This window comes from Zingiber officinale, chromosome 4B (assembly GCF_018446385.1).
Source record: "Zingiber officinale cultivar Zhangliang chromosome 4B, Zo_v1.1, whole genome shotgun sequence".
Classification (NCBI taxonomy): Eukaryota; Viridiplantae; Streptophyta; class Magnoliopsida; order Zingiberales; family Zingiberaceae; genus Zingiber; species Zingiber officinale.
The window spans coordinates 38,106,713-38,178,801 of record NC_055993.1 but is presented as its reverse complement, the minus strand read 5'-3'; the positions used below and the strand labels follow the sequence as shown (position 1 = coordinate 38,178,801).

General features: G+C 39.7%; 3 protein-coding genes and 1 pseudogene across 3 annotated transcripts; 3 read left to right on the top strand and 1 right to left on the bottom strand.

The window, feature by feature from the left end:
* Positions 1–1,872: 1,872 nt before the first annotated feature.
* Positions 1,873–9,459, top strand: LOC121974971 (WAT1-related protein At5g45370-like). The gene is made up of 7 exons (XM_042526281.1): positions 1,873–2,281; positions 4,757–4,819; positions 4,939–5,055; positions 5,141–5,426; positions 8,023–8,178; positions 8,710–8,861; positions 9,049–9,459. The coding sequence occupies exons 1-7, from the start codon at positions 2,085–2,087 to the stop codon at positions 9,224–9,226; spliced, it is 1,149 nt and encodes a 382-aa protein (XP_042382215.1). The 5' UTR covers positions 1,873–2,084; the 3' UTR covers positions 9,227–9,459.
* Positions 9,460–36,584: 27,125 nt separating this feature from the next.
* Positions 36,585–38,385, top strand: LOC121978213 (vegetative cell wall protein gp1-like). Its single transcript, XM_042530589.1, has 2 exons — positions 36,585–37,622; positions 37,804–38,385. Exons 1-2 carry the CDS (start codon positions 36,585–36,587, stop codon positions 38,383–38,385), a joined length of 1,620 nt encoding a protein of 539 aa, XP_042386523.1.
* A 7,013-nt stretch (positions 38,386–45,398) lies between these two features.
* LOC121978212 lies at positions 45,399–49,504 on the top strand (annotated as a pseudogene).
* An 8,112-nt stretch (positions 49,505–57,616) lies between these two features.
* Positions 57,617–60,584, bottom strand: LOC121978211 (U-box domain-containing protein 51-like). The gene is made up of 10 exons (XM_042530588.1): positions 60,440–60,584; positions 60,261–60,340; positions 60,067–60,185; positions 59,767–59,978; positions 59,559–59,616; positions 59,400–59,484; positions 59,156–59,257; positions 58,764–59,087; positions 57,885–58,637; positions 57,617–57,780 (listed from the first exon to the last, which is right to left on the bottom strand). The coding sequence occupies exons 1-10, from the start codon at positions 60,582–60,584 to the stop codon at positions 57,721–57,723; spliced, it is 1,938 nt and encodes a 645-aa protein (XP_042386522.1). The 3' UTR covers positions 57,617–57,720.
* Positions 60,585–72,089: the final 11,505 nt, after the last annotated feature.

Sequence of the window (72,089 nt, the reverse complement as noted above, 5' to 3'; positions counted from 1 at the left end):
TAAATTAATTTTTGACACATCCTCCGTTTTAAGTTAATTGTCTTTTTTAAAAGCCAACTAAACCAAATAAAAGCATGCATGATTCAATCCCTTGGATTATGATTTCGTCATCCACTAATCGTGTCAATTGCTAAACTCATCATTTATTCAACTAATTAAGTTTTTATCACAATCAATTAATATCTTTGATAGCAACTGTATTATCGATTGACCATATCTTTCAATGATTATGCCATTAGTTGATTTTTATTAACCATCTGTCAATTGAACCAAAACATATTCTTTTTAACATTTATGCTATTTGAATTTAAACATTATGTTGATTGATCTAGGAATTAAGATCGATTTATTATATGTCTCGGTTAACCTATCATTTAATTAATTGTTCACTATTGTACTTTTTCAATACGGAGGAAGTAAATCACGAGCGACTATTAGCCTTTGGAATAATGACTAACACAAAAGGGAGACATTTACCTCGACTTTACCGAGATTCGAACCTCATACCTCATTATGACAACACCTCATTTGCTAACCATTAAACTCATCCGAGGGAACTTCTGATCTACTAGAAGATCTCGCCACATTCTGATTTTTCTTTATCTACTTGATATTTAATTTATCTTAATTGGCAAGAACATCATTTATTAATTTTAGTCAATTTTAATGATAAGTTTCTCAAATCTTAATAGTAAATTTAACTTTCTGGATCGTCCCTAACTCCCTATGTCACAAAAATTTTATTCACATTTTTATATAAATTTTTCTTTACTTCAATTCTCTAATACATATCAATTTATCTAATTATTCTTATTTTTTTATAAAAAATTATAAAAATAAGATATAATTTCTCTTAATTACAGTATATTTAAATTAAAATATAATATATTTTCTATCAAATTAAGCACTACTCTTTTTCATCCTAACCAACCGATTGATACACTCAATACTAAATTTAAGAGTTATATATCATTTTAGACTTTTTTATATTTATAAAAAATTAATAAAAAATTTTAATATAAAAATAATTATATAATTTCTTCTAAATTCAACGTCATTTAACTAAAATTGAATATATCAATTGATTGGTGATAAAAAAAAAAGAGTCGTGCTTAATTTGATAAAAATATATTAAATTTTAATTTAAATGTATTAAATTTAGGAGGAATTATATTTTATTTTAAATTTTTTTATTAAAAAATATAAAAACATTTAGATTAATTGATGTGTATTAAAAAAAATAAAGTAACAAAAAAATTGATAGGAAAAAAATGAATAAATTTCTTGGACACATGCATAAAGAGGGAGAAAGTTGAGTTCGCATTAAAAAAAAGTTATAATAATTTATCCCCATTTTAAACTACAAGACTTCCTCTGCTAATAATTATTGGGCTTTTTACTTGAACTTCTGTCAACTTTTATGGACCTCAAGATAAACTTGCACGTACGTATTTCATATACAATATTATTTTAATATAATCTAATTTTAAATCTTTGTCAACCAAATCTGAATAATATAATCGGTTTGATTGTTGGTACCTATTACACCAACAAATCTCCTTATTATAAACACTTGAGTATTTTTGAGTCCTTTTTTTTGTCGGTCCTGGGATAAATTGATAGGGGTGCTAGGACAAATGTATTTATTTTTTATCACAATTAAATATTTTTGAGCCGATTGAAAAATGATTTGAGTCTAAAATGGAATATGAGTTGATTGAAAAATGATTTGAGTCATTTCATCTACTTTATTTGTTTTTTTTCTTTTGATAATATTTATTTTTTCGATTAATTTTATAAAATGACTGATCTGGTCAAATCAAATTTTCTACCTACCAAAAATCAGAAAGCGATCGCGTTCCTTTTTTATTTTGTTTTTGCCCACGCTCAATTACTTCCCCACTGTTCCTACGCCGACGGCGTCGTCGCACACTTCAACGATGATTCCGAGTCCACGCTCAATTACTTCCCCAACTTTTCGATCTACCTTTTCCTCGAAGCTATAGAATCGCCTACCTTCTGCGTTTTGGAGGACGCCGATTAGCTGATACGGCCAGGCACGGTGTGCGGGGAAGTCGGTGGGCATGGCGACGACGAGGACGAGGAACGAGATGCTGCGGGCGCACTTGGGGATGGCGCTGGTGCAGGTGGTGTATGGGGGCTATCATGTGTTGACCAAGGCCGTGCTTAATGTTGGCATGAACGAGGTGGTTTTCTGCGCCTATCGGGACATCGTCGCCCTCGCAATCCTTGCTCCCTTGGCCTTCCTCCGACGGCGCAGGTTGGCCCATTTTTTTCTTTCCTTCTCTCTCCCTCCCTCATTTGGGAAAAGAGTAAACTTTCATTATTTTCTTTGTTTTATGGTGATTTATTGTTTGATGAGGGGAAAAAAAGGGGCTCAAATATGACATAAATGGAGGGAAAGAAAGTTTGAGATCCTCCTTTCAATTCGTCCAGGTACACGAACCGAGTGAAAACAGATGGAAAAGGGATAATATAGTTCCTTTCCATTGCCCTTTACACAGATTACTTTCTTTACATAACTCAAGATGTGAGTAAAATGAATGGTGGTGTTTTTCTGATTGTTATTGGTTATTTTTGCTGGTTTCTACCCTAACTTGCTTAAGAAATTAAAGTCCTCTTTGAACTGATTTCCTTTGTTTCACTTAGATTACTCCTTTTCTTTCTTACTTCTTTTTCCTTCTCATTAAAAACAACTTACTATGCCCATAGAAATCAATGAATCAAGTTTTTTTTTATACTTTTTTTGGTTAGTGTATACTGCAGCTTGCTTAGAAAATTACGAATTCTTCTTTGAACAGATTGCTTTTTTATTTTATAATTGTGTTTCCTAAACCTAGAGGGAAGTTGCTCACCAGCTGCTAACAACTTGCTATGGCTTGAAAGTTAGCAGCTTCTATTGCTTGAAGGTTCAGTGGATCAAACACATCATTTTCTGATACTTTGCTTTTGCTTGTAAATTGAGTGAATTGGTGGCCCACAAGGCAAATAATTGAGTGAATCAGTGGACTATTTCCTAACACATTGCAGCTAAGTACAAACTTTGTGATAAAAAATTGGAAAAGCTGGACTAGCTGAGCTTCATAATAATTGGACACATTATTTATACCATGGAAAAGATGGGGAAACATAATTACAAGATGTGAAGGATTTTTCAGTATTTCTTACTATTGTACAGACTATTATCTATTACATTATATCGATAGCAAATTATCATCTCATCAGATGTTGGTAATAATTAGCTAGCACTTCGATATATTCTCTTGCATCCTTGAAACAGTTAGTATTGTAATCTATCTAGTGGAACATGTATTTAGCATGAGGAAAATGTGTTGAGGATAAAGAAAGATCTTAGGTGTCAGTTATGTTCTTCAAGCTAGCAGTATTTCCTCCATTGTGATTCGTTTTTTAAAAGAACTATGAATTTAATCTTTCATACTTTCATAATATTTTTTGTGATCACTTGTAGAATAAGTTGGCAGTGGACAAAAGGAAAAGGCCAAGTGAGGTGTGATTTAACTAAAAATTAATTACTTTTTACTGCTTGAAGGACATAATTATCTGTTAACAAAATGTTACAGATAAAATGTGGAGGAATTAGGTAATTTTGATAAGGAAAAGGGAAACACAATGTACGCATCAAGAAAGAAATTCCAATTTTTTTATCTCCCTATTGATGCCTACATCTTCAATAACTTATCTTTGTGAATGTGCTGTATCAGTTTAGCTTTGATTGCATTGTTGTTTGTTTTACCAAGTATTAGTGAGGAGAAAATATTAGGAAAAAGAAAGACATGACCTTAGAAAAGGTGGGGCATTTTCTTGCAAGATCATAGTACAAAATGAAGAGCTCACTCATGAATGTGGATTACCAATTTACCATGATGCTGGGATGGGCTTGGCTCATCTGGTAGGAATGTTTAACCTGAATCTTCCAACAAAAACATCCAGCGCAATTTTTTCCCCCCTCCTTTTATGGTTCCCTCTACTGCAAACTGTGCAACTCTCTTTAATTTTATGTCACATTGGGCCTCAAATCTCTTTTATTTTTTGGAATCATATTATGTTATAGAGTTGGAATTCTAATCTGTATAAGCATCAGATTTCTCCTTTCGAAAAACAAAGAAGTTGATCTTAGAACTCCAACCCACCAAACATTTTGGAGTTGGTATTAACTGTTTTGTTTTTGAGAATTTTGTCGAAATAGTGAGATTAAAGGATTTTATATAATATTGATAAATTATTCATACCCCTTTGGTACCAAACATTTCTTAAGAATTAGGATCCTTGATTTTTATTTTTTCAAATGCTATGATTCTTAGAATTCCTCTCACATTTTCTTATATGATTATTTACCTCAGTAATTAATTCCAAACTACTTATTGTTTACCTATCCTTTCATGTCTTATTGTTTGCCTTGATTCTCTAGAAATGAATTATCATCCATACCATCCCTGTTTGCTGAGAAAAGTAACATCAAGTGAATGTAATTTTTTATCTATGTTCCGGAATCTGTTTCTCTTTTCATATGTGACTTGGAAATGTTAGGGTTATATGATCTATAACTTGAGCTTTTAGTTCTAGTATCATGTAAATTGATAATCAAATTTCTCATTGCTGCTTTTGGTTTTTATTTTCTCATTTAAGTTGATTGCACATTTAAATAAACTATTAGGTTCTTTTATTATTTGATGAAATTGTGAGACAATGGCAAGTAAATTTTCTTCTTTGGCAGAAGCGTAGGTCTTCAAGTTTCTCCTTGTATATTTGCATCATTTTTCCTTCTGGGTTTTACTGGGTAAGTTTCATTGTTTGCTGTTGTACTTGATAATTTTTTGTCATAATTTTTTATAAAAAATAATTTCTTTTAATGTCTATCTAACTAATTTGCTAAATGTTTCTATGATTTGACAATAGGATATTTGCAAACCAACTATTGTTCGTTCTTGGCTTAAGCTTCACAAATCCAACTTATGCATCGGCTATTCAACCTTCAATACCTGTCTTTACATTTGTCTTGGCTGCTCTACTAGGGTAATGTTTTCTTTTCAAATTAAAAAACATATTCTTTTGGCTTTTTTTTACTTTTTCTATTTATTTGGAGTCTCAATTATTACAGTGTTGAGGCAATAAGCTTGGTCGCAATCGAGGGATGTGTGAAAGTTCTTGGCACTCTTGTATGCATTTTTGGATCGCTATTAATGGTATTTTATCGTGGTCCAGCTGTAGTTGGATCAGGAGCCTGTTGTCTAACTTATCTTATCAGACTAGAGTTGAAGCCTCAACATGAAGTGGTTGGATTGCTATCGACTGGGTTTCTTGGCTTCGGGTTTGAGAAGTGGCATGTTGGTGTTCTATGTTTGATAGGGAATTGTTTCTTCATGGCTGCTTATTATGTTTTACAGGTACTCAGAGCTATCTTTGTACTTCCAAACTTAGAGGTTATTGTTAATGACATGTGGCACATATCACTAATTTGGAAATCAAAGACAGCAAAAAAACAATTGATTGTATGAAAATCCCAAGTCAGTAAAAACCATGAGCAATAAGAAATTCAAGTATGAATAAGAGGAACAATAGAAAGGGTACAATAACCACACTCATTGAGGATAGTAATGATTCCTTGTATTGGGATGATAACACTCAGGTACAAATGTCTCCTATTTAATTATGTTGTATCCCTCTAGAGGTGTCAATGGTGTTTGGGTTGCATCATGCCTAGGCCAACTTGGCTCATTTTTCTATGTGTGGAGCTCGGCAGGATTTGTGCTTTCTATGACTCATATTGTCCTAAGCTATGCACATCTGGCCCGAGCCCATACATGTCAGTCCCATGGGCAATGTTTGATTAAAAATAATAAACAATTCAAAAAAATTAAAAATAAAATTCTTAAAAATAGGGAATTTTATTATTTTACATGATTAAATCTTAGGTATGCTACAATACAAATTTGAGAAGTTGTTACAATGTCAACATTTAGTAAATAATTGTTTGAGAATTTGACTTTTACTCATTTGACCTTCCATGGATTTTATGTTATAGACTACAACTTCATGTAATGTACTGTTAGTCAATCTGCAATTTCTCTCATATTCTCCACACGTTGTACATTGACAAGGGTTTCTAGGGCCAATAGTGTGGGAGGGTGAGCAGATAAAGATCTGTGTCTCCCTAGTCTTAAGCAAGAAAGATCACTATTTAAGACATTGTTGATTCGATTAGTGACATTTAGGTTTTTTGATCTAATTGTTTTGCATTTGATGATCGATCACCCATATATTAGATTTATCAAACTCAATATCACTCACTAAATCATTAAACATCATATGATTTTAAATCCTAGATGCATACCTTACCTTCAATCTTGCACACTCCTTGTCCTAAAGTTGCATGGATGGTGCCCGAAACCTTCCCCAAAATGCCTCTTACGATCCGGTTGAGACACTATCAACAATATGCACTTTATTGAGATCAAGGAAGAGTGTTGATAGTGGGCCTACGGCAATGACCTATGAGGATTAGAAAGGGAGAGTATAATAAGAAAATTAGAAATATTAGTAGAGAAAATGATGATTGAGTAAAAACATACAAGTCATGAGTTGAGAGAATGAGAATAAGAGTTGTTTGTATGAGCGATGATGGGTAGGTTAGGTGGTATTTATAGGGAAATTTGAAATTCTTTATGGTAATTATTGGCGTACTTGACCAAGATACCCCAAACTATTTTTTTTTAGTGTTATAAGCCTACTTGACTAAATTTCCTTAAATTAGTTGGTTTTATTTTAGTCAAAAATATTTTGTTGCAGGGTATTTCACCCATTCAAAATTTCAAGTTGAGCACATTAGGACATGCTTGGCCCACTCATGTGCCCATCCCAACTTGCTCATGTGTCAGGCTGAGCACGGATTGAATCCTAGTGAAGTCAGGCACAACCCAAGTGCTAAATTGCCCTAGCTTGACTCATGGGCAAGGCTGAGCCTGGCCAGCCCGACAAAAGTTGTGTCGGGCTGGGCCATGTCATGGGTAGTCTCGTCCGGTTGACACCTCTATGCCACTCTCTATTATTATTTTTTTTTCTTTTAGCCACATTAAAGTCAAGTGCCTTCAATTGTTGATAGCACCTGCTATTGGCAAATGTCAACTCGGGTTGAGTGAAGTGACCTGCTTTTGTTGAAACATATTGTACTTCTTCCTAACTCTACCGATCTACTAATTATTCTCATCTAAACTTGCTTGCTTGATACTCCAAGGATCAATTACCTCGAAGAACAGTCCTAGATGCCTTGGTTTCGGGATTGGATTTGAACTGCTTGTTCTGAGGCTTGACACATTGTCGAACCTCAAGTTTGGAACCCAATTAGATTGGCTCTGTAAGCACCTTGGCATGTGAATTCCTAACTCTTCTAACATCCATTCAGTCAGATAGGTTAGTTGGATCGGCATACACCCAGAGTGATCACCTGACCAACCACTTCAACATCCAAGCAGTAGGGTCATTTTTAGTTCATACTTACCAATTATGCATAATCACTTGTTAAAACTGAAAGGAATTAGAACGTACACAATGCAAAGATTTTGACACTGTTTTTTACTCTCCTTCAGTAGGCATATTTAAGATTTGTAAATTTCAAAGTTCCACAGTTCTTCAACCTCTAATTGAATTTATTTACCTCGTTTGCATTGGAGAGAAAAGAAAAAAAGTTCAAAATGAATTCTTATTCTACAAGATACATCATCATAAACCATATAGTTCCAACTATTTGGAGTAAGTGACAGATTTTATCCGTCCATTGAAGTCTATGGAAGGCTATGTTTCTACTACATTTAGATCTTCTTAAATTACTTTTAAATTTTATCCCTATGCAAAATACAATATTTAAATAGTTTCTTTACTTTAATGTAATCTGGCTATCTTCTTTCTACTGATTCGTGAAATCTGATTTCTTGGTACTTTTTGATGGTATTTTCTTGTTTTCTTATGAGATGTTAACCATTTCAGGCTCCAGTGTTAAGAAAATACCCTGACAGCTTATCTTTGACAGCATACTCATACTCTTTTGGCGCTTTAATGATGGTATTGACTGGGCTAATATCCACAAGTAGCTTCAACGAGTGGATATTGACAGTGCCTGAGATAATTGCCGTCTTATATGCTGTTAGTCTTGTATTCTTGAGCTCACTAGTTTAGTTAATCAATGATATATTGTCTAATGAAATTGATCTTTTTATCATTATTTCACAAAAAATTATCTTTCTTTTCAACCTCCTATCTAGGCATTGTTTAATAGATTGGCTTCCTTCAAACTTGTATATAATTGGTAAAGGTGTATCTGCTTGGCCAAAATCAATTTACGTGTTTGTAGAATTGGTGAACTACGATTTCTACCGAGGATTTTTTTTTGTGCAATCAGAGTCAATTAATTTTTCCCTTTAGTTCAGGATGTTAATTGTTAATACTTTCTCCATATCAGACATGCACTTATTATTTAGAAGGTCAATTTTCCTCAAAATGAATACGTACCTCTCATCATTGTTTAGGAGTCATACCTCTCATCTTATGGCAAATACTTGACTCGAACTAGGCCATAACAATTTTCATAGTTTGATCAGATTTTTCATGGTGGTTGGACAGAACTATTCAGACTTCTTTGGTTAACCTTATTGATAAGTTAAATATTGTCTTCAGGGAATTGTTGCATCTGCAATGAACTATGGGATAATGACATGGTCCAACAAAATCTTAGGGCCATCGATGGTATCTCTATACAATCCTCTTCAACCAGCAATGTCCACTTTATTGTCCACAGTTTTCCTAGGAAGTGCTATATATCTCGGAAGGTGCCCTCTAATCCCCTCTAACCTCCCTTGATCAGTTTTACAATCACGTAACTGTTATATGAAAAGTCTTGGACATTTGCAGCCTTGTTATTTATTCTCATGAAGTTTGTTTTCTTTCGTTGTTTGTGATCCTCAAAGTGATTTTTTTGGGGATGAACTAAGCCGAATTTGATCATGTCATAAACAGCATTGTAGGAGGGATTCTCATAATTATTGGCTTATACTTGGTCACCTGGGCTCGTTACAAGGAGACTGAATCGGCTACTATCTCATGTGATCCCAATCACTCTGCCCCACTTCTTGACGAAGAGAAAACACCCATGAAGAAGAACGAAGCTTCCTCTAGCACTTGCAATATTCCTTAGGCCAGCAATTACTGCCCCGTGGATCCTGTTTAAGCTGTTCCCTTATACCAGAAATATTCATCTTCATTTCATTCAGTAAAGCTACTGGGAACTATGATTCTTTCGGCAAAAAGATTGTCGCTCCGAGCCTGTAAAGAAGTAATTCTCTGTAAAAAGTCATCCATGATGCTGAACTTGATGTGATGAACAGGATGTCATAAAATCATGCAAATTGCTTCTCGTATTTAATCTTCCATGATGTTTTGCATAGCATAAGGTAACTCAGAAGACCGTTCCAAGCTGAAAGCTCTGTTGTTCAAGCAAGCCTCAAAAAACTTGTGTGAATATGGAGGAGCAGTGGATGTATGATCATGTATTAGATCGAGACACCCTTACATAGATGTCACAGAGATAGGGGGCATGATGTAAAGATTTGTGACTCCTAAACTTCTTCCCTTGGTTCCTCAAATTTGAAGTGGCTAAACTTTTGGTAACATCACTTCCTATCAAAAGTTTTCTACCTTTAGTCGACTCTCTAGGTGACTAATCATATCAATCGAATGACTGTAAAATAGTTGGTTGATCAACTTATAATTTTTGACTCAACTAATTAAGTCTTCGCCTAAGAAGAAAACTACTTATGCCTAGAGTCCAAGTTGTTTAGTCTTTCAAATCTCCCATTCCAAGAGTTTCTTAATTCATTGGGACTTCTCATTTGCTAAAAGGCATTATTTCTATATCTTCCTTATTTGCCAGGTATTTAATCGAACTTGACTTAGACTTCTCATTTGTCAAGAGGCTTCACCTTCAAATTCTTGTTATTTGCCTACTCTTATTAAACTTTCAAATCTATCAAATGTTATTTTGACCAACTTGAACTTCACCCATCTATCAATTTTTGTTGGACTTATCCTTTTTCACTTAATGTTTGATCAACCTCAACCCACTTGAACTTCATCCATCACTCATATAATATAAATGCCAAGTAATCTGACACACAATATGAGTAAATTCGTATAAACCTAACTTTAAATCTTTACTAAATAATCTACTTGAACTTCATCCATCACTCATATAATATAAATGTCAAGTAATTTGACATACAATATGAGTAAATCCATATGAACCTAACTTTAGACCTTTACTAAATTCATCAAATCCACATGGCCAAACTTGATAAATTCAGACATGATTGCACACTAGAGGATTGTTAATGAAATGTACTAGAATAGATTTTCCGGTAACTTAATTTGATTTAGGCCATTGGCATTGTGAAGTATGTCGAGCAAAGGGAGAAACTCTCCCTCACCCTTGGTCACCAAAACCTCCTCAACCGATAGAACACCTCTCCCTCCCACTTAGTGGCCAAAACCTCTCTCTCCTCCCTCTTTTCCTCTTTCCCCCAAATCTCTAACCTCCTCCTCGGTTTTGGTAGATATGCCTTGAGGAAGGAAGATTAAGTTACGAGCAATGGTGGATCCCCTTACTCCCTCTCCATTTTCTTCCTCTAATAGGGACAATAATACAAAAGGAGGAACAAGGATTTCATTGTTTGGATTAGGGTAAATTTTATGTTTTAATTTCTTGAGTTGCTAAAATTTGTGGGACTCAAAACATAAATACAAAAAATGATCAAGGTGACAAGCATGAGCTTGTAATATTTCGATCATATCATGTCTAGTCTACTTGGTCCGTGAGCAAGGCCAGGGAGGTTTTGCCCATAGGCTGAGTGAAGCATAACTTGATCCCGATCTAAGATTGTGACGAACGTACTTAACTTGGGCATCCATGACTCACATTTGATTCATGGCAGCGGAATACTTATATATATATATATATATATATATATATATATATATATATATATATATATATATATATATATATATATATATATATATATATATATATATATATATATATATATAAAAACATATAAAAGAGAAATATATATCAATAATAGAAAATTGAATTGTAAAAAAATAAAAATAAGAAGAATTTAATAAATAAATCATATAAAATATTAAGTTATATGACTAATTAAAGGGAAAATAATAATTTTAGAATTATTTTAATTTATTTATAATTTTCATGGTAATTAATATATATTAATTTAAAATATAATGAATTAATTAAAATATTTCAAACCAAATAAATTAAATAAATATATTTATGGTCAAACCACCCTGTCCAACTTGGGAACACAATTGAGCTGTATAGGAACCAGTCTTTACAAAATAAACCCGGTTCAAAATTCAACCCCACCATTTACCTAACCCTTGGGAAGCTAGGAGTTCTCTCTTTTCACATCTCCTTCAGCCGTCGCCGCCTCAGCCCAAGTCCACACCGCTTGAAACCTCCGGCGCCATCCGCTACACATCTCCTCAACCAGTCATCGTCTCTACCGGGGTTATTCAAAAACTTGCAGTAGGAGAATGTAGATAAGTTCGTTCGAGGAGTTCCTTAGGACGATTGGAAGAACTGCAATCCGCTCGAGTAGCCGCAACGTATCAAAGTCAGACCTAGTAGGGATACCTAAGGCAAACTGTACTTTGTCTCCCACGACGTTCTTGACGAAGTTCCAAGGTGAGTAACGCTTTGCATGTTGGTCATTGTGTTCGTTACTTCCTTAGGCAAACTTTCGTCTCCGATTTTTTTGGGTTTTCAGTCACTTGTCATCTTCATTGCTTTTACAATTAAATAGTAGCTCATTTATTGGTTTTCGTAGACAAAGCTCTATAACAGTTTAATTTATATATATTTATATATATTTCAATTTTAAAACTAATTTATATATATAATTTAATTAGGGTTTTTAGTTTTTCCAAATCCTCGACTCCCCCTTCCTATTCCCTCTACCAATCGGCGCCACTCACTGTCGCTCTCGCTCGCTGGATTTTATTCCAAATCCCTGACTCTCCTTCCGATTCCCTCTCCCAATCGGCGCGCTCACGCTCATCGTTCATTATTTTCAGGTGATATCTCGCCTGGCCCCTCTCTATCCCTCTCCTTGCATTTCACTGTGGATACCCTTCGATTTAGGTGGAGTTTTCCTTTCTTGATCTCTTCACCTTAGTGCATGATTAACGTACGCCATTAGGTGTAACTTCCATTCAAGGAGAATATATGTGGTGCTAAATTACTTAAGGAATGCCCCCACTTAAAATTGATTCTGATTCAATTCAAAGTAGATTAAAACTTTATTTCAAATGTTGCTTACTGTTGCAAGTCATCTTAGGGTTTATGATAATAAGTAACTAATAATTTCAGTATATCGGTTGGAAATAATAAATTGTATGCTTCTATGTATCTCTATTTGCTTAATCTTTTCATTTATATTTGCTTATCTTTTCATAGCCTATTTGTTGTTACTCTTCCAAAATTTATTAATGAAACTTAAAAGGGATAGCTTAAATTATTATGAGAAATAAAGAGTGGATTTATATCATAAATGATTATGTCAATATAGTTCCTATAACTGAGAAATACGAGAGGACTCCAGCTCAATACTCATAAGAAATTATGTAACTTCTCAACTAAATAAATGGAGAATAAAACCTTGTCATAGAACTTTGGTTCTATACTTTATAAAATTTATGACATTATTTATACAAGGTCAGTAATAAAAATATTTCTCTATAAATTTAGAGCATTTGCTCTGTGCTTTAAAAAGAACTTTCGGTTCTTTCTGCATGTTCATAGGCTTCAACTAAATTCAGATGATTTTTTTTTCATGGGGTGGATTGTGGGCCATTCATCCTTTCTTATGTAAGGCATCTAGTGTTGTCAAACAAGCTAACCTGTGGTGGGGCAGACTAACCCACCAAAAATTCGTCATGACTGGATAGGCCGACCAACTATCTTGGCGGGTTGGGAAATCTCCAACCCAAGACAAGTTGTGGGTTAGGCAGGTCAACCCACGAGCCAGTCAAAAAATAAAAAAATATATTTAAAGGTTGAAAACTTTGATCTTGGATTGTGGATTAGGTGGGTCAAGCTCACGAGCCAATTGAGTTTTCCATTTTAGTTTTAAATTTTAGAAGGCTTGCTAACCCAGCCCACCACGGGGCAACTCGCATGGGTCGCGGGTCCAAGTGGGTCAGTCTAGACCCCGTCTGGATTCGCCTTAAAATGGGTTGATGAAATCTCACCCCAAATTGCTTAAATTGTTTGGTGTTGCCGGCCAACTCGACAAGCCAATCCAAATTGACAACTCTAGAGGCACCTCACGGAATGGATTACAAGTCGTTCATCATATTTTTTTTCTAGACACTTTTCAAATGGATTGCTGATGGTTCACCCTATATATGTATTTGTATATGGGTGTTCACATGATATATTTCATATTGGGTGGATTACGAGCCATTCATCCCATGTATATACGATACATCTCTTTTAGGTAGACCGTAGGTCGTTCACTCGATCTCTGTATGTATAGGTGCATGCTTACAATTCATTTCATTATCAGTGGATTATGGGTCATTCACTCTCATATATGATGTATCTTCTCGAGTGAGTTGTAGGTCACTCACCTTTGTATTTATATTTATACATTATGTGTTCGAAATAAGGGAATTGTAAGTCGTTCACCTTTACTATACGACACATTCTTGATAAGTGTATTGCATGTTGTTCACCCACTTAATAAACTATGTTGAATTGTTAGATAAAGTAGACTATAATGTGTGAAATGTTAAAAAAATGAGAAATTAAGGCGACTAACGACATTAATTAAAAAGAGAATGAGAGACGAATGACATGAAAATATAAATTGTAAATTATGTTGTTGCCTCTTTGATTACCATGCACATCTCTCTCTTATCTTCACTTTCCACTTTGTGCTCACTTTCCTTTTCCATTGACCTCTAAGTTAGTTGCTTAGATATGTACATAACACTAGTGGAAATTACTTTAGAAGTATGCATGTAGTTAGTTTTGTTAGATATATATATATATATATATATATATATATTGATTCCGTCCGAAAGCTGAGTTGATGAAGGCGGGCCTTGATGTACTAGAAGTTGACGGAAAGTCGTTGCAGGGTTAGGTTTACCTGGCACCCTTCGGAAAGGCTTACACGAGTGGCTGACGATGGCAGGTGTCCAGGACGATGACGCTGCGGCTCTGCACACACTCAGACGAGCCCATGAGTCATTAGAGACCAAAAACCAAGGAAAAGTTCCCGGGTCAGGCCCTCCGACGCTCAAGTCAGGTATTTTCTTCCCCAGAAAGCACAGAGAAAGGACGAAAAGTAAAGACTAGTGAGAAATGACGAGTGAGCGTACCTGCATAAGGGACAAGGCATCCCTTTTTATACTGCAAAGGAAGTTTCTGGGTCTGACGGGTGTCAGGGAATGTCGGCTGTCAGGCTTTGTCTGGCGGTGATTCACACGTGGCTCTTCTTAATAGGCTAGCGGCAAAACCAAAGGCGTATTGAGCCCCGAATGTTAGCATATTCCCTGACACCTTGATTATTCTCTGACATTCTCTGACAAGTGGTTACGATTCCTTGGCTTGTTTGTCCTGTAGTGTCTGGACGACGAGCCTGTATTCCGAGATCTGTACCCCGACCTGCTCCCCGACCTGCTTCTATATACATGTTATCCTTGGCTAGTATGTCCCGACCTGCACGCTAAGTCTGTATCCTGCCTTGCTTCTATCCACTATTATCCATGGCTTGTACGTCCCGACCTGCACACTGAGTCTGTGTCCAGAACTGTTTACTGCTATTCATAGATTGTACGTCCCAACCTGCACGTTAGGTCTATGTCCAGACCTGTTTACTGTTTTACTGCTATCCATAGCTTGTACGTCCCGACCTACACGCTTGGTCTGTGTCCAGACTTGTTTACTATTTACTGCTATCCCTGACTTGTACCTCCCGACCTGTACGCCAGGTCTGTTTATTCTACGCCCAGAGCCTTCTTTCCTTTACCTTTACTTGGCTAGTGGGCTCAGTCTTCATCTGTACTTGGCCCGTGGGCCCTGCCCTTGATCGCTATCAGGGTCGGCCCTTGTTTGACTTACACTCCCATCTTTTGACTGTCCCCTCAGTTGAGACTTGTACCCTGGCCCTGTAAGCTTGACTTCTGACCAGCCACGTAGGCTTGACTTTTGACCCCCACGTAAGCTTGACTTTTGACCTCCATGCAAGCTTGACTTCTGACCAACCCGTGGTCTTGACTCCTAACCACATCATCTTACTGACCCCACGAACATGCACCATATCACAAGCCTCCCCCTCAAGTCTAGTCGAAGGAGGCTCTAGTCCAACTGATTAGACTCAAGTCCTTCTATTGCCTGACCTGGCTTCTGTTTCCTCCGCAAACCTGTATTTCATCTATACTATGCAAAGTTTCCCTTCATCCTTGGAGATGAAGGGCTCCTTCTATACGTATGCTGACTCTTCAACTTCCGAGCTCACTCTTTTCCCGTAAATGTCCCATGGTTTCCCAAGCGTCGGCTTACATTCCAAGGAAATCCCTTCACCTTCTCCTTCCTTATAAAAGGTCCGAGCATCTAATACCTCCAGCTATCCGCTTACTAATACAATATCTTGTCTCCATGGAACCTACAACAGAACCTAGCGAACTTGCTTCTTTACTTCGGCAAACTTCCCATCTGCTAGAGTTATCAGCTTGGAAGGAGGAAGCTTCGCTTCAACAGATTGCAGCTCTAACGGAATAACTGGCTCAGAAGGAAGAAATCTTGTTGGAAATGACTGCGAGCTGAGATCTCCAAGCATCCCTTACTCATGAAATCGAAAACCTCTGGTTGGCCGCCAAATCCAGGACCCGGGCCGAAGTTGCTCTCAAACTGAAGGCTCAATCGGACTTCCAAAGCCAGGTGCACTATATTCTTTATTTGAAGATGAAGTACGAAGATGAGGCGACTCTCCTGAAAGAGGAAGGACGGATCAAAGACGACACCATCGGGCAACTGAAGCGTGCTATCGACCTTATCCAGGAAGATCTGACTAAAATTCGGGCTCATCTGACTAAGAAGGATCAAGCCTCTGGATCTGACAGCAGTGTAAACCCTTAAAAAATGTACCCCTGATTAACGAAATAAAACTTGTTTTGTTTTTTGAGTTCCATTCATGATGCGGCCCCATACCTTATTACCCGGGTTTCATTATGTTTCTATAGAACACCTGCATTTCTCTAATAGTTCCAACAAAAATAGCAAAAATAATAAAGATAGCGTACGTACCCCTTTCTCTTTTTACCTCATACCATATGAGACAAAGCAAACGAGATACTTGAGGAGGTGCCTGCGAGATTTCATATTTAGCAAGAACCCTTGAAATACGGCTTACTGACCCATCCGTCACGATAACTTGACTTGCTGCATTTTTCGTCAGCAAATATAAAGAGTACTAACCGAGAAATTCATTGCACCGACCGTGAAGGTCGTTGGGCATGAGAGTCTTGCTCACTTATAACTCACATTGTGACGAGAGTCTGGGATAGCCGATTGGGAAGGTCGTTGGGCGTGAGAGCCTTGCTCACTTATAACTCACACTGGGACGAGAGTCTGGGACAGCCGACCTGGAATTCTTATGAAAACTAGTTCGGCTATAGATGTTACCGACCTGGGAGTAATTTCCCGACCAGGATAAATGTTGCCGACCTGGGGGTAATTTCCCGACCTGGATAAATTTTGCCGACCTGGGGGTGATTTCCCGACTAGGGATTGTGTGAAGAAACCGCTTCTACTTTGTCTGCAGGCAAAAGATACATAGTATCAGATGTATTGCGAAGATAGAAACATTAAAATCTCACTGAGCCGGTGGAAAGGATGTCTTGTGGCCTCGCCACAATAAAATTTCTTTCCCGCCACTTTTCTTCGCTGCTTCCCGAGAAAATCGTGTGGTAAGCGTTTCCATACTCCCGCTTCATCTCATGATTTCTTTATCACGTCCATCATTAATACGCTTCCTAGGGGATCGACACCTGTCCCATGCCTTTATTACTTATGCAGTATGACGCCGCCGACACCACTCCTTTTTGTACATGATTTCCCATGAGAACATGCCCCTCTGCTATCGGACGGCTTTAGGCGCTTCACCCAAAAAGATACTCGACACCTCTTTTCTTTCATATTCCCTAGGAAAACTCCCTTTATAAACCCTAAAGGCAGTCCCCAGTCGTTGCCTCGAGCATTTCGGCTGCTTTCTTCTTCTTGCTGCTTCGCTATCTCTGGTGTACCGACTCTTCCCTTTCTAGACTCTTCACACTTTGTGTTCTTCTTCTTCTCGACTGACTTCTTCTCCAACCTCCCTTATCTTGATAATGGCTGACGGTAAGACCACCCTTTGGTATTCATGCTTCATTTCTGATATAGATGATCATGACCTATCTGTGATTCGGTCTGACCTGCGACTTAGTGATGCTTATGAACTCAGAGTTCCTACACCCCATGAACACCCCGCCAACCCTCCGGAAGGCTTCATGACCGTTTTTAGAGACCAGATTTTAGGTGGCCTTCGGTTTCCTATACCTCCCTTTATCTCTTCCCTGAGCCGCTACTTTGGCATCTGCCCCTCTCAATTTGCTCCCAACTTTTTTAGAGCTGTATATGGCACAGTCATTCTATGTCGCATATACCAGATTCCCTTGACCGTTCAACTATTTCATCATTTTTACTCTTTCAAACGTTCGGATCCGGGAGTGTTTATGGTACAGGCTAGGCCTGGTTTCAAGTTCTTTTCTGACATGCCCTCTTCCAACAAGGGGTGGAAGTCACGCTTCTTCTTTATTAGATTACCTACATCCTCACCGTTGGTCGAGCTGACCCAGTGGTGCTCTGACATCCCTTCCAACCTCCCTGTACATCACCATCAACCTTCCTGCGACGCTGCTTCAGAAAAACTTCAAGGAGTGAGCGTTCGCTTGTCTATACTACTACTGGAAGACTTTTTGTATTTGTTCGGGCTCAACCCAGTTCAGACAGAAATAGAGGCTCCGTTAGGTAAGACCCCGTTTTCCTCTTTGCTATTCTTCATTGACTGAGGTATCTTTCTTTCCCTTTGCAGAGGCTGCCATGGTCCGGGCGTATTCCTCCGATGTAAAATGTCAATCTTTCACCATTTTGAAAGTTTTAAGTGCAGAGCTTAAGCAGGGCTTGGCAGCCTCTTCCCGGTCTGCCCCCTCTACCTCACAGCCCGCTCCACCGGCGCCAGCTCAGGAAGAAGCTTCCTCGGTTCTTCCCTTGGAAGTGGCTCTTATAGAGGACCTGGCCACTGTAGAGCAGGTCGAGGAAGAACGAGCCGCATCTCCCCCGCCTGCCCAACGTCTAAGGCTCCAGCGCAAAAGGAAGAGGGTTACTCCAGCAACTCAGGCATCACCTCCACCGCTTCCTTCCGGTCGTCGCTCCTCTGCCGCCTCTCAATCTGTAGCGGTTAAGACTGTTACGCCCGACCGGGAGATGGCTATTGAGACAGAGGTTCCCATTTTGTCGCTACGAACATTAGCTCCATCACCTGGTCGGGATTTACCTCCTGAACAGGCTATTCTCCTAGCTCAGGTCCCCTCTCCCGGGCAGCTACCCCTGCCCATAACGGATCAGCCCGGGAGTTCTGTAACTCTATTCGCCTCCCTTCCAGCGCCCGCCCCGGCCTCTACTTCTAGATCTCGGGGGAAAATTCGCAAGAAGTATGCCTTTACTGACTCTTGGCGCCTGCCTTCTTCCACAGTGTCCGGCGCTGACGAAGAAACTGCCGAAGAGGCTCCTCCCCCTGTTGCCCTGGTTGAACTACAGGGCGATTTGGCGGCATCTTGGCGATCAGGCAATCGAAAGTTTTGGAAGAATCCTCCGATGGAGGGACTGGATCAAGTTGCTCGCCAGATGGTTTCTGTAAGTTATCTTGCATCAAGGCTCCTCTATTGGAATCTCTTATAATCCTCATTTATATATCTAACGCAGGCCTGTTCCGCCAATCTGAGCGCCATTCAATACGTCTCCCGCTTGCAGAGGGAGAATGAAGTATTAAAGGCTCGTCTTGAGGAGTTGGAGTTGCCACCAACTCCCCGTGATCCTCTCAACCCGACCCCTGGAGACTTAGCGAGTTATCTTCGATTGATTGGGGATTCTGCAGAGTCTGCCCGCCACATTTCCCATGCAGCTTTTGATAAAATAAAGACCTTAGAAGCAGCTCTGCAGACAAGCGAGTCCAAATTGACTTCTGAAACGGAGAGGCGTCGCTCGCTGGTAGTTGAGCTGGATGCAAAGGACGCCCAGTTGACGAGTCTGCAAGAAACCCGGGAGACTCTTCGGAAGACTTTAACTGACGTCCAAGGTCAACTGGCTTCCAGTTCAGATCGGGAGAATGCCCTTCACAGCCAATGGGAAGTCAGCCAAGCGACCCTTAAATCAATGCAGGCTGACCTTTTGAAATCTCAAGAGAATGTCTCCCAGGGACAACAATATTTGACTTTGGCCCGAGCTGATGCAGAAAAAGCCAGAGCTAATACGGAGAAGGCCCGGGCAGAGTTGACAGATTACCAGGCGGGAGAAGTGGGTCGTCTACGAGCATACAGGCGAGCTTATGTCTCCTCCCCCTTCTTCTTGAGGTAAATCGGAGGTCTAATGAATCTCATGCTATGTTGTGGTGCGGCCGGAGGGGCTCGACAAATGTTTGAGCAAGATTTGCTTCGCGCTGCCCCCTCAGAAGATTTCTTAGATACTTCCCGCCTAATGAATGAGCTCCCGGACGGGGCACTCCCTACCTTCAAAGATGACGACGACTTATTCCTCCTCCCTGAGCCTCCTGCTGACGCTGCTCCTGGCTCCCCTGTGCCTCCTGCTGACAATCATCCTTGATGCGGCTCTATATGCTGAACTATTAATGTAAACATGAAACTGTCAAAACTTTCACTCAGATTGTTTGCTGTGTAATTTTAAATTTGCCTTCTCCTTGTACTATTTAACTCTCTTATGACATATTAACCCTTTTATGATATGATATGCTCGCTTATTTTCAATCTTCCCTTAGCTCATTGACTTCTTATTAGTTGCTTTGTATGCTTCCTGACCCTTATGAACCTTAGCAATATGGAGATGTACCTTGATCTTCTGGTTTCAGTTTTACATAGCCTTGGTTGGGATTCAATTTTTTTACCCTGACCTGTTTTCCTTGTCTCTTTCTGCTGACCGCTCAATTTAGCTTAGCAAATCCTCCTGGTCTGCTCCTTATACCATAATCCAGGTCAGGAAATAATTCCCGATCAGGAAATTTAGAGTTACGACCAGATCGTCCATTACCCTGATCTGCCTTCTCCACTGAAATACACTTGTTCTACTGATCGCTTAGCTTAGCTTAACAAATCGCCCTGGTCGGCGCTTATATCTCGACCTTTTTAGCTTGCCTCTCTATGCTGCCCGACCTGGCTCGGCCATACTCCTTGGTCTATTCTTTTCCTTGTAATCCCAGATCGGGAGGGCGAAGGCACTTTTCCTAAGAATAATTGTTGTCTTTTCCCGAGATCCGTCTCCTCATACTTTGCGCCGATACTTTTCCCAATATACCCTTGGGCATTATTTTCAAAGAAAATCCGTCGGTTCTCTTTATTCCCGCCAATTATTGTGCACCGGTGGATGATGTCTAACGAAATTGCCCCTCTGCCCTGCGCCTATAAATAGTCTCCTCCAGTTTTTTCTTTTAGACTTTGCTTGTCTTCTTCTTCCTTCCCGCTTGATTCCCTTATTGCTCCTGAGTCTTTGCTGTTGCGTTAATAGCTTCCTTCTGGATCTCTCCTTCCTCTGTTTCTTTCCTCATGGCATCCCCCTCTTTTCTTTCTTCTCTGGCGGCGATATATTACCCTAGCTCATCTACTTTCGATGAAATGGATCGGGATGACCTGCGATATGTTGGTGCGGGAAGCATCCGACGATCGAACCTGAATTTTGATAATGGCAAAGGATTCAAAGTTAAGGGTTGTTGTAATCTGACATGGTTGAATGAGTTTTTCAGGAAAGTCCTAGCTGCGGTTAGGCAAAGGGAAAAACCCTAGGGGGTGGTAACCCTAGGTCATAGGGGGTGGTAACCCTATGCGGAAAGTCTTGGCAGGTCGATAGCTTCAGGCAAAAGTCCTAGGGGGTGGTAACCCTAGGTGGAAAGTCCTGGTGTCGCGAACCAGGTGAAAGTCTGGACTAGCCGGGAAGCGGATGTCCAGCAGAAAGTCCGGAAGCATCGAGTGCTGAGCAAAAGTCCAGTCGATCTGGAGGATCGACTGGCAACAGGTAAATCTCCTGAGTGGAGTAGGTGAGGACGCGTTCGGGTCGACCTAGGATTTCCGGTTGGAAATCCGAAGTCAGACTCGGACAGTCCGAAGACTGTCAATTCTTCTTTACGATGTTTTGTCTTATTCTAACACTGTCTTGCAGGGGATTTTGCTCGGACTAACATTTGTTTGCAGGTGAGGAACCTGTTGGAAAAAGGCTGTCCGGGCGCCCGGGACCAAAGTTTATCCCCTGCGCGAAGTTGACACGCGCAGCATCCTGGTTGGCTGGCCACGTCACACTCCAGGCGCCCGAAAGGGATCCAAGCGCCCGGAACATCATATAAAAGAAGGGTCAAGGTGCAGCTTCAAAAAAACAAGAATCTAAGTAATCTCCCTGCGACAAGCTGCTAACGACTCGATCCAGAAAGTGCTGCAACGACACCCCGACAACCCGGAGCTTCGATTTAGTCTTTTGTTGTCGGTATAATCTGTTTACTGCTTTAAATTGTAGTTAATCTGTAATAGTTTTATCGTGCTTATAGTTGTTGCCCACGGAAAGCGATCAAGGATCGCGGGCCTTCGAGTAGGAGTCGCTTTAGGCTCCGAATGAAGTAAATCTTCCTGTCTCTCTATGTTTGTTATTTCTTTATTCCGCTACGTTTTTACTCGTTTGTTTTACGAATCGAAAGAAATAGCCACGAACGCTATTCACCCCCCCTCTAGCGTCGTCTCGATCCAACAATTGGTATCAGAGCGGGGTCGTTTTGAATTGGTACAACCACCTTTCAAAACAAATTTTTCTTTCGATTTTATATTTTTCGGAGTCAATTAGAATTTAGCCTTAAAGCTTTATTCTAATTGTTAGAATAAGTAATGTTAGAATAAGTAAAGGGGTATTTTTATCTTTTGGTGTATCTCTTCTTTTCTATATAAAGGCCTAACTCGTGGTATCTCTTGACACAAGATTTTAGGTTTTGCTTTGAACATGGTATCAGAGCCAAAACCCTAATTTCTTTTTCTACCCCGCCGAATTCCTACTGTGCCCTAGTTTTTTCCTTTTCTCCCGACACCTTCCTCTCACGCCGAAACCCACTCCAAGCCGCGGCATCAGCGCCGACGACATCCTCGGTCCGCCGCATCTCATCTGTTGCCGCCTCCCGCTTCCCCTTCGATCGGTGGCGATCTCGCCCTCGCTTTAGAGCTGCGCTGCCCCGCTCCGTCGACGCCTCGCTTCACGATGTCATTATCGTCGGCGCTAGGATCGTGTTGAGCACCAGAAGGATCCCGTTCTGTTTGGCGGCACCGAATCGGCACTCCTGTTCCGGCTTCTTCTCCTGTTCCGATTTCTTCCCCGTGGTTGGGTTTCTACGGGGTCCTTGCAGCCTGCTTCGCCACCGCTGCCACGCCCTCTTCGGTGTTTTTCTGGTCGGCGTCTTCGTACCTAAGGGCGGCCCATTCGCCGGCGTCCTCATCGAGCCCTCTGGGTCCTCCTCACTGGCGTTGCCATCTTCATCGATCATGTGCTCTTTCGAACACCAGAAGCTAGCTGCTGTTCCCATGCCCTAGAGCGATCTCTCACTGCTTTCTTCCGAGCAGCCTCTACCGCTGTTGGTTGTCTTCTGCCCGGTCACCAACAGCCAACAAGTTAACGCCGATCTCTCGCTGCTTCCTCCCGAGCAGCCTCTGCCGCTGTTGGGTTTCTTCTATCTGTCACCAGCAGCCAACAAGTTATATTCATGGCTACCTCTGGCGCCCCGAAACCAGATACCTCAATCTTTACCAACCATATCACTGCACCCCTTTCTTCCGAGCCGTTGGATGGTAAGAATTATGTCTCTTGGGCATCTCACATTGAGCTTTGGCTTGTTGGACAGGGATATGAGACACATCTCACTCAAACTGAAGAAGATGTTCTAGTTGCCGATCGTCCTCTATGGAAGAAAATTGAAGCTCAGTTGTGTTGTATTATCCGAGCTACGATTCATCCATCTCTTAGGAATGTCTTTCGTACTCACAAAACCTGCAAAACCGTTTGGACACAGGCTCAACAACTCTTTACAAACACCTCTCGGTGACTCTATCAGGTTTGTGAAGATCTCATGACCATTCTCAGTACCCATCAGATTAAGGATTCAATGTCAACGTATCTGGGTTCGGTTTCTAGTCTTTTTTGTGACTTTAATGAATTGCTACCGCCTGCGGCCACTCCTATTGAAGAGCTTGAAAATCGGAAGAAATTTTTTATGTCTCTGGCTTTATATGGTTTGCCCACAGATTATTCTCATGTTCGCGATCAGATCCTAGGCCGCCCCACCGAAGCTACCATGGACAATACCTGGGCGACTCTCCTCCGTGTCCCGGCCAAAGTCTTGACAATGCCTCCTTCAGTGTCCGTTGACTCGTCGGCTTTGGTCTCTCGACGCAACAACAAACCTCCACCTCACAAGGGTGGCAAAGGGCGTCCTTGGTGTGATCATTGCCACCGACCGGGACACACGATTGATAAGTGCTGGAATTTACATGGTCGATCGCCTCGCGCTGCTCAGATTATTCAGAGTTCTGTTGCTTCCGCAGCTTCTGCTTCACAATTAACACCGGAGCCGACCCCACTTCCTTCATATAATGACTTTCTAAAATGGTTTGAGGATCGACAGGCTTCTGATTCCACTGCTACTGTTGCACATGCTGGTAATTCCTTTGCTGGCATATCTCGCTCTTCAGATTCTTGGGTTCTTGATTCAGGGGCCACCGATCATATCACTGGTAATGATTCCCTATTTTCTTCTCTTACTACTTCCGGTTACTTACCAATAGTCACCATGGCCAATGGTTCCCAAACTCAATCCCAGGGTATTGGTATTGTTCATCCTTCTTCGTCTCTTTCCATTCATAATGTTCTTTATGTTCCCGGAGCTCCATTTAATTTGTTATAAATAAGTCAACTTACTAGGTCTCTTGATTGTGTCATTTCTTTTACTAAAACATCTATCTCCTTACAGGACCGGAGTACGGGGAGGATGATTGACTTCGGATGTGAGTCTCATGGTCTTTATCGGCTTCAAAAACCCTCTCTTGTTGGTTCGGCGGCGGCATCTCCACTTCTTATTCATGCTCAGTTGGGGCATCCAGGTCTTGATAAATTGAAACAATTACATCCTAGTCTTTCTCACTTGGAGTCTTTGTCTTGTGAGTCATGTCAGTTAGGTAAGCATGTTCGTAGTTCTTTTTCTCCTCGCACTGTGAGTCGGGCTACGTCCCCCTTTGCCTTGGTTCATTCTGATGTTTGGGGTCCGAGTCGTGTTCCTTCTACATTGGGATCACGATATTTTGTTACTTTTATAGACGATTTCTCTCATTGTACATGGTTATATTTGATGAAGGAGCGTTCAGAATTGTTTTCTATTTTTCAATCTTTTTTTCATGAAATAAAAACTCAGTTTGGTATTTCTCTTCGTACTTTGCAAAGTGATAATGCACGTGAGTATCTTTCTACTCAGTTTCGTTCTTTCTTGGCATCCCATGGTGTACTGCATCGCACATCTTGCCCTCATACCCCACAACAGAATGGAGTGGCAGAACGCAAGAATCGTCATCTCCTTGAGACCACTCGGACTCTTCTTCTTCATTCTCATGTCCCTCTTCAGTTTTGGGGTGATGTCGTACTCACCGCATGTTATCTCATCAATCGCATGCCTTCATCCACTCTTCAGGGCAAAATACCACATCATATCCTTTACCCTCGTCATCCTCTTCATCCTTTACCACCTCGGGTCTTTGGTTCTATATGCTTTGCTCATGATCTTGATCCTAGCATTGATAAACTCTCTCCCCGGTCTCATAAGTGTGTTTTCCTTGGGTATCCACGGTCTCAGAAAGGGTACAAGTGTTATTCCCCTACTCTTCGTCGGTACTTCATCTCTGTTGATGTCACATTCTTTGATTCAGTTTCATTTTTCGGGCCTTCCGCTTCCCAGCCCGAGGTTTCTCCCTCTCCACCGACACCAGTGACTATCTTTTGTCCCCTAGAGGCGTCTCTGTCATCCCCAGCTTCATCTCCTCCTTTACAGGTTTATCAGCGTCGTTCCCGTTCTGCTTTGCCGCCGACCAACACTGATGTTGCCGTAGACACATCTCTGGAGCCAAGTCCTTCGCCAGTTCCTCCGGTCCAATCTGCTGACTCTGATATTCCTATTGCACTTCGAAAGGGTATGCGTTCCACTTGTAATCCTTCTCCTCACTATGTTTCTTTGAGTTATCATCGTCTTTCTCCTTCCTATTATTATTGTCTTTCTTCCTTGTCGTCTGTTTCTCTTCCAAAGACTGCAAGTGATGCCTTTGCCAATCCTGGATGGAGACAGGCTATGCTTGATGAAATGAGTGCCTTACAGAGCAGTGGGACTTGGGACCTCGTTCCTCTACCTCCTGGGAAGTCGGTGGTTGGTTGTCGATGGGTGTTTACGGTGAAGGTTGGTGTAGACGGCACGGTTGATCGGCTTAAGGCTCGTCTTGTTGCTAAAGGCTATACTCAGGTATTTGGATTGGATTATGGGGACACCTTTTCTCCTGTTGCCAAGATGTCTTCTGTGCGTCTTTTTCTGTCTATTGCCGCAATTCGCCATTGGCCCCTTCATCAGTTGGACATAAAAAATGCATTCTTACATGGTGACCTGCTCGAGGAAGTCTACATGGAGCAACCTCCGTGTTTTGTTGCTCAGGGGGAGTCTTCTGGTCTTGTATGTCGCTTGCGGAAATCTTTATATGGTCTCAAGCAGTCACCCAGGGCATGGTTCAGTAGATTTAGTACTGTCATTCAACAGTTTGGCATGACTCGAAGCGAGGCTGATCATTCTGTTTTTTATCGCCACTCATCTACTGGTTGCATCTATGTAGTGGTTTATGTTGATGATATTGTCATCACAGGTAATGATCATCTTGGGATTTCACAAGTAAAACAACATCTTTTCAGACATTTCCAGACAAAAGATCTCGGCAAACTCAAATATTTTCTAGGGATAGAAGTGGCACAGTCTAAAGATGGAATCATTATATCCCAAAGGAAGTATGCAATGGATATTCTGGAAGAAATAGGAATGTTAAACTCAAAGACAGTCGATAATCTCATGGATCCTAATGTCAAGCTCCTACCAAATCAGGGGGAGCCTCTTTCAGATCCTGAACGGTACAGGCGATTGGTAGGGAAACTAAGCTACCTTACTGTCACTCGTCCGGATATCTCATTTGCAGTGAGTGTAGTAAGTCAGTTTCTTAGCTCTCCATGCAAAGAACATTGGGATGCCGTGACTCGCATTGTTCGATATATCAGGGGAGCACCAGGAAAGGGTCTTTTATATGAAGACAAAGGACATACTAAAGTCGTAGGATACTCTGATGCAGATTGGGCAGGGTCTCCCTCTGATAGAAGATCCACTTCTGGATTTTGTATATCTGTCGGAGGTAACCTTATTTCTTGGAAAAGTAAAAAATAGAATGTTGTGGCAAGATCCAGTGCAGAGGCAGAATATCGAGCTATGACTATTGCTAGTCAAGAACTTATATGGTTAAAACAGTTGCTTCAGGAACTAAGGTTTGGAGATGTTACACAAATGTCACTCATATGTGACAACCAGGCCGCTATGCATATTGCCTCAAATCCAGTCTTCCATGAGAGAACAAAGCATATTGAAGTTGACTGTCACTTTGTCAGAGAGAAAGTCATATCTGGAGAAATATCTACTAGTTTTGTCAACTCAAATGATCAGCTAGCAGATATATTCACTAAATCACTTAGAGGTCCCCGGATTGACTACATATGTAACAAGCTTGGTGTATATGATCTATATTCACAAGCTTGAGGGGGAGTGTTAGAATAAGTAATGTTAGAATAAGTAAAGGGGTATTTTTGTCTTTTGGTGTTTCTCTTCTTTTCTATATAAAGGCCTAACTCATGGTATCTCTTGACACGAGATTTTAGGTTTTGCTTTGAATACTAATTCTTTTATCGAATCGGCTTTTGCCCGAAGTTGGTGCAACACCACTCGAGCTCGTTATTATAACTATTCTTTATTCCCGCACTACTAATCCAAGACGTAGTCTTGGAACATATATTTTTTTTGTCTTGTTGCATATTACAAATGGCTCAACAAGAGGGGTTCAGTACTGTTCGTCCCCCACTATTCTCCGGAGATGATTTCGGTTATTGGAAGGGAAGAATGGAGACGTATCTGAAGATTCAGTTCGAAACATGGATGATCATTAAGACGGGACTTCAGCTACCTTCCGATGACGACGGCAAACCAACCCCCTGCAAGAAGTGAGACGCCTCTCTAATCAAAAAGGTGGAAGCCGATGCCAAAGCTACCTGCACCCTCCAGTGTGGCCTTACCAAAGAAGAACTCAACAGAGTCGGCCTGTTCTCTTCTGCAAAGGAGCTCTGGGAAAAGCTAGTCGAACTCCACGAAGGCACTAACGACACCAAGGTAAGTAAAAGAGATCTTTTACTTAATAAATTATATAATCTAAAGATGCAGGAAGGCGAAACGGCAAGTTCTCTACATGCGAGAATCCAAGACATCCTCAATTCTCTTCACGGAATCGGACAGAAGATAGAGAATCGGGACTTCATAAGGTATGTTTTAAACTCATTTCCAAGGAACACATTGTGAGCATCAATGGTAGATGCCTACAAAGTTTCCAAGGACTTGTCTTCAATAAAATTAGACGAATTATTTTGTGAATTTGAACTTCATGAGCAGACTAATGCACAGCCAACCGAGAAAGGTATTGCGTTGGTTGCAGGTACAAGTCGAACACGGGAACCGAGATCACGACGAAGAACAGAACCGGAGTCGGAGGTTGAACCAGACTCAGACGATGAAGACATTGAAATTACAACCGAGCTGGTAAACCTCGTAAAGAAGCTCTACAAAACGAAGGGCTTCAACAAAAGAGATCTAAAAAAGGCAGTAAAAACGAAGGAAGGTTCACAGAACTCAAAGATGAAGTTTGAAGTTACATGCTACGGCTGCAACCAAAAAGGGCACATCAAATCCAACTGCCCTAACCTGAAGGAAGTCAAAAAGCAAAGAAGGAAAAAGGTCCTTAAGGCAACATGGGACGAATCTTCATCGGAGGACGACGACGACGAGCTCGAACAGACGAGTCTACTCGCATTAATGGCCCGGGACCAAATCGTCGAATCCGGAAGCGAGAGCGAGTCCGAGGCGGAGTCCGAGCAAAGCCACGGATCCGTATCCGTTTCCGAAGGACCAGACCCCGCTGTAAGTATCTCCCGGTTAAACATTTTAGTTAGTTATTTATTGCGCAAATTAGCTAAGTCAAACCTGAAAGTTAAGTCATTTCTAAAGGAAGTATCTGTCCTTAAAGAAGTGGCTGACACTAAAACCTTACCTGACCAGAGTCAGACTGAATTTCCAACTCAAGTTCATAAACTCGAGGAAGAAAATTCAAGTCTAAAAAATCAGGTTAAAGATTTAAAAACTACTTTAGAACGGTTTTCTTTGGGCTCCAAGAACTTGGACTTAATTCTTGGGACACAAAGGGCCATTTACAATAGAACTGGGCTAGGATATAAAAGTAAATATAAATCTTACTTATCCTTAATAAACAAACAAAGTAGTAACACAGCCCAAGCATGGGTCCCCAAGTCCAAATTGATCAATCAAGTTGGACTTGGTCAATACTGGGTCCCGAAGGATCAAATACATTACCTCGATAGACTATATCGAGGCCGTGATTCAGGGGGAGCAAAAAGAAAAACAATAATTCGAAATTAAATTATAAATTCAAAAATTAAATTCAAAATTCGAAATTAAATTATAAATTCAAAAATTAAATTCAAAATTCGAAATTAAAATTATAAATTCAAAAATTAAATTCAAAATTCGAAATTAAATTATAAATTCAAAAATTAAATTCAAAATTTGAAATTAAAATTATAAATTCAAAAATTAAATTCAAAATTCGAAATTAAAATTATAAATTCAAAAATCGAAATTAAATTATAAATTCAAAAATTAAATTCAAAATTCGAAATTAAATTATAAATTTAAAAATTAAATTCAAAATTCGAAATTAAAATTATAAATTCAAAAATTCAAAATTCGAAATTAAAATTATAAATTCAAAAATTAAATTCAAAATTCGAAATTAAAATTATAAATTCAAAAATTCAAAATTTGAAATTAAAATTATAAATTCAAAAATTAAATTCAAAATTCGAAATTAAATTAAAAATTCAAAATTTAAATTCAAAATTTAAATTCAAAAATTAAATGAAATTCAAAATTCGAAATTAAATAATTAAATCAAATTAAAAGGAAGGCTCCAGATTATCTGGCACCTCCGAACTTAATATACCCGATAAGGGTAATCAAGAGTAGACCACCCGGCAGGGTAATTGAGGTTAGGTAAAATGGCCTAGGTTTAACTCGACCCACGGTACTGGTGAAATTTTTGGATGATAGTACGTTAGGGAAGCTTGGGCATCGCATGTCTAGGAAGATATGGCTTCGACCTGGTGCATTTGGCCAAGTGGAACTGACCGAAGCTACCCTTAAAATGGATCCTAACTAGTTAGACCAAGGGTTAGTATTAAGTTCAATGGGTAGGACTATTTGGAAAACCTCGAAGGCATGGTTACTTTAATGAGCTCCGTGTGACTCACCATAGCCCAGAAGTTTATCCAAAGAATGCTTACTTGTTGAACCCAAAGCTAAACCTGAATCTAATACAAAGTTAAACCAGACCTTTGAATTCAACAATAAATCATCTCACATCAATTATAGGATTCCCTGATTGACAATTTAGATCGGGTGAGATGACTAAGCAAACTAAATTTTAAATCTTACTTAAAGTTAAGTTAAACATCCTTCAAAATCAAATTAATTCAAATATCTCCAACCTAAACAGTGTTAATCAAGTTAAATTTATAATAATAATAATAATATAAATAAATAAATAAATAAATAAAAAACTTTAAAACACTTTTCTAAAACAATTGCAACAATATAACCAATTATTGTTAACTTAGCCTGGGTAAGATAAAATTCTAAGGAGTCCACTTCAGTCAAACTATCTTTTTATCCATTAACAAGAAACCAATTCATTCACTTTATGTGTAGGAGTTGGATCAATGGATGTTGGATAGTGGATGCTCCAGACATATGACTGGAGATAAATTGAAGTTTTCAATGCTCAAACTAAAAAATTTAGGATCAGTTGCATTCGACAACAATGGTCAACTTAAAGTGATCAGGAGAGGTAATATTGAACTCAGCTCCGATTTTATTATTAGAAAAGTTCTGTTAGTTGAAAATTTCAATTTTAACTTACTAGGTATAAGCCAATTGTGTGATAGCGGATACTTAGTCACTTTTGACAAAGCTAGATGTTTAGTCAAAAATATTGAAAATCCTGAAATCACACTTAAGGGACTTAGGAAAAATAATATGTACTCAATCAATCTACCCACATCCTCAATAAAGTGTTTAATAACACAGGAAGAGGAAACTGACTTGTGGCACAGAAGACTGGGTCACACTCACACTAGACTCATTTCAAAAATGAGTCATAATGGTCTAGTTAGAGGTTTGCCCAAAATAAAATTCATTGAAAACTCAATCTGTAATGCTTGTCAACAAGGAAAACAAACTAAGTCAACACACAAATCAACAAATCTAGAAAGAACCAACTCGTTACTTGAGCTCCTTCACCTTGACCTATTTGATTCACATGGAGCCAAGTCACTAAGCAAGAACCAGTATTGCTTAGTAATAATTGATGACTACTCTAGGTTTACATGGGTAAGATTTCTAAAAACAAAAGATGAAACTTATGAAATATTTAGTAATTTTGCAAACTAATAGAAAATGAAAAAGATACTAAAATTAAAAGAATAAGAAGTGATCAGGGAGAATTTGAAAATCATAGATTTACTCAATTTTGTAAAATAAATGGATACCTACATGAATTTTCATGTCCTAGAACCCCTCAGCAAAATGGTCTAGTGGAACGTAAAAATAGAACACTACAAGAAGCCGCTAGAACTATGTTAAATGAATATAATTTAAATCACCAATTTTGGGTGAAGCAATAAATCGCAAATCATATTCAAAACAGAATTTTAATCAACAAATTTCACAAGAAAACCCCTTATGAACTATATTATCATAAAATTCCTAACTTAAACTATTTAAAATTATTTGGGTGTAAAGTTCACATTTTAAATACTAAAGATTATTTAGGAAAATTCACACCCAAATCTAACCCAGGAATATTTTTAGGATACTCCTCAAATAGTAGAGCCTATAGAGTCTACAATCAAAACACCCTAAAAGTTGAAGAAACAACTAATATAATATTTGATGAAGAAAATAATCTACCAAATATAAATGTGAATGTTGAACCAAGAAATATAGAAGATGATGAAATTAAACCAAATCTTAATAAACCAGAGGAACCAGCCCCTGACCCAATTATAAGACCAACTAGGGCCAGTACCTCTCATCCACCTGACCAAATCTTGGGTGATCCAAACCTAGGAGTCAGAACTAGATCTTCCTATAGAATCCATAGTCAGATTGCCCTAATTTCTAAAATCGAACCTAAAACAATAGAAGAAGCACTACCCGACCCGGACTGGATCATAGCTATGCAGGAGGAACTAGCACAATTTGAAAGAAACCAAGTCTGGGACCTTGTACCTAAACCCATAGATAAATCAATAATAGACACCAAATGGGTTTTTAGAAATAAGTTGGATGATCAGGGTGATATCATAAGAAACAAAGCTAGACTAGTAGCCAAAGGGTTTAGTCAAGTTGAAGGATTAGACTATGATGAAACCTATGCACCGGTAGCTAGACTCGAATCCATTCGAATGCTATTAGCCTATGCAGCAAATAAAGGGTTTAAATTATACCAAATGGATGTTAAGTCAGCCTTTTTAAATGGTTTCATCAAAGAAGAGGTCTATGTAAGCCAACCCCCAGGATTTGAAGACTTAAACAATCCTACTCACGTATTTAAGTTAAAAAAGGCCTTGTATGGACTTAAACAAGCCCCTAGGGCATGGTATGAACGATTGTCCAATCACTTAATTTCCAAAGGCTTCAACCAAGGTAAAATAGATCCAACTCTATTCGTAAAAATTGTAGAAAAAGACATCTTCATAGCCCAAATCTATGTTGATGATATAATTTTTGGATCTACTAACTCTAAATTTCTAAAAGAATTTGTTAAATTAATGGAAAGTGAATTTGAAATGAGTATGGTTAGTGAACTTAATTTTTTCTTAGGCTTACAAATAAAACAAACTAAAGATGGAATTTACATTTATCAAACTAAATATGCTAAGGAGTTAATTAAAAAATTCTGCATGGAAAATTCAAAGATAATAAACACTCCAATGGCAACCAACATCAATATTGACTCTGACCCAGTAGGAAAACCAGTAGACCCAAAATATTATAGAAGTGTAATAGGTAGCTTATTGTACCTAACTGCAAGCCGACCTGATATATTGTTTGCTGTAGGTATGTGCGCAAGATACCAATCCTGTGCAAAAGAGTCACACTTAACCTATGTTAAAAGAATACTTAGGTACATTAAAGGTACTCTAAATATAGGACTCTGGTACCCTAGAACTTGCACTCTTGACCTTCATGGCTATTCTGACTCAGATTACGCTGGATGCAAGTTAGATAGAAAAAGCACAAGTGGCAGTTGTCAATTTCTAGGGCAATGCCTTATAAGTTGGTCAAGTAGAAAGCAACATTGTGTTGCTTTATCTACCACTGAAGCTGAATATATAGCCTTAGGTGAATGCACATCTCAATTGCTATGGATGATGCATACTTTTAAAGACTATCAGCTAGAATATCATAAAACAAAATTTTCAATTGATAATATAAGTTCAATAAATCTAACAAAAAACCCAATTCATCACTCAAGGACTAAACATATAGAGGTGAAGCATCATTTTGTAAGGGATCATGTAGCTAAGGGTGATATTATACTCAACTATGTTGAGTCAAAATCAAACCTAGCTGACATTTTCACAAAACCCTTACCTGAACTTGAGTTCAGCTCACTTAGAAGACAAATAGGCATGTGTTGGGTAGAATAGATACTATAACTTTATATTCTTTATTTTTTTTATAACTTCTAGGTAAAATTGATTTACCAAAATCCCCACTTTACTAGACTTTCGAAAGTTGGATTTAGTCTAGGATTGTACCCTTAGAAATCATGTTCCTCCAGGACTCAGCCAGAGCATCTCACAAACACCTAGGTTTACCTTGATTGTGTTTGTAAAACATAGAACGGTGTGAGATGCATAGGGTACAGCCTGGACTCAAGAATGCTTATTTCTGTGCATCAATATGAGTCTGGGCATTAAATACATAATTAATAGTAATCAAATCAAGTCTTCCAGCCTTAGTCAAATCTAACTGGATCAATTGACTTGACTTGACTAACCAGGTGAACACTGTTGCCCTCTAGGCAATCAGCAAGTAGCTAAATGGTTAGACAGTTGGTGGAGGCAATATTAAAGTTTAAGCATGTTTGTACTTAAGGGCTCTGATACCTGATCAAAACCAAATCTTGACTCATGCTTGGACTTTAGAACACCGAAACCTTACTAAAACTAAATTAAGGTTATCTCTTCTCCTTTGCCTTAAGTATTCCTGAAACTTATCTCAAAAACATTCCTTACTCAAAAACATTCCTTAAACAGTTTTATCAAAATATTCTCCAAACTTAACTTTCAAATATCTTCTTCTTTGAAATTTTTTTTTAAACCCTTTTGAAAATTCATTAAGTTGTTAAAGCTTTAAAAATTATTTTCCCTTGCAAATTTATTTGAAAATCACTGAAGTTGAAACTTGTATTTTGAAAATGTTTCTATGAAAATTTTGGAAACCAATGTTTTTTTTATAGACTCTATAGACTCAAAAAGAGCTCATGTTTTTCTATGTCTATTCAACCAAAATAAATTCTAAGGTGTTGTCCTTCACTTCCCTTGCCTAAGTTAAAATGTTTTTAATTCTGTCTTGAAAATTAAGTTTTTCAAAACTAGCTCATTTTTTATATATGGCAAAGGGGGAGAGTAGAGAAATTCAAAGTAGAGAAATTCTAAAGAAAAAGGAAACCCTGTATTAAGGGGGAGCTTCACAAAAAGTTTACAAAAAGTTTAAGTGTTACCTTAAGTTAGGCGTTCATTTGAATTTAGATACTTAAGCTTGCTTAATATACTTATGCATTTGTTTTTTCACTTAACTTTGAATCTGGGTTGCCATAATCAAAAAGGGGGAGATTGTTGGTGCGGGAATCATCCGACGATCGAACCTGAATTTTGATAATGGCAAAGGATTCAAAGTTAAGGGTTGTTGTAATCTGACATGGTTGAATGAGTTTTTCAGGAAAGTCCTAGTTGCGGTTAGGCAAAGGGAAAAACCCTAGGGGGTGGTAACCCTAGGTCATAGGGGGTGGTAACACTATGCGGAAAGTCTTGGCAGGTCGATAGCTTCAGGCAAAAGTCCTAGGGGGTGGTAACCCTAGGTGGAAAGTCCTGGTGTCGCGAACCAGGTGAAAGTCTGGACTAGCCGGGAAGCGGATGTCCAGCAGAAAGTCCGGAAGCATCGAGTGCTGAGCAAAAGTCTGGAGGATCGACTGGCAACAGGTAAATCTCCTGAGTGGAGTAGGTGAGGACGCGTTCCCCGTAGAGGGAACAGTAGGCGTCGGGTCGACCTAGGATTTCCGGTTGGAAATCCAAAGTCAGACTCGGACAGTCCGAAGACTGTCAATTCTTCTTTACGATGTTTTGTCTTATTCTAACACTGTCTTGCAGGGAATTTTGCTCGGACTAACCTTTGTTTGCAGGTGAGGAACCTGCTGGAAAAAGGCTGTCCGGGCGCCCGGGACCAAAGTTTATCCCACGTCACACTCAGGGATCCAGGCGCCCGGAAGGGATCCAGGCGCCCGGAACATCATATAAAAGAAGGGTCAAGGTGCAGCTTCAAAAAAACAAGAATCTAAGTAATCTCCCTGCGACAAGCTGCTAACGACTCGATCCAGAAAGTGCTGCAACGACACCCCGACAACCCGGAGCTTCGATTTAGTCTTTTGTTGTCGGTATAATCTGTTTACTGCTTTAAATTGTAGTTAATCTTTAATAGTTTTATCGTTCTTATAGTTGTTGCCCACGGAAAGCGATCAAGGATCGCGGGCCTTCGAGTACGAGTCGCTTTAGGCTCCGAACGAAGTAAATCTTCCTGTCTCTCTGTGTTTGTTATTTCTTTATTCCGCTGCGTTTTTACTCGTTTGTTTTACGAATCGAAAGAAATAGCCACGAACATTATTCACCCCCCCTCTAGCGTCGTCTCGATCCAACACGATATACCCATGGAGTTGGGGATGACGTACACGTGGTCATCCCTACCGGAGTACACCAATTCTTCAATCCTCCTGATGGATATTGCACCTTCTTTTCAGAGCAATTTGTGGCCGCCCTTCGTCTTTCTCTCCACCCTTTCTTCTCCGATCTATGCCGCCACTTCCGAATTCCCTTGGGACAACTGACGCCAAACTCTATAAGGATCCTTTGTGGATTTATAGTGCTCTGTGATGTATGCGAGCTGTCTTGGTCTGCTCATTTGTTCAACTGCTTTTTCACCCTCCGGCACCAAGAAGAGGGCACATTCTGCTTCCAGCCTCGTCTCCGAATTGCTTTTTTCTCCTCCCTACCACCTTCTGGCTCGAACTGGAGGAGCAAATTCTTCTTCATTCGATTTCCCCAAGAGGTGGAATGGCCCTTACGATGGCAATCATCACTTCCCCCCTCTCCAGAACTGGGGGAATTTCATTTGGATACCTCCTATATGGAAGCTTCATCTCGCTTAGCCGGCTGGCATCTGAACTTGACCCGTCTACTATCTGAGGAATTGCTGTCTTATTTCTGCCTGAGTTATCTTACTCTTGAGACACCTCGTTCCTTGGGTAAGCTTCCCTTTTAGTTCTGTTACCATTTCATAAGCATTTATTTTTCCTACTATAGCTGACCTCCTACTTGATATTGTATAGCTGAAGTCTTAACCCAGGCCTCAGAGGTTCAGCCTCTTCCTTTGAGCGACATGGAAATAATGAGGCGTGGTCGAGTTATTTTACAAAGAAGATCACTCCCCCACTCGTCTTCGACCTCTGTCGGCGGGACTTCTTCTGCAGATTCCCGACCTCGTCCTCCTCGCAGAGGATCTTCTACTGTCCGACCTGCTTCTATTGCTCGTCCTACTCGTCCCCGAACTACGCGTCCACCCCGGCCTGTCGCCCCTATTAGTCCCCGGGCCCCACCTACAGCCCGACCATTCACCCCGACACCTCTTCAGTCTATTAATCCTCCCCAACCAACTTATATCCCTGGTCGAGGCCTCGGTCGAAGATTCGCCAATGTCCCCCAGGACAGCCCTGCCTTCAGAGAAGCTTCTCAAGCAGCCCGTCGGGCCCGCTCTACTAATGACCGCTTGGATCGTGAGGCCCCTTCTCCTTCTCGGCGTAGGGCTCGGCTACCCTCTGAAGATTCTGACTCGGATGATCAGCCTTTAGCTCAAAGACTTCGCCGCCAAGCCCCTCATCCTGTGTTAAATTCAGGCCCGTCCTCTATCCCCTCTCCTTCACCTCCTATGGCGGTCACCTCTCCTCCTTCGCCCCCTATTGCAACTCTGCCTCCTGTCCCGAGCCAGACAGATGTTCCGCCTGATCCCCCCGCAATTCCAGTTGAGCCTCCCACTGCTCAACCTTCTCCTCCAGCTCAACCTCCTACTCAATCTTCTACGTCACAGCAGCACCAGAGCACCGAGGCCAGTCCCTCGCGTCGCTCTCTGCCAGCTACCTCACCTCCAGAGCCATCTCCTGTGCCTCAATCTGCTCCTTCTAGGTCGGCTGCTGGGCCTTCTAGCTCTGCTGCGAGGCCTTCACAACCGCCACCACCTGTTCCTCTTTATTATCGTACCACTGCTCCTTCAAAGGCTAGGCTACAGTCAAGGCGTGACGTTCCCACCAGCTCCTTGACCATGAAAGGTCGTCTGGCCACCGTGTGGGAAGAAAGCAGGCGTCAGATGGAACTTTTGCCGCCCCTTGCCCAGATGGATAGATTTTCTGAGCTATATATCAAGGTCAGCTTCCATGATGGCTTACTATAACTATTATCTTCCTCATTCTTATCAGATGTTTCTTCTGTGTCCCAGGCCTGTGCAAAGTCCTTGACAGTAAATCAGTCCTTTCATGTTGCTTATCATCAAAATAAGATGTTGCAAGACAAGGTAGCTGAACTAGAGCTTGAATAACCCGGCGCAGGCTAGTCACACTCTGAGGGCTGAAGTAAAAGCTCTAACCAAAAAGAAGAATAGTCTGGAAGTATCCTTGACGATATCTGACCAAAAGCTTAAGGACCTCAAGGAAGAAAAAAGCCAAGTCGAGGTTGTGCACCAGCAACTCATGGATCAGCAAACTTTGGAGCATCAGCGAGCTATGGATCAATTGGCTCAAAAGTTGCGTGTCGCTGAAACTTTAGCGCAGGAAAAGAAGCTAAAATCCCAGGAGGCCCAATTGACATCTCAAGCAGAAGAACTACTGGCCACCCGAACTGAACTGGCCCAGGCCCGGACTACTGCAGAAGGAGTATCGACAGCCCTGGCCATTTATAAATATGGAGAGAATGACCGCTGTCAACAGAGCCGTGCTCTGTACCTGCGTTCTCCAGAATTCTGTACACAAGCAGGGCAGCGCTTCTCCACCTTTATTATTTATGGTGCAGCCGAGGCTCTGCGACAACTTTATGAGCAGGACTACCTGAAATCAACTCCTCCTCCTGAATTTTTAGATCATGACCGGATCCTTAAGGAAAGTCCGGATGAGATTTTTGCTCCTTTCAAATGATTCTTCCTGACTACTTGTGTATAATGACTTAACAATTTCTTGTAAATTACTTCACTATTTTTCCTCTTGCATCCTAAGGTTTACTTTTGTTAAAATTGCTTAGTTTTGCCAAAAGAAGTATTGGGACATACAATTTCTGCTTTCATATCCTCTTCCCGCTCTTTCCGATCTACTTTTTCCCCGGTCTGCTACCTTTAGTCTATCAAGTAGGTGACAGCTCGGCCTACAGCCCGACCTATGCTTCTCTACATGCTTCTTTAGACTCTGTAAGGTCGCAAATAATTTGCACTCCATGGCCGGTCCAGCTTCTTACCTCGGTCATCTTGTAAGTAATAAGCTCCTGCCGATAGTTTTTTAATGACTTTGTAAGGCCTGTCCCACTACGGTGCTAGCTTGGCCACATCTTCCACAGGCTTAATTTGCTTCCAGACCAGATCCCCTTCTCCAAAGAATCGAGGAATCACTCTTCTATTATAATTTTGCCTCATTCTTTGTCTATAAGCTTCCAACCGAGCCGCCGTCACGTCACGGGTTTCACTAATGAGGTCCAGTTCAGCCAACTGTCGCTCTGTGTTTCTTTCATCGTATAATGTCCTCCTAACTGATGGCACTCCAATTTCTATGGGTACGACCGCTTCATTTCCATAAACCAGATGGAAATGTGTCAAACCTGTACTTTCTTGAGGTGTGGTACGATAGGCCCAGAGGATGCTTGACAGCTCTTCCACCCAATTACCTCCCACATGATCTAGCTTAACCTTTAGACCTCGTACTATTTCTCTGTTGACAACCTCGGTCTGACCATTGCTTTGTGGATATGCTACTGAAGTGAAGGCTTGCGTGATGCCAAACCCCTTGCACCAGGCCTGGATTTTTTGCCCTTGAAACTGTCTTCCATTGTCTGACACCAATTTGTGAGGAATACCGAATCTGCAAAGAATGTTCCTCCATAGAAATTGGATGACGGCATCTTTTGTGATCTTGGCCAGGGCCTCTACTTCCACCCACTTAGAGAAATAATCTATCGCCACCAGTAAGAAACGTCTCTGTCTTGGCGGCATCGGAAATGGTCCCACAATATCCATGCCCCATTGATCAAAAAGACATGAAACCATAGATATTCTAAGCAGAGCTGCGGGTCGATGTGTTAAATTTTGATGTCTCTGGTAGGACAGGCAGGTATTTACCAACTTATGAGCATCCCTCTGTAAGGTTGGCCAGAAATACCTGGCCAGGAGTACCTTGTGAGATAATGTCTGACCGCCTACATGATTGCCACAGCATCCCAGACGTATTTCTCCCAAGGCCTAGTCGGCCTCCTCCATACCCAAGCATTTGAGTAAGGGTCTAGAGAAGGACCTCTTATAAAGTTGATCCCCAATCATGACATAAGCATGGGCTTGCTTTCTGACCAGCCGTGATTCCTCTGGGTCAGTTGGTAAGATACCCTGCCTAAGATAGTTGATCATGGGCGCCCGCCAATCAATAGTTGCTTCCCTATTGTTTTACAGATCTATCTGAGCTATAAGAAAAGTTTGTGCCGTTGACCGATCCAATACCCAAGTGGTTAAGGAACTAGCCATCTTTGCTAGCTCATCTGCCTTTTCATTCTCCGACCTGGGGATCTTGGTCACTGTGATCTCTGCAAATTCTTCTTTCATCTTCTCATAAGCTTCCCGGTATACTTATAATTTATCACAATTTATCATAAAGTTGTCGGTCACTTGTTGAGTTACCAGCTGGGAATCTGAATAAACGATTACCCGGGCTGCCCCTACATGCCGGGCTGCTTGCAGGCCTGCCAACAAAGTCTCGTATTCGGCCTCATTGTTGGTGGCTCGAAAATTCAATCGAATAGCCAATTGGAGTATATCCCCTTGTGGAGATATCAATAAGACCCCGACCTCGCTTCCTTGGTGATTTGCCGATCCATCTACATAGACTTTCCAAGTTTCTTCAAAGTTGGTTTGATGAATTTCTGCTAAGAAATCTGCCAAGGCCTGCGCCTTAATGGCTGTACGAGGCTGATATTGTATATCGTATTCCCCCAACTCCGTCGCCCACTTGATAAGTTGGCCTGCAACTTCTACATTAGTTAGAGCTCTTCCCATGGTGCTATTGGTCAAAACCGTGATAGGATGTGACAAGAAGTAATGTCTTAACCGTCGAGCCATAAGGACCAATCCGTAAACCAACTTCTCGAGGGTCGTGTATCAAGCCTCGACCCCTTTTAATAGATGACTGAAGAAATACACTGACCATTGTACATTGTCATGTTCCTTAACAAGCACAACCCCTACGACCTCGGGGGTGGAAGATAAGTAAACCCATAAGGGTTCTCCAACAACTGGCTTAAATAGAGATGGCAAAGCCTCCAAATACTTCTTCAGCTCCTCAAAATCTCTGGTACAATCTTCATCCCATTGGAATTTGGAGGCCTTCCTGAGCACTTTAAAGAAAGGAGCGGCCCGGTCTGCAGATCTGGAAATGAATCTTGACAGGGTTGTTATTCTATCGACCAGATTTTGAGTTTCTTTCAAATTATGAGGAGGTTGCATATCCTGTAATGCCCGAACTTTTTCTGGGTTGGCTTCTATCCCCCGCTCGATCACCAAGTAACCCAAGAATTTTCCTCCTTTGGCCCCAAACAGACATTTCAAGGGGTTTAGCTTCAGCCCGTATTACCGGAGAGTCCTGCATATTTCTTCTACATCCTTGACCAGGTTCACAGCTAACGGGGACTTGATGAGTATATCATTTACATAAACTTCCACATTGCGCCCGATCTGCTCCCGGAAGATTTTGTCCATCATTCTTTGGTATGTGGCTCCGGCGTTCCTGAGACCAAAGGTCATGACAGTATAACAGAAAGTACCGTCAGCCGTAATGAAGCTAACCTTTTCTTGGTCCTCCAGCGCTAAAGATATCTGATGATACCCCTGGTATGCATCCAGCATGCAAATCCTCTCGCATCCGACCGTGGAATCCACCATCTGATCGATCCAGGGTAGAGGATAGCAATCCTTAGGACTAGCTCGGTTGATGTCTCTAAAGTCTATACACACCCTCCACTTATTGTTGGGCTTCTTTACTAAAACCACGTTGGAGAGCCAGGATGGGAACTGTACTTCTCGAACGTGGCTTGCCTTCCTGAGCTGGTCCACCTCGGCTCTGATTATTTTGTTCTGGTCAGCCGAGAAGTTTCTTTTCTTTTGCTTGACAGGCCGGGAGTCCGGTAGTAAATGTAGCTTATGCTCGGCTACTTCCGGCCTGACCCCGGGTAACTCCTCGGTAGACCAGGCGAAAACGTCCCGGTTACGAATCAAGCATTGAATTAACTCCTCCTTGAGGGGAGAGGGAAGGTCGCTTGCCAAACGAGTTACACTTTCAGGGCGTTCAACATATAATTGCACCTCTTCCCAAGGGATGGGCTCTTCCGCCATGGGCGAAGGCTCTTCTTGAACAGCGTGAACACCTCCATCTTGTATCCTTTGATTTTTCCGAGCCTCCACTCGGACCATGTCAATATAGCATCGGCGAGAAACCCTCTGTTCCCCTTTAACTTCCCTGACCTGCTCGCCCACGGGAAATTTGATTTTCTGATGGAAGGTTGAAACAGCAGCCCTAAATTCATGCAGGGCGGGCCTTACCAAAATGACATTATAAGAAGAAGGGGAGTTCACCACTATAAAAGTGCTCCTCCTTGTGCACACCAACGACTCGGCGCCCAAAGATATGGTCAGCTTAATCTAACCCATTGGCTTCACCTCATTGCCTGTAAATCCATATAGAGATGTGGCCACCGGCTGTAGTTCAGCAGCATCAATCTGCATCTCCTCGAATGCAGTTCTGAACAGAATATTGACCGAATTCCCGGTGTCTACGAAAACCCGATCCACTCGGCTATTGGCGATGATGGCTTTGATAATGAGGGGATCATCATGAGGTAACTCCAGACCCTCCAGGTCTACCGGTCCGAAGCTGATAACAGGGCCAGCAGCCTGCTCTTGGTTGCATCCAACAGTATGCACCTCCAAACAACGCACATGTGACTTGCGTGCTCTTCCTGAATCTCCATCAGTTGGCCCACCAGAGATCATGCCAATCTCCCTGACGGCAGCATTGCCTCTATTCTCGGCTTCCCGCGATCCTTCGGGCTCTTTTCCCCGACCAGGTTGATGAGTACTAGGTCCTGCTAGGTCGGGGCATGACTACCCGGCCTGTCCAGCCGCGGCTTATTGTTCCTCCATCATCTTGATTACTTGAGGGGCTAGCTCGGGCGGCGGTAAGCCTAACTTTGCAGCCCGCTTAAAGTCCCGAGCAAACTGGAAACAATGATTAGTATCATGAGTTCGAGAACGATTGTAAGTGCAATACCGATTGTTCCATGGTCCTGGCCGGGGAGCATGCACAGCTGTGACTCAGAGAGCGGGTCTAATCTCCGGCCCGGGATGGAAAACAGGTCTGGCTTCCTGGGCATGCGGCAGAAGTTGAGGAGGTGGTTGAGGCACTCTTCTCTCCGGCTTGTTGGTAGAGGGAGGTGGTCTTTCGGCTTTCCTCCGAGCAACCTGTGCTTCTTCTACTTTGATGTAGCAGGCAGCTTTTTCCACCATCTCATCAAAATTCCGAGCGGGATTTTTTATGAGATCCCTGAAGAATTCTCCTTCTCCTAATCCATGAGAGAATGCGCTCATTAGAATCTCCGAAGTGGCAGTAGGGACATCCTGGGCCACTTGATTAAAACGGTTGATATAACTTCTTAAGAGCTCGGTAGGCCCTTGCTTCAGAACGAAAAGACAGTGATCTGTCTTTTGATACTTCTTACTACTAGCGAATCGACGCAGAAAGGCCGTCTTGAAGTCCAAGAAACAGGTGATGGACCCTTGAGGTAGCCCATCAAACCACTTTAACGCTGAGCCAGCTAAAGTGTTCAAGAAAACTCTACATTTAACAGCATCACTGTACTAATGCAGCAGGGCTTCATTTTTAAATTTTCGTAAGTGCTCTTCCGGGTCTTTGCTCCCGTCATACTCTCCGATCAATGGGGCCCTATATCCCTTGGGCAATCTTTCATTTAAAATCCTGGCCGAGAAAGGTACTTTCTTATCTGGATCTTCCGGGAATACTTCTGGTATTATGAGAGCCTTCCCCTTATTCGAGTCTCTGGGCAAGGAGCTTTCAGCCATGGAGACTTGTGGTTGTTCTTTCTTGAGGCTGTGGCCCTGGGCTCTGGTTGATAATACCCCACACCGGGCTCATGATAAGGAACCTGAGGAAATACCTTAGGCTGTTTTCTTTTAGAGCCTCGATCTGAAACAGGAAGGGGCTCCTTGGAAGCTTCAGCAGGAGCTTGTCGCGGTCGAGAGACAGTCGCTTGCTTCTCAGAGGCTGCTCGTCTTTTAGCCTCCTTGAAGAGTTCGTATTCTCCAGCGGTCATAGTGACATTGATGCAGCCAAACTCCTCCATCTTTACGTTCCGGAACAGGTTGTTGTGTTCCCACAGACGGCGCCAAATTTGATCCCGTCCGGAAGCTGAGTCGGATGAAGGTGGGCCTTGATGTACTGGAAGTTGACGGAAAGTCGATGCAGGGTCAGGTCTACCTGGCACCCTTCGGAAAGGCTTACACGAGCGGCTGACGATGACAGGTGTCCAGGACGATGACGCTGCGGCTCTGTGCACACACAGACCAGCCCACGAGTCATTAAAGACTATAAACCAGGGAAAAAGTCCCCGGGTCAGGTCCTCCGACACTCAAGTCAGGTACTTTTTCCCCAGAAAGCACAGAAAAAGGACGAAAAGTAAAGACTAGTGAGAAATGACGAGTGAGCATACCTGTATAAGGGACAAGACATCCCTTTTTATACTGCAAAGGAAGTTTCTGGGTCTGACGGGTGTCAGGGAATGTCGGCTGTCAGACTTTGTCTGGCGGTGATTCACACGTGGCTCTTCTTAATAGGCTGGCGGCAAAACCAAAAGCGTATTGAGCCCCGACTGTTAGCATATTCCCTGACACCTTGATTATTCTCTGACATTCTCTGACAAGTGGTTACGATTCCTTGGCTTGTTTGTCTTGTAATGTCTGGACGACGAGTCTGTATTCCGAGATCTGTACCCCGACCTGCTCCCCGACCTACTTCTATATACCTGTTATCCTTGGTTGGTATGTCCCAACCCGCACGCTAGGTCTGTATCCTACCTTGCTTCTATCCACTGTTATCCATGGCTTGTACGCCCCGACCTGCACGCTGGGTCTGTGTCCAGAACTGTTTACTGCTATCCATGGCTTGTACGTCCCGACCTGTACGTTAGGTCTATGTCCAGACCTGTTTACTGTTTTACTGCTATCCATAGCTTGTACGTCCCGACCTGCACGCTTGGTCTGTGTCCAGACCTGTTTACTATTTACTGCTATCCCTGACTTGCCTCCCGACCTGTATGCCAGGCCTGTTTATTCTACGCCCAGAGCCTTCTTTCCTTTACCTTTACTTGGCTAGTGGGCTCAGTCTTCATCTAAACTTGGCCCGTGGGCCCTGCCCTTGATCGCTATAGGGCCGGCCCTTGTTTAACTTACACTCCCATCTTTTGACTGTCCCCTCAGCTGAGACTTGGACCCTGGCCCTGTAAGCTTGACTTCTGACCAGCCACGTAGGCTTGACTTTTGACCCCCACGTAAGCTTGACTTTTGACCTCCACGCAAGCTTCACTTCTGACCAGCCTGTGATCTTGACTCCTAACCATATCATTTTACGGACCCCACGAACATTCACCGTATCATATATATATATATATATATATATATATATATATATATATATATTTTTTTTTTTTTTCCTCCAACATTGGTACTGTTCACACGCGGTGAGTGAAGCTAGTGTCGCGGCAAGCCTAACTAGTAAGGAGTGTGACAAAAAACTTTCTCATGTTTTTTTGAGTCTCATTAGATGTATGTGATGCGAATAGATGCACAATTAGTTTTAATAAATGCTCTTCTTCAAAGTAGGGTACTGCAGTGATGGGGCGAGTGAAGAAAGGTCCTAAGTTTGCTGTCACGAAGAGGCTTAACGGTCATAAAACCCTCAGGAAGTAAGTGAAAAGCTCAACTTGTTGTGCTCCTCTTTGTATGTTATAATATTTCTGAATTTTAATTTTAGGTACAAGGAAGAGGTGTTGAATCCTAAAAAGAAGGATCTTGAAAAGGGGAAACTTCCTTGCAATTTGTACGTATATGTTATTCATTGTATCAATGCTTTTCTTCCTACAATTATTTTCTTTCTTATTTTTTTCTCTTTGTGTTTTGAAGGCCGGGTGTTTCCTCTGCATTGGTCTTCACATACAACGCTGCTATTTGCCCACCTTATAGGGTTATTGTGGACACCAATTTCGTTAACTTCTCTATCCAAAATAAGGTGCCTTTCCTTTATGCATTATAGCTTTCAATGTTGGTTATGCCTATGTGTAATAAAAAGCAATTTAATTTTGTTTTCTCAGTGTATGCAAAATTATTCTGATTGATAGTTGCCTCGACTGTGAGACATATCTATCTCTCTGTTTTCTGTTGAGAAACTGGGATATAGTTTGCATGCTGGCCTCTGATTATCTCAGTAGGAGCTTCTAGATAATAATGAACCACTAATTGAGGGTTTCTTTACATAGTGCCAGTGAGAGTGTCACATCCTAGTTTTTGATGGGCTTATAGATGATGGCACTTGTTTACAACTTTCAGTAGTTATCCCACCATCAATATTTAGTTATTTGTGGTTTTTTTGAAATCTTATTTATATATAACTGTAAGTTATACCTTTTCTACTTTATACCCCTCTCAACTTGGTAATTGATTAGGTTCTAAGTTTTCTCGTTTGAGTTTCCCATTATGCTCTTCACTCCCAATTGGAAGTCCTGTTGCAAAGGGAACATGGTAAAATGCTTGCCAAGTGGCATCCTCATCATTGAGAATACAAGCTCCATCACTCTCCACATCACCAATCACCATGTCTGACTATCCCAACTACAGTTTGGGATCCTTGACGAGCTTGATTTTTGCGTGCTAAACTCATCTGATTTCTCATCAAGAGTGCACGCGCTTGGTTGCCTAGGCCCAAATTGACAAGTACATATGCATCTCCATTGTCTTCATAACAACATATATGAGCACTTCATGCATGTTAGCACCGATATGGTCTATGTCAAGATCAATGAGGATACTATTATCAGCAACCATGAGGCCTTACAGTTACTACCCACCAACTCCTACACTGCTTCTAAGACAAACACATAACCCTTGCCTTATCCTAGAATAAGTCCTATAGCCTTCCTTTCCTCAATGTCTATAATCCCAACCAATTTTAGAGAAATTGGTCCCTAAGATCCAGTACTGGGAAGTTGCAAAGGCCTAATTTTGGGATTAAAGAAGGTGCTGCAATTAAAATCAAATCTTGCAATACATGTTTAAATAAAGGAAAAAAAATGGGGACACTGAAATCAACATAAGACATGACATCATTGAACAAGTGAGGAAGACAAATATAGTCACAATAAAGCAGAGTGGATTGGAAAATCACATAAATCGACTCTAGATATTTATAGCAACGTTGGATCTTTATCTACACTCCTTAACTTCAAAGTTGAAGTACCATAGTTTATATTTTTCATTCAGCTTTTGATATACTGCATGCATGAATTTAATGTGAGATTTATTATTTTCTTTCTCTTATGTGTCTCTTCTCTCAATGTTAATGCTAGAAATTTATCTTGTCTCCCCTAACATGTTTATCTTATCCCACTCTTGCAATAAACAAATGACCCATAATTGTAGTCTCCTCCCATCAGTACACATCGCTTGGCCTATACGTAGAGATCTTAGTCTCTTTTTGTTCACAGCACTTGTATCAATTTCTTTATCCATTGCATTTTTTAAAAAATGGTTGTTTTTTTTTTCTCTTCTACCATGTTTCTCTGTCTTTCTTGCTTTTTCAAGTAAATGCTAGAACTTTAGTCAGTCTCATCTCTGACTTCTCCTTGTTGTTCTTGTATCAAACATTTACTGAAGCTCTCTCTCAAAAGATATCTTTCTTTGTTTACATCAAAAAATTAGATACCTGAATCCTAATCCATCTTTTTTGAAGCTAAGATTAAATTGTCAAACATTTTTCCAAGTGTCCTGTTTCTGATGGTGAAATCATTGCTGTAGACCCTATTGAATCTAATTGTTTTGCTAATGCTGTCTCTTATCTTCTTGCTATTAATAATTTTTTTCATATTGTTATAAATATTATTTACATATTAATAGTAAGAACAAACTGGTTGGTGAAACTTGAGGACATTGTGTTAGTTGACACTGCCAAAATTTCTTTTTTTGCAATTAACGAGAATAACATTATTTGATTGCTCTATTCAAAGATGGTAAATATACTTGTATTGTATATGGCCATTCTAGCTGAGACTACTAGGTGGCTGGAGAAATCAGTATTGTTAATTTTACTAACTTTTCATTCAGTAGAAATATCTATCAGAACCTTGTCGAAGTACAGTTTTATTCATGTGTTAGTTATTAATCAAAATGTCCACTGCTTGATAAGTTCTTTCCTATAGATGATATGTGTTGGCTCTTCAAGAATGTCTGTGATAGTAGTAGAAACATGTATAGTTGAAAATGCTGAAGCTCATCTCTGCAAATCTTAATTTGATGCTATGTTTGTAAGGAATCTTATTCCTCTAGAATACATGATATTTTTCTTTGTTTGTTATCTTTGCTGATTGCTTTCTTAATCGTTCTAGTTGGATTTGGAGAAAGGCATGATGGATTGCCTCTATGCTAAATGTAAGTTGTGTTTTAGTCTTTTAGATGAGGATCGTGCCTGCCTATTTTGTTTATAGTAGGATTATTTGGGTCATCTTAGCACCTTTATCTATTTTATAAAGAAATTGTTTCACTCATGTTTGTACTATAGGCACTCCATGCATCACAGATTGTGTTATGGCTGAGCTTGAAAAGTTGGGACAGAAGTATCGTGTGGCTTTAAGGTAACTTCTTTTTTTTTTCGTCCATCAATTTCATAAAATATATAATTCAATTTTACCTATATAATGGTTAATTAGATGTCTAATTTTTCTTTTTTCTTTTACAGGATTGCTAAAGATCCTAGATTTGATAGGTTACCATGCACACATAAAGGGACTTATGCTGATGACTACATCGTTGACAGGGTTACTCAGGTTTGCAACAAACTAATTTTTAGCACTCAGGCCACTCAATTTTTAGCAATATTATTTCATGGACTTGTTATGTCTGTGCAAAGTTGCAAATTCTGATACATATTCTTGTAAACACCAATTTCCGCTTGCTTACTTTTTCTATTTGAAAGTTAATGAAATGTTTCAGTTATTTGTTAAATTTTGTAGTATTTGGCTCAGGCACTGAGCCCATATTAACCAAATATCTCTTCCTGCCTTAGTTTACTGCTGACTTGTTTAACTAAGTTTTATCAATTTCCTTAGCATTACTGCACCATAGGGTCTGAGTCTGATTGAACCATCCTTTTGGTTTACCCTGTTTGATCTTGTCAACCAATTCAACTATTTCAAACCTGGTATTTTCAGTGTTTAAGGATTGGATTGGGTTCAGGATCTTGTATTTTATAGATAGATGAGGATATTGTCATTCATCTATGCTCTTGTTGGTGACATTTGATATGCCAAAATGTGTTTCCAAAGTCTCACCAATTTGTTCTGCAGAAAGTTAATGTTTCTATAATTTTTTATAAAATTGATCTCCATTTTTGTTGGAAACCTCGCCTGGATTTAATATCCTTAACTGTTTTCTTCCTTTTATATTCTCCACCCTTTTTGTCTTGTATTGAGGATACGCAAGGTATAGGACTAAAGTTGTATTTGCATTACTGTTTTACCCTATTACTAAGATCTAAAAAGCGCAAGGCTTAAACGGATTCCCGGAGTGCCTATCATGTACATTACCAGACACAGGTATTCGATAGAGAAACTACCTGAAGCAACGATTGGCGAAGGTAGAATTCTTTTATTGTGTTAATTCATTCTTCATTTGAGCACTGAACATTTCTTAAAAATGGCCCTTTTATCATCAACACAGCACCGAGATATTGAACAACTTTCAGTACACGGGGCTTCTTCCTGAGTCAGATAATTTTATGCATTTTCCATTATGAACAAACAGAGCCAACCTGTGAGGCTTTGGATTGTTTGTAGCTAGTAAAGCCTTGAAGGCCTTCATGTATCAACTTACATTTAATTGTGTAATATCTTGCACTAAGCTACGTGGATATTAGGAAAAACAATGGTGAGTATTGCTGAAACTGAACTTAGCTCATTAATTAGGTGGGTTATGATTGTGAAAGTGTTTCAGAATTGGATTGAATCGTTTGGTTGAAGCATCTAACCCAAGACATGAAAGCCAATTTGTTTCATTTTAAAATTCTTTGTGATTTTACTATCAATGTTTTATGCTCGCGAACTGTTTATCAATACTCCTTTTTCAACATTAGCAGTCATATTGTAGGATCAATACCAGTGTATGAAATGGCAAAAATCATAATTAATTTGATGATACTTATAAATTTGTTGCACATATTTTGAGCAAGCTAAGTGAGCTAATTGTGATGGGGTCAAAGGGGACTAAGACTCAGGGTGGATCGATGGCTAAGTGACTGGACCTAATTGAGTAGGTGCAATGGACCAACGTGGAAGGGCAGGCGAACGGAGTTTGTGGACTGAACAAGTCGAATGAGTTTGGGTATGGTATCGGTTAATGAGGTATTGAATATTCATACTTGTTAAAAGATAGTATATTTTTTATTTCTATCTAACCCATCATCATTTAATAAATATATATTAAAATTAACATCATATTTAAAAAATATATTAAACGTCTATATAATCTATTTCTAACCTTAACAAAAACAAAAGTTAGTGGTTTATATATATATACACACACTAAGAACATTATGTCGCATATATCGTGCAAATTTGAAAAAAAAAATTATTTAATTTTTTTACTTAATACTATAATTCAACCTCTAAATGCTAAAGGTAAAATCTTATTGGGGTAATCGAAAGCTTAAAAAAATGAAATCACCTTAGGTGCGGACGAGTCCGTAGTGTAATATATATATAATCGGGTATTTATGTCGTATATCGATAGTCCTTCTATACTCTCTTATATTCGGGTTGAATATCAAATTCTTTATCGGGCTCGGAGAAAATTATAAATGGGTCGGATTTCATATTCTCTGTTCCCATAACTATCGAGTATTGAATGTTCATCCTCATACTCATATCCATTAAAAGATTAGATATATTCTATATTAATAATTTTTCTTCTTTCCATCCAACTTATGATCATTCAATAAAAACATATTAGAATTAACATCATATTATATATATATAATTAAAAAATAGATTAAACATTTATATAGCCTACTTCTAACATCAACAAAAATAATTAGTAGATTTTAGGATAAGAAGATTTTCTTTAATACCAGATTAAATAATATATATCGAATAGGAATAATCATATCTGATCTTACCTAATTATATATATATATATATATATATATATATATATATATATATATATATATATATATATATATATATATATATTCTTTTATTTAGATTGGATATCAAATTTTTTATCAAGTTCAGAAAAAATTATCATCCCTATATGTTAGGGTTGGGATGGAGTTTTATCAAGCTCAGAAAAAATTCGAATGGTTTTTGGTGTTTACTATGGTGATTGGTACCCAGCCATAGTCCAATGGCTTAAAGGGCCATTGTGGACTCAGAGCTAGTAAAGGTTGCATCACATTCTGACACCTAACCAGCCTAGTTTGAAAGCCAACTACACCAAGTGAGCTTGGTGGCTTATTGGGGAGCCATAGTCCAACATCTTAAAAGGTTCATTATCGACTCCGAACTCATAAAGGCCACTTCAAACTCTTGACATTAATAAAAATAATTAATTAGATCAGATAACGTTAAATCTATAATAATAATTTTCTACCGATAATTAAGATAAATCAAACTCTTGACACCAATCATGTTGGTTGCATCAACTCTATTGATTAAACACCTTTAGTTAATTGCCCAAAAGGAGACATAGAATAATGAGAATAATGAGGCTCATAGTTCAGATCATAGTTCTTGTACCGTAGACTAAGACGACATTATATCTTCATCAACGAGAATAATGAGGCTCATAGTTCAGATCATAGTTCTTGTACCGTAGACTAAGACGACATTATATCTTCATCAACGAGAATAATGAGGCTCATTTAACTTTGACTAAATTAGCAAGATATGAGAAAATGAAGAAGAAATGATGAATTGAAGAGGAGAAATGTTGAAGATGAGAGGTAGAGAAGGAAGAAAATGGAAAAAAAAAATGAGTTTAGGATGGGATTTGGAATGATATTGAGAATTTGGAATTGAATTTGGATGGAGAGGGAGGAGTTGTTGGTATTTATAGAATAATTTTATTTAACTTTTAATTATTTTAGACTCAAAATTCACCTTCATGATATTTTTTTATGGGTTTTAATAGTTAAGTGGCAACCTAGTACAGAAACTCCTGTTAATGTGGAGTTTTAGAGAATGATTAAATCACATTTGGATTTGTTGTACGTTATCCTATATTATAGACGGCTATTCAAATTTGTTTATTAGAAATTAAGATTGAGCCGCGCTTTAACTTTTTATTGAGCTTAATTGTACAATGTTGTTGCTCTTATAGCTTAGTTAAATATTTATCTAATTGATGAAACCTATATTATTATTATTATTATTTTTAATATATTATGAATAATTTATAAATTTTATGTATTTGAATAAAAAAATTATAATTAAATTTTATTTAAAATAATAAATAAGTCTATTCATAAATTTTGTTTATAAACATTATACTATTGAATGAATATAAATGAGCTTTATAGAACTAAGATAATAATTTCTTTCTTTTTTTCATCACTGGTTTTCTTATCATATTGATACTGGTTTCTTCAATATGAATTGGAATAAAAATTTTCTTTTTAAAATGGTTAACTCATTGTAAATTAATTTTTAAAAAATAATTCTAGAGTCAACAAATAATAAATTAATATAATATTTTGATGACAAATAGAAAAACTCATGAATCAATATATTTTACATTTAGATATGTTAAATTATTTATTTATTTATTTTTGTTATTGAAATTGGATTGCCCCGCTCTTGTTCGGGTCAAACCAAACAATTAATGATCCACATATTGTGAAGCAAATGAGAAGTTCTATGAACCAATTAGCACATGTACTATTGATATAATTTCTATCAAATACAAAGATATAAAATGTGAAAAAAAAGAAGTTATATGGATGGGTTACAAAATATTCCTCCAAATAACTTCTAGTGTATGATAAAAAGAAAAACCTCCAAAGAGAACAAAAGCTCATATGTATGTTTTTTATGTAACATCTTTTGAGGTTTGTTCCCTAATCTCTTATATATTCTAACAAAATTGAGAAATATAATGAGAGTGGAGAAAAGAAGGCATTTGCCTTGTTAATGAGAGGATTTGATGGACAGAAGTTTGTGATAAATTCCTAAATAAGAAATACAAATTTTGATGTGATCATCAAACTTCAAAGATATCAAGGAGTTAGATCTTAGTTTGTGCTTTTAACAAGAACGAATTTGTATCTTAAAAATCATGAAAGTTTTCACATGTTAATCAAATAGACTTATTCGTGCTTTAATAAATTTTGTTACATTAATCCAAATGTTACGATACTTAATTCATATGAAAGCAAATAAAAAAAATTATCCGTTTGCTAGTATAATACATCATTTTTGGATGTTTGAGGTGAAAGTTACCAGCCTTAAAAAAGGAACTATAGTGTTGAAAAAAAATATATATAACTGATACCTCTAATGGATCAACAAAGATGGCCTAAGTGGCCTTATTCTAGATCATCACACACTACTTATGAAGACCTTTGCATTAAGGGTTTGTTGATACAATCATCCTCGGATCAATGTTAACTAATTTGATTAAGCTTGGATTGGTTTGAGTTTAAGTTTCGATATTTGACAATGAGTGAGAGAAAAGTCAAGTAGGTCAAGGGAGGACCGAATACTTAACTGGAAAAGTTCTAGCTAAAGGTTAGATAACGGAAAACTCTAACTAGAAGTTAGGTAATGGGAGGTCTTAACTGGAGGTTAGACAATAGAAGTCTTAGTGGGGCTAGGCAATGGAAGACCTAATTGGGAACTAGATAATGGAAGTCGTAACGAGGCTTGGCGATGGAAGTCCAATGGGAAAGTTGGCAAGGGAAAGTCCAAGTGGGTTAAGGAAGATTGGGCTCCTGGTGAGCTAGTCCCAATAGCTCAAGGTTGATTAGATATTGGGTAATGGAGAGTCTCGATAGGTCAAGGATGATCAGATGTTAAGCAAAGAGAGTCTTGGTAGGTTGAGATTAACCAGATACCAAGAAAGATATAAATTCAGTGTTGAGAGGACTGAATTCAGTGTTACCAATATGTCAATCGATTAGTAAACCATAAACTCAGATTTTGGGTTTAAGGTTAGGCAATTGATTGGTGTAATCGATTGCCCCAAAACAATCAATTAGTGTAATCAATTGGGTGTATTTTAACAAGAGCATAGTGTTGGGTTGCAATGGTTGCATATAAAGTTCCATATTGAAAACACATGGAAACCCTCCTCTACGTTGATGTAGCTGGCCGCCTTTTCCAACATCTCATCGAAATTCCTTACAGGATTTCTAATGAGATCTCTAAAGAATTCTCCCTCGGTCAGCCCATGGGAGAAGGCACTCATAAGTATTTCTGATGTGGCCGAGGGAACGTCCTGGGCCACTTGATTAAAATGCTTGATGTAACTTCTCAACGACTCGGCAAATCCCTGCTTGAGAGCAAACAAGCAATGATCTGTCTTTTGATACTTCCTGCTGCTGGCGAAGTGGCGCAGGAATGTTATTTTAAAGTTGGGAAAGCAGGTGATGGACCCATGTGGCAGTCCATCAAACCACTTTTGGGCGGAGCTTGATAGAGTGTTCAGGAACACTCAACACTTTACGACATCGCTGTATTGATGCAGCAGAGCCGCGTTTTGGAACTTGCGGAGATGCTCCTCAGGATTTTTGTTGCCATCATATTCCCCAATAGCCGAGGGTCGGTACCCTTTGGGTAGCCTCTCCTCTAATATTTTAGAAGAGAAAGACACTTTCTCCTCTGGCTCCGTCCGACGCTCTTCGCGGGGGACAATATCCTTCCCCTTCTTTGAATCTTTGGGCAATAAACTTTCAGCCACAGAAACTTGGAGTTGCTCCTTGTGGCTATAGTATCCTGGCTCTGGCTGATAATACCCCTGGCCAAGCTCCCTATAGAAGGCAGGGGGAAACTCCATGGGTTACTTTCTCTTAGAACCTCGATCCGAGGCATGAGCTGGCTCCTTAGAAACTTCAGGTAACTTTTTTGGGCGGGAGGAAGTAGTTTATTGTTTTTCAGAAGCCGCCCGCTTCTTAGTTTCTTTGAAGAGCTCATATTCTCTAGCGGTCATGGTTACATTGATTCTGTCTGAGTCCTCCATCGTCACGTTCCGGAACAGGTAGTTGTGTTCCCACAGACGACGTCAAATTTGATCCCGTCCGGAAGCTGAGTCGGATGAAGGTGGGACGCGCTGTCACGAGGGTTGACAGAAAGTCGCTGCGAAGCTGGGTCTATCTAGTACCCGCCGGGAGAGCTTACACAAACGGATGACGGGGGGTGGTGATGAAGCAAGGGTCCTGCGCACACTCAGACGAGCCCACAAGCCGTTAGAGACCAGAAACCAGGGAAAAAGTCCCCAGGTCAGGCCCTCCGACGCTCAAGTCAGGTACTTTTTTCCCATAAAATACAGAGAAAGGACCAAAAGTAAGAGAAAAGTATGAAATGACGAGTGAGCGTACCTGCGTAAGGGACAAAACATCCCTTTTTATATTGCAACGGATGCTTATGGAGTTTGACGGGTGTCAGGGAATGTCAGATGTCAGGCTTTGTCTGGCGATGAATGACACGTGGCGCCCTCCTATAGGTCTAGGAAGGAATCAGCGGGCGGTGAGCACCAGACCGTTAGCATATTCTCTGACATGCAGTGATTATTCCCTGACAGGTTGTTACGATTCCCTGACTTGCTTGTCGTATAATGTATGCTTGCGCCGATCTGTTAACCCTGGATTGGATCCTTGTATCTGCCAGCCTCGACCTGTGGGTGTAGATTTACCTTTCCTGACTTGTGTTTGCCACTTCATAACTCCAGACCTGTATGCCCCTCTCTGTCCTGCGTGTTCTGTTTTGTGAACTCCCGACCTGCCTTACCTTGTAAGTCGTGACCTATTAAGCCTTAGTCTAGTTCTGCTTATCTTGAATCCCAATCTGTACACCTCAGTTTGCTTCTGCTTATCCTGAATCCCGGCCTGTACGCCTCAGTATGCTTCTGTTTATCCTGAATCTCGACCTGTATACCTCAGTCTGCTTCCGTCTATCCTGAATCCTGACCTGTACGCCTCAGTTTGTTTCTGGTTATCCTGAGTCCTGACTTGTACGCCTCAATATGCTTCCGCTTATCCTGAGTCCCGACTTGTACGCCTCAGCCTGCTTCTGCTTATCCTGAGTCCCGACCTGTACGCCTCAGTATGCTTCCGCTTATCCTGAGTCCCTACCTGTACGCCTCAGCCTGCTTCCGCTTATCCTGAGTCCCGACCTGTACTCATTAGTATGCTTCCGCTTATCCTGAGTCCCGACCTGTATGCCTCAGCTTGCTTCCGCTTATCCTGAATCCCAACCTGTACGCATCGGTCCATGTATCTTATGCCGCAATGCTATAAGTCCTGACATGTATCCTTGGTTTGCACATCCCGACCTGTGTGCGCTGATCCATGTGTGTTGAGCTGTAAGGCTATAAGTCCTGACCTGTATCCTTGGTTTGCACATCCCGACCTGTACGCTTCGATCCATGTATCTCATGCCACAAGACTATAAGTCTTGGCCTGTATCTTGATTTGCACATCCCGACCTGTGTGCGTTGATCCATGTGTTTTGAGCTGTAAGGCTATAAGTCCTGACCTGTATCCTTGGTTTGCACATCCCGACCTGTATGCTTCGATCCATGTATCTTATGCCACAAGACTATAAGTCTTGGCCTGTATCTTGATTTGCACATCCCGACCTGTGTGCGTTGATCCATGTGTTTTGAGTCGTAAGGCTATAAGTCCTAACCTGTATCCTTGGTTAGCACATTCCGACCTATGCGCGCTGATCTATGTATCTTGTGTCGTAAGGTTATAAGTCCTGACCTATGATCCTGGCTTCCGAGTTCCTACTCGCTATACAGGCCTAACCTTAGGACGTCGCCTGCGCCCGACTCATACCATTTTGCGACTTTGAACTCCACGTAGGCCGAGCTTTTGACCTCCACATAGGCCTGACCTCTGACCACCCCGTGGGCTTGACTTCTGACTGCCACATGGGCTTGACTTCTGACCGCCACGTGAGCTTGACTTTTGACCATCCCATGGGCTTGACTTCCGACCACGTCATCTCCCTGACCCCACGATCATACCAACTAATATTTAAATGAGGTGAAATATCAAGTCTGCTTGATCACTTTAATGGAGCTAACTAGAAGTGGTTCTAAACTATTGTAGCAATCACCGTGATATATATGTCTGTATTTTACTGTGGAGGTGATATATTGGATCGCTTGAGATGAACGACGTTATATTTTACTCTAATAGTATTGTAGCATATATATAAGTCTAGCTTTATGTGATTTTTAATTATGTTTGATAAATTTTAATTAAATTGAAAAAGAATATTTTGATACAGCAGCGCTTGATATATATATTAATTTTGATTAACTTAAAATAATTTTGTTGTACCAATTATAATGGTAACTATAATAGTATTAAAATAAGGGTGTGTAAGAAATATAAAGGATTCCGTTTTGATATTTAAAAAGGGATGTTTTTTCTGACAAAAATAAATATAAAGATTTCCTTTTAATTTTTACCAAAGGACTTTGGATCTTACGCTTGAGCTTTTAACTCCAGAAAGGAAGATTAACTTGCTTCACATCTTAACGTCTGTTTATCAAACACAATAATTGTGATATATTTTTTTGTTTAGCATAAAAAGTACCACTATTTACACTAGAAAAAAAAACAATAGTATTTACACTAGAAACCTACTATTTATCTTTTCTCTGGATTTGTTTCCTTCATCATGGAAATTGCTCATCTTCTTCCAAGCGTCGACGCCAATCCACTTCAACATCTTGACCAGCTTTCAGAACCAGATTGCTCTGTTGCAGGTCCACTCAACGCATCCTGAAATACAATCACCAAGGAATTAATATTCTTGATCTCCTTCATGATCTTCGTATATATGATCAATCAGCACAGATGACAGAGGTGAGAAGGATTAAGCTTACTCTCTCAGAAAAATGGCTATAAGCGGACGACGCCGAGGCCCCGAAAATGGAGTCCTGCTGGATGCTGCCCTCTGCAAACTCTCTGAGTCTATTCAGCTCTGGCAGTATCACTTTTCCAAGGTCAGGCCTCTCCTTCCTCCTGAGTTCAGAGCACCTGAGCGCTAACTTGGCCAAGCTAAGAGCCTCCTCCACCGGCCAATCGGGCACCGACGGATCCAGCACTTGCTCGAACGTCCCCTTCTCGATGGCGCTCTCCACGCAGTGCGTCAGCCCCATGGGAGCTTTCCCCGTGACCAGCTGAAGCAGAATGATCCCGATCGAGTAGACGTCGGACTTGGTGCCGAGCATGCCGCTCTGCTGGTACTCTGGGTCGATGTAACAGAAGGTTCCTGCCGTGGCCGTCATGCGGTACTGAGTGACGCTGTTGGCCACGGAGGGAGGGACCAAGCGGGCAAGGCCGACGTCGCTGATCTTGCTCACGAAGCTCCTGTCGAGGAGGATGTTTCCGGGCTTGAGGTCTCTGTGCACCAGCGGCTCCGGCTTGGTTTGATGCAGAAAGAGGAGGCCGGTGCCTATCTCTGCGGCGATCCGGAACCGGTGCTGCCACGGAATGGCCGGTGTGTTCCCTCGCCTGAGTAAGCGGTCCTCCAAGCTTCCATTGGCCATGTATTCGTATACGAGGCAGCCGTATTCTGGGCAAGCACCGACCAGTAGAACCATGTTTGGGTGCCGAATGCAGCACAATATGTCAAGCTATTTAGCCAAGTAGTACCAACGACAATTAGATTTACTATATATGTTTGGGTGCGGAAGCTTGGTGTTAGTAGGATAAAAGATCTTGATTGTTAATTGTTGTTGTATGATTTTGAAGAATGTTACCTCTTGATGAAACTGAGACATTCCTTGTGAACAATCTGGACGCAAAACCTTAATAGCAACAGGTGTATGATCCAAGAAGCATTTGTAAACAGGGCCGTAACCACCTTCCCCAATCTTCCTACTTTCTGCAAAATTTTCAGTGGCTTCTTCTATCTCCTCTATCGCGTACCTTCTATACCTGACATCTCTATGTGGCAGAGCAAATGCATGTTCCGATGCTTCACTTGTTTTGCTGTCAGTTGATGTAATAGCAGATTCTGCAGCCAGCCGAGCCTTTTCTAAATGTCTCTCTTCGTCTCTCTTCCAATGCTGGAGCACCATTGCCTAGAGCAAAATCAAATGTTCTGAGTACACTACACTTTTGGAAGAAACAGACAGAAAAATTAAATTACCTTTCGTGTTGCAGTAAGTGCGTCTTTGCGAGCGGTGTTATACATGTCCTTGGTCTGCTTAAGTTCGAACTTCAGCATTCTTAACTCCTCTTCCACTTGATCCTGCAAGTCGCAAAGCCATGCACATGCCTTTTATCTATCTTGTATTTTGATCTCAGTAACCATATATTAGACTCACAATTGTCGAAGGTGATGAGCTTTCTTGAGACAGAAAAGAAGATCCAACCATTGATTTACTACTTACAGAAGACCCATCACTCTCTGCCATGATAATCTCTTCTTGAGATTTTGTTGTTGGAGCACGCTTTCCTCCTCTGTTAAAAGGTGTCCTGATTGAGTTTGAAGATCGACTTTTAGTCGTAATACATATAAAATTATCTTAATTTTCTATAGAAATTCTTACTTGATCGAATCATTCTGTTTTTGTTGATTCCGTGGACTGTCTGCAGCCTCACTTGGAACTGGAAAATGCAATATCTTCTTCAGTGATGGAACTAGCAAAAATAAAAATAAAAAATTGCAGTGCACTAATGCCAGTCCCAGACAAGGGTCGAACATTGCAAAAACACAATAATTTTACCGTTGCATCAAGACTTAATAAAGGCACATACCTTTTATATCGTTCTTATTACTTTGGATCTGTATTGGATTAGGTTGGGCAATTGGTTGGCCTTGGACTTGAGCCCTGAAAGGAGAGATGGCCGGCAGCAACCTAGTGGCGTTTCTCACGAAGGATACTTTCCCCTTTGCGATGACATAGACGGTGCAGAATTCAGGCACCCCTTTGTAGATTGAGGTACTAAGGTCTGTGCTTCTTAATGATCTGAGGAGAACATGAAAAACATGACTTTTTTTTCGATATCAAAGAATTGCCATGTCACAAAACTACTCAAGTGATCCAACATGATGACCTAAGAAATCCGCTTCTTGATGCACCGACCACTAGCTTCTCGACTCTTGCATTCGAAACAAATTCTATTATTGCTCGGGCAACATCAATGCCTTCAATTATGACATCCTTGCACTGTACCTGTCCAAGAATACTCGAGTTGGATACATACATTTCAATCGACTTGTACTAACCTTTAAATTAAAGATGACTTACATTTTTGCGCGTGCAGAAACATCGAAAAGGACTAATTATCTCCCTTGTGATACGGGCGACATAATTGGCATTATCTAATGCTACATTACATCAAAAAGAGAATAAATATGGAAGTTACGGTTAGTCCAACTATTGTTCATGCAAATTAAGTATAAGGTTGAAGAAACATATACACAAACATGAACTCTTGGTATTGACATGGACGAGTGTGAGGTTGTCTTTCGCGGTGATGAGATTATCCAAAGCCCATTTGAAGGCACTTTGGCTATTTTTGTCTCTGTCGACGGCTATGGCTAGCAATGGAGATGCCTGAGTGTGTGACATAATGTTGTAATATTCTGCATATATATTCAGGTAAGATCCTTAGCTTATAATCATTCTCATCGATCAACTCTATATATGTGATACAAGAATTGAGCATTGAGGGAGCTTAGTTACCACTTTAATTAGGTCTCTCTCCTTGATATCTTTGATGTTTTCTTTGCGAGATAGGAACAGTGTAGAGATGATAAAGTTGCAAGGTTTCTCTTCTTTGTTTCTTTTCAAACCTTTAAATTCTTTCGGTGTGTTGCCTTTTTTATCTTATGTGTGTGTTTAATATTAGACGGTCGAGTCGTTAGCCATTGGTGGCAACTATAAGGAGTTGGAATGACCGAAGACAATATATTGTTATGGTTGTTTGACAAACATACAACATTCCAAATAAGATCAGTCGAAATTAAATTTGTTTAAGGAAGAATTCCTCATTGTGTATTTTTAACTTTGAATATAAGTTGGAGTTGAGAACTATTTTTAATTATCAATTGGTTGTTGATAGACAATATTGGTATGCTTTCCTTCTAAGTATAGTTGGTTGAACTATTTACTTCAACTTTAATTTTGTTTTTTTTTGTTTTTCTTACATTTTTTGATTTTTTAAAAAATATTAATGCGTGTACTATATTTCATATCTTTTAATTTTGAACTACAGATCAGTAAATATTCATTTTCCCTATATTTTCTATCATATATTTTAAATTTTAAATTTTAAATTTAAATTTTATTTTTATTAGTTATTTATGGTTTCATTTTCTGATGTTAGTGACCTATTCTTGATAATACAAATATTTATGCCTTTGTAATTATATTAGAATTGTTGGATAAACGCCCAAATTATTTTGATGTATTTTTTAAAAAAGTTTAAGTTAGATTTATCTTGTGTTTCTACTGCGCGTTTTAATTGTTCAAGAACTTAGCAAAGTTCACATGAAGATTAGAGAGCTCATAACTCGACAAGGTTGAGTTGTGTTAATATTTGACATGACAGAGTCAAGTTGGAGGATTGAAACGAGGACCCTGAGGTGATTAGTGAAGGATGGTTGAAGCATCTAAGAGATTGGAAATTATTGAGGAGGACGAGTAGTATGAAAAAATTGCTAATTAATTAAGACCTAGAGGTTATGCTAACTGTGAAAGATTACGAGTAATTTTAATCTTTAGAGCTCATGATTTTGGGAAGCATCATCAAGAGGTGCAAAACTATTTTGTCTCCCTATTGGTTCGTAGAAAGTCTTTGACCAGGAGACAACAAATTTTGGATTATTATATATAGTTAAACTTTATTTTGTATCTGATGCGGTTAGACTTTTTAAGTGGTTAATCATATTTCTAAGGGTTAAATTTTAACTGTGATGTACCGTAGAGATTTTTCTTTAATGAAATGATAACTCTAAGAACGTTGATTGTTTGGATGAATTTTCGTGAGTATTTACCGATTTATTTTGATGATTGACGGATGAGGGAAAATTTTTATGATGTCTAATTGATCATCTCATTAGTTAGTTCGAAGAGTTAAAGATATAAATGATCAAAAAACAAAAAATTAGATATCTATAAGTCAAATCCCAATTACTACGAAGTATTGCATATAATTTTTTATCCGGTATGACAACTAATAAGAGAGTTGTTGGCTACTCAGTGACTAGACTAGTCAAACAATTGACAGGGTTATATCTAATTGACGAGAGGCATTTTAAATAGAGTCGTCAGAGTTTGTATGTGGGTGCACGAAACCTCTTGTGATATTGTTGTGATCAAGTGCTTGAATTAAACAACATCCAGGGTTTATGATTTAAAGTGAAGGTTTTCTTCGGCAAACTCATTGACATTATTCTCTTCTTTACTTATATTGCTACTTCATATTGGAAGAATACATACTTTTGAATCCTTCTCAAATTATTGGTATGTACGAGGCTTATTATTATTTTTTTAATTAAGGTATTTATTTTTCGAATCCATTAATTTTAGAAATGACCAATTCAACTTTATAAAAATTTCTTATTGATCATAGGATAAATTAAAAAAGTACCAAATGGTCTGATAATCAGAGTCGGGTTTTTTAGAACTAATCATGCTAGACAAATGCCATTGTTAAGAATTAATCTCAATTATATTGCTCCCGTTGATACCACTATTGCCTTACCATTTGCACGGTGCCTGGGGCTATGTACTAGGCTTATTCCACCTGCGAAAAAAAGGTTATTCATAGTAGATTTACAGTAGAAATTCGCCTACTGAAATAATAGACCGTGGAATAGGAGGAGAACTTCAAACCACGTAAAATCTAATGGGTTGGTATTGCTTTCATTTTGTATTATTTTATACTACATTTTTACTGCATATGCAAGCTTAACTATTAGTTATGAATGCATGAAATAATATGATACGAAGAACATAAAAACTTACAGTGGTTTGCAATGAATCCTGTTCTTCATGCTCGTCTCCGGAAGATTCGTGCTCGTCATCAGAAAAGAAATTATAGATATGAAAAGCTCTTCACAAATCCATAAACCAAATCCCAATATATTCTTGGATGTACCGTGTCATTGATACAAAATCAGGCTCCTTCACTCTTCACTTGCACGCTAGAATATATATATAGATGAAGGCTACTCATAGCAGTCGGTAGTGGGCAAAACAACGTGTACAGTTGCATTCTTCTACACGTCCTATGAACGCACCTCATGCACGTCCTATGAACGCACCTCATGCACGTCCTGTGCACTCCTCTCTTTTAACGTCTCCTACTCGTCAAGCCACAAAGACCAAATGAGAATCAAGTTACAAAGACTTATGGATTATATAAGAGTTTAATCACAAATACCATGTCAAAACATCCAATCCATATTTAAAGAAAATGATTCGTGTGACAACAAGCACACTAAGTGATAGGTGCTAAGAAGATTGTTACACCTTACATAACCACTCTCTGAGCGATCAATGCTAACAAAGTTATTACATTTTACTTAGTCACTATTTCAAATGAATCATGACATTCTCATAATGACACATAAACTCTCTCCTGGCAGTATATATCCATTATGTAGGAAACATTCAATCTTAAAGTAGCACACAACTATTATCTTGAAGATATCTATGTCTTACTATTTACCCAGATTAAATAATCTTCATTTACATCAATATAAACATCTTTAATCTCTCATAGTAACTATTATATTAAGAGCATGTTCCATATTCAATATTCACAATCATTTCTATACATAATAGAAATAGATCGACCAGTGAATAATATCAAAAAATGTAAATCTATTTAATATTTCATTTTAGCTAGAATCTATTCATTCTAAGCAGTCGCTTTTCTAGTTATGTTTCATAGACCGAATCATCCATAGCCATAGGATACATGCTAAAATAGCAGACACTGATTAAAACTTCAAGTAAATAGTTAAATAGTCACTTAAGGCAAAAATTGAGATTAACTTATAATCTCAAAGGTCTCACATAGTAGAGAAACAGGAATTCATTCTCCTACTACCCTTATTATCGCAATAGCACATGTGGTATGAATCATATGTTACGATGTTATTCTCTTTACTAAAAAGAGCGCATGTTTTCCTCAAATTTAACATCGTACAAATTTTGATCTAGACATATATAATGTCTAATCTTGAATTCAACATATGAATTTCAATCTAGACTTCAACAAGTTCAGTAAATGGTGAGTTCATTTACTTCGATCATTATTAACACATAAATGATTTCATCTTGACACAATTATCAAGGTGACCTTAACTTATGGATCTGTCTTTGTTCACAACTATGTAAGTTGTCTCATAAGTAACAGTCTTACCTCTATTTGTGCCTAACAAACAGAGATGATTAATCTCAACCTGCCAACATGCTCACTAAGATCTTATACGAATATAATAAAATCATATACACTAAATAAATTATGGCAAATCACATAATTAAGTCACAATATCTTATTATTATTACAATATTGTTACATTCTATTAAGTCCCAAAGACTTTACATGTTCTTTAAATGACTCTCTAGTCATTGGCTTAGTAAAATAATCTACAAGCATAGCGTGTGTAGGGACATACTCAAAAATTACCTTTCTTTTAGCTACAATATCCCTTACAAAGTTATATTTTATAGCTATATGCTTACCTTTGCTGTGATATTTAGGATCCTTGGAAAAAACTATTACAACTTGACTGCCACAGTAGACAGTTAATGGACTCCCACTGTCCTCAGCAATCTTCAGATGCTTTAAGAACCTTCTCAATCAGACTGCTTCTTGCACAACCACTGAACATGCCACATATTCAGCTTCTATAGTTGATAAGGTTAAACATGCCTATTTCTTATTATTCCATGAGATGATGTCACCATTTAACAAGAATGCATAGCCTGATATGGATTTTTTATTATCCAGGTCCCTAGCCCAATTTGTATCTGAATAACTTTTCAGACTCATATCTGATCCTTAAAAATAGAGACAATAATCTGTTATCGCCTTTAGATATCTGAATATCTTTTTTAATGTCTTCTAGTATCTCGGTCCTGGGTTTGACTGGAAGCGACTGATTAAGCCAACAACATAGCTGATATTGGGACGTATACACAACATAGTGTATATCAAACTATCAATAGCACTAGCATATGATTTTTTATTCATCTCAGCTATTTCCTCTAGAGTTTTGGGGCACTTACTCTTTCTCAAAATAGTTCCTTTCACAATAGGTATATATTATATTCTACGTTGTAATTAGACATGTTGAAATGATGTAACATCTTATTTACATAACACTCTTGTGACAGGCCCAAAAGTCTTTTAGCGCGACCTCTAATAATCTTCACTCCTAAGATGTACTCAGCTTCTCCCATATTCATTGTATCAAATTATGATGACAGTCAATTTTTGACTTCATTCACATATCCTATGTCATTTTCGGCTATCACCATATCATCAACATATAATGATAAAATGACATATTTTCCTTTTTCTCTTTTCAAGAAAATGCAATGATCCTCATTGATCATCTCGAAACCATAAGATAAAATGACTTTATTAAATCTTATATTCTATTGTCTTGACGCTTGATTTACTTAATATACAGACTTTTTAAGTCTACATACTTTCCCCTCTTGGCCTTCAACAATGAAACCTTCTGGCTAAATCATATAGATTTCCTCGTTAAGATCACCATTAAGAAAAGCGATTTTTACATCCATTTGATGTAATTGCAAGTCATAATGTGCCACATAGGCAAAAATAACTTATATTGATAGAAATTTTACTACGGGAGAAAATGTCTCTTCAAAGTTAATAGCCTTCATTTGGGTATATCCTTTTGCAATCAAACGAGCTTTGTATCTGTTAATCGATCCATCAACTTTTTTCTTTATCTTAAGAATCCACTTATTCCCAATAGCCTTTCTGCCCGGAGAAAGATCGACCAAGTCCTAAACATGATTCTGATTCATAGACTCCATCTCTTCAACCATTGTAGCTTTTCATTTTTCTCTAACTCTACATCCCAATGCTTCCTCAATAGATTGAGGTTCATCATTGTCAACTGGGAGTGTCATCAATGTCTCATTTTTAATATCAAACATCTTCTTAGGTTTGATTTTATGAACACTGCTTCATAAGTTGGGCTGTTGAGAAGTCAACTTATGACTTAGCATTTCACTCCCACTCGGTTGACTAGACTCAAGCATTCCTTTTTACACCTCTCTTGTTGATAATATCTTATCCTTCTCAAATAGAGGAATACTTTTATCAACATCACTTTTGGTTGGAAACTCTGTTTCAAGAAAAGTTACATCTCTCGAATCTATTTCAAAGATGGTTCCATCTAGTTGCTCATCTATGAAAACATAACCTTTGGAAGTCTCATGATATTTGATAAAGATACATTTCTTACCCCTAGGTGCCAATTTTTCATAATTGTGAGAACTATAATGAACATAAGCAACTGACCCTCAGGGTCTCAGATTACTTAAATATAATTTTCTGTTTATCCAATGTTCATATGGGGTAGATGGAACTAACTTTGAAGACACTTTGTTGAGTATATAGGCCACAGTTAATAATGCATCTCCCCAATAAGAGATCGGCAAATTAGCCTGTGCCATTATAAACCTAACAATTTCAAGAAGAGTTTTATTTTTTTCTTTCAGTTACCCCATTTTACTGTGAAATTCTAGGAATTGTCAGTTGTCTAATAATCCCTCTATCATTATATTGTTTTGAACATATTAGACAAATATTCCCCTCCACGGTTAGTGCATAAAGTCTTAACTTTACATTCCATTTGATTCTGAACTTCGTTCATATAACGAATGAAGCACTCCAATGCTTCAGATTTATAAGAAATCAAATACACATTATTGAAATGAGAGAAATTATCAATAAATGTAATGAAATATGAAGCTCCATGCCCAGCCTTCACAATCATTGGACGACAAATTCCGAATGAATTAATTGCAATGGTGATTTAGTTCTAATAGCCTTACTAAATTATTTCCTAGTTACTTTTCCAGTAAGACAATGCTCACATATAGATAAGTAAATCTTAGCTTGAGTGTCAATAGACCCTCTCTAGCTAACTGATTCATACGTTCTTGTCCTATGTGTCATAATCTAGCATGCCAAACCTCATCAGTTATACCTGTATCACTAGTTAGAGCAATGTTTTAAAAATAATCTTCAATTGCACAATTGACATCTAATTTTACATCAAGAACCATAAAATCATTTGTTAAAAAACCATACCAATTGACACTAAGTCAATCTTAAATTCAACACATTGGCTATAAAAATTAATACAGTACCCTAAATCAAGAAGATATGTAATGAAAATAAGATTCCATTAAATTTTAGGGGTATACAGAACATCATGTAGAAACAAAACACTACCACCATGGAGGTTGAGTTTGCAAGTGTCGACTCCTTTAATTTCAACTCTTATATTGTTTCCTACATAGATCCACTTGTTTCTAGCTGGTACTCGACGGTACTTAACAAATGTAACTCATTCTTGAACTATATGATTGGTTTCTCCCGAATCTATAATCCACAAAGGATAAGAATCAGCTAACACTAAACTAGAAAAAAAATGCTCAAGAAAAGAAGACACACTTGGATTTACCTTTTTCCGCTCAGTGCACTCTAGAGCGAATGATGCTTCTTACCACAGTTAAAACAAATCAACTTGCTTTTAGATTTATTTCCAGTCTTCTTTTTTGTCTTCTTGATTGGGCCCTGTCTCACAGTAGTAGCTTCTTTTTTCTTTTCCTTCCCTTTCTTGAACCATTTCTTTTTGTAACGACTCGGCCCCTGGGCCCCTTGGGCGGCCCAACTAGCGACCCATTTGGTGGCCCCTTGGCAGTCCCTTGGGCGGCCCAACTGAAGACCCCTTATGTCGTTGACCAACGACCCTCGGTCGTATCGTTACTCACTATGTCTTCCCACCCTGGCCAGTGGATTTTTGCCTTCCCCAGGATTTGAACTCTAGACTTCCAGGCTTAAGTACTAGAGTTTATGAATCCTGGTAGCCAAGTGAGCGGCGCTCACTTGGCTACTAGGATTCATAAACTCTAGTACTACCAAGTGAGTGGCGCTCACTTGGCTACCAGGATTCACAAACTTTAGTACTTAAGCCTGGAGGTCTAGAGTTCGAATCCTGGGGAAGGAAAAAATCCACAGGCCAGGGGTGGAGTAACGACATGACCGAGGGTCGTCGGTCGACGACATAAGGGGTCGCCAGTTGGGCCGCTAGTTGGGCCGCCCAAGGGACCACCAAGGGGTCACCAAATGAGCTGCTAGTTGGGCCGCCCAAGGGGCCGAGGGGTCGGGTCGTTACAATAAAAAGGCCGCTCACTTGGCTACCAAGATTCATAAACTCTAGTACTTAGCATGGAGGTCTAGAGTTCGAATCTTGGGGAAGGCAAAAATCCACTGGCCAGGGGTGGGAAGACCTAGTGAGTAATAGCACGACCGAGGGTCGTCAGTCAACGACATAAGGGGTCGCCAGTTGGGCCGCCCAAGGGACCGCCAAGGGGCCGCCAAATGGGCCACCAGTTGGACCGCCCAAGGGCCGAGGGTATTGTAACGACCCGGCCCTCGGCCCCTTGGGCGGCCCAACTGACGGCCCATTTGGCGGCCCCTTGAGCTGCCCAACTGGCGACCCCTTATGTCGTCGGCTGACGACCCTCGGCCGTGCCGTTACTCACTAGGTCTTCCCACCCCTAGTTAGTGGATTTTTGCCTTCCCCAGGATTCAAACTCTAGACCTCCAGGCTTAAGTACTAGAGTTTATGAATCCTTGTAGCCAAGTGAGCGCTCACTTGGCTACCAGGATTCATAAACTCTAGTACTTAAGCCTGGAAGTCTAGAGTTTGAATCTTGGGGAAGGCAAAAATCCACTGTCCAGGGGTGGGAAGACCTAGTGAGTAACGGCACGACCGAGGGTCGTCGGTCGACGACAAAAGGGGCTGCCAGTTGGGCCGCTAGTTGGGCCGCTCAAGGGGTCGGGTCGTTACACTTTTTCTTGGATCCAGATGATCCATCAAAACCAATGCCATATAGGCTAGTCTAGAAATCATTACGGATTTAACTCTCTCTATCTCTAATTCTACATGACATGAGACGTCAGTGAAAGTTTTGATACTCTCACTGTGAGTTAGGGTCAACTTCATGGTCTCCTAAGCAGAATTATACTCTATCTCTCGAATTTCCCTAAGTTGGTTTTGCCCACTTCGCAATAAGTCAATGTCGTAATCGTTCGTGCCATCTGAAAAATTAAAAATAAATAAGATAGTACCAAACTGACTAACCAATACAAAATTAACTTAATTCATTTTATACAGATATAGAATCAACATTATTAATTAAGAAAAATAAATCTTCTTGATTTTTAAAAGTCTAAGTTGACTCAACCAATTTATTCATTAGCTTAGACCCTTTTAACTATACCATCCCTAATTGGTTCTAGTCTGGATCTAACTAATATAATTAAATCAACTAATGATTTAATCTAAATCGGATTTAATTGGACTAAAATGGACCTAGCCCATTTATCATAAACTGTGAATTAATTGGACCCATTTTCCAATTAATTATCGCATGCAGCGAAAAAAAAAAAATAAAAAATAAAAAATAAAAAACGTTATAGTATGCATGGGTTGCCAAATTTCACTGTGCATGAGTTTTTTTTAATGCATTAATAAATCAGAGTATAATGCAAAGAGAAAAAAAATTTAATGGTAAAAATTTTTTTGTCGAAATCTAACTTTATTTTCTTTTCATCTCCATGGTTTACGTCACCTCCACTTTTTTCGCCATGATCCCCACGCTGCACACCGCCTCATTGTGACAAACATTGGTTGTCGATCCCCGCTTGCACAGAACTGCAAGAAGTAGCCATGAGCATGCCATCGGCCAACCTGGATGTCGTCACCGACCTTGGAACACTACCACCAACATCCTCCAACAATGCAAGGCTAGCTACAGTCTGTGAGAGGTGGCCATGAGCACAACAGGCAACCAAAATCGGAGACAAACTCCATGGGTGTTCCCCCTAATCCTAATTACAGCGACTGATCATGACTGCTCTCAGAGTTGACAACTATAGCAGCTCATGAAACGGAAGTGATCTCACCATGTGTTGGCAGCAGGCGATGGAGGACCCTCCGTGGGCATTTAACTCATTGTTCGAACAAGAGCAAGGAGTAACGACATATTCAATATAGGGGAGAGGGTGTGAATCACGTGGTTTTGAAAAATTTATCTTTTCTTTTTAAAACTAAGATCAAAGTATGCAGTGGAAAACTAAGTTAGACAACAAAGCAGAAAAGACACACAAGGAAGTACGCAAACACAGTCGGTTTACTTGGTTCAAAGCCTGCGATGACTCCTAATCCAACACCCAGGTCCCGTGAACTTATCGATGGGTAATCCACTAAACACCCCCTCCGGTACCCCCGGAAAAGGTTATCGAATACAAGATGAAAGTAGGATAGTGTTACAACCTACACTTCCTTTTCGCAAGTATTACAGGTAAACAGTAAATAAACATTTGTTACCAACACTTTAGAAGATAGGAATCTGAACAAGCTTGTGTGTTGGTGCTGGTCTACCGACAGCGGTCGGATATGGTGGGATAGTAGTGCAGTAGCAGCAGATCGTAGTCGAAGCAGCAGAAGAATCATAGAAGTTCAGTCTCAATTTCTATTTTTTTTCTGTCTTCGAAGTGCTGGTCGAGGCCCTTTAAATAGCTGAGCTAGACCTGATCTAGATTCATTGATCTCGGGATCAGGGTTTGATTCAATGCTGATCGGTCAATCGATCCAGCTGTTCGATAGATCGTTCCTGCCTGATTCGGTCCGTCTTCCCATCTAGATTCAACTTCGGATGAGTCTTCGTTCGATTGACCGATCTCTTAATTCAGTTGACCGATCCCTTAGTTCGGTCGACCTATCCCACTATCCTCATTAGCTTATCTGTTCTGATCCGATCAATCCGACCTGATCTTGGTCATCGCATATCCACTATTTGGTTGACGAATCCTGAGGTTTGATTGATCGATCCCTTGGTCGAGCCTTAGCCGCAAGCTGATCTGATCTCCAGGGTTTGGTTGACTGATCTGGACGTTTGGTTGACCATTCTGGTAAAATTCTAACCTGCACAAATGTTTGTTTTCTTGTAAAATAAAATTAGAATAACAAATAATAAAACATGTAAAGATAAGTTTTGATAGCCTTCTGACTATCCGGTCCTGATTTTCAGTTTCGCTGAAACTCTAGGTCAGACCGACGCCTACTATTTCCTCTTTGGGGAAAGCATCCTTACCTAGTCACTCTTCTCCAGTGACCTACCTTTACTTACCAATTTGTTGTTGGTTGACTAGCTTCTTGACCCACTAGGTCTTCATGTCAGTTGTCCAGTCCCACAGACCTAACTTGAGTTCTGCCGGTTGTCCTGTCCCACGAACCTAATCAAACTTCTTGCTAGATATTTGGTCGGTCCATTAACCTATCTGGACTTCAGACCAGCTATCCGGTCCTACGGACCTAGCTAGATTTTAACCTGGTGTCCGATCCTTTGGACTCGTCAATTCCTGCACACTCGGTAAAGCAGTTAGATCACAAAACACCTAACTTAACTCATTTATCATTCATCAAAATCTGAGTTAGATTGTTAGTCCAAACTGGACCAATAATCTTCCCTTTTTGGTGCAATGATAACCTGGGTTAAGTTAGGAAAAATATATGACAAGTACACACAAAATGATTCTAAGAAAAGCAACAAAAAATGAGATAGTTAGTTTTGATCTCTTTATCATTTTTAGAGTTAAGTTATTTTGATTTTCATTTGTTTTCTAACTTAAACCCTAACCATCTCCCTTTGACATTCATAAAAAAAAATGAGAAGAAAAATGAATCAACAAATGAAAAAGTGTGCTAAGTAAAGTAATTAGGGAAATAGTTAAGGGGTTTTCCTAAAAAAAATTTTAGAATTATTGGGAGAAGGAGTCAA

What these genes read in the sequence shown, in the direction of transcription:
- LOC121974971 (XM_042526281.1), top strand. Translation starts at nt 2,085, where the DNA reads ATGGCGACGACGAGGACGAGGAACGAGATGCTGCGGGCGCACTTGGGG. An exon ending in GTCTTGGCTGCTCTACTAGG is followed by an intron (nt 5,056 to 5,140) that starts GTAATGTTTTCT and finishes CAATTATTACAG; the next exon opens with TGTTGAGGCAATAAGCTTGG. An exon ending in CTGCTTATTATGTTTTACAG is followed by an intron (nt 5,427 to 8,022) that starts GTACTCAGAGCT and finishes TAACCATTTCAG; the next exon opens with GCTCCAGTGTTAAGAAAATA.
- LOC121978213 (XM_042530589.1), top strand. Translation starts at nt 36,585, where the DNA reads ATGGAAATAATGAGGCGTGGTCGAGTTATTTTACAAAGAAGATCACTC. An exon ending in TTTCTGAGCTATATATCAAG is followed by an intron (nt 37,623 to 37,803) that starts GTCAGCTTCCAT and finishes AACCCGGCGCAG; the next exon opens with GCTAGTCACACTCTGAGGGC.
- LOC121978211 (XM_042530588.1), bottom strand. Translation starts at nt 60,584, where the DNA reads ATGTCACACACTCAGGCATCTCCATTGCTAGCCATAGCCGTCGACAGA. An exon ending in TGTCAATACCAAGAGTTCAT is followed by an intron (nt 60,341 to 60,439) that starts GTTTGTGTATAT and finishes GATGTAATGTAG; the next exon opens with CATTAGATAATGCCAATTAT. An exon ending in AAACAGAATGATTCGATCAA is followed by an intron (nt 59,485 to 59,558) that starts GTAAGAATTTCT and finishes AAACTCAATCAG; the next exon opens with GACACCTTTTAACAGAGGAG.